Source organism: Geotrypetes seraphini, chromosome 3 (genome assembly GCF_902459505.1).
Source record: "Geotrypetes seraphini chromosome 3, aGeoSer1.1, whole genome shotgun sequence".
In the NCBI taxonomy this organism is placed as follows: Eukaryota; Metazoa; Chordata; class Amphibia; order Gymnophiona; family Dermophiidae; genus Geotrypetes; species Geotrypetes seraphini.
Window position 1 is genome coordinate 413,517,886 of NC_047086.1, and position 72,089 is coordinate 413,589,974.

General features: G+C 44.1%; 1 long non-coding RNA gene across 1 annotated transcript; it reads left to right on the forward strand.

Moving 5' to 3' along the window:
- The first annotated feature begins 21,755 nt into the window (after positions 1 to 21,755).
- Positions 21,756 to 54,361, forward strand: LOC117356566. Its single transcript, XR_004538670.1, has 3 exons — positions 21,756 to 21,837; positions 48,168 to 48,361; positions 54,117 to 54,361. It is a non-coding gene; the product is annotated as an uncharacterized LOC117356566 (long non-coding RNA).
- Positions 54,362 to 72,089: the final 17,728 nt, after the last annotated feature.

Consider the following 72,089-nt stretch of genomic DNA (forward strand, 5'->3'; position numbering starts at 1 on the left):
AGATGTCGTGGCACCAGGTGCCTCCTGGTAAGGAGATGGTGGGGTCTGGGATTTCCTTTGTGGACATGGCTACTACTTCTAGATGGTGGCCTTTTTCGTGAGTTTGTGCGGGGGGAGGGAGGTTGTAGTTAAGTAGGGATAGGAAGTTTTTGAATTCTTTCGTGTCTGTGTTGTCCTCTTCATCGAGATGTATGTTTATGTCTCCTGCGATAATATTGTAGGAGGATCTAAGAGAGTTGTGTAGGACAAATTCACAAAAGTCCTCTTTGGCTTTTGACCAGCTTTTCGGTGGGACGTAGAATAGTATGCATGAGAGGGAATCTTCTAAGTGGATGTTACTGATTTTACAGGCTAGGATTTCTAGTTGATTGGATGTTTTGGAGTCCATAAGTTCGAACTCGAATCCTTTTTTGAGAAGAATTGCTAATCCTCTTCCTTTTTTTCCCTCACGGTTTAGTGTAAGGATTTTGAAATTGTCAGGAAGGAGATCAGTAATTATTGGGTCATCTTCAGACAGTAGCCAAGTTTCGGTTAGAAAGAGGCAGGCTATTTGCTTGCTGATGATCCAATCTTTGATTAGAAAGGCCTTGTTCCTGACTGATCTAGTGTTAAGATAAGCACAGGGGATAGTAGCGGATGTGATGGGATTGGTATAGGTAATGGTTCTTATGGGTTTTACTACCCTTGTTCTTTTTTTGAGGGTGCGTTGATGTGCTCTTTTGTTTGAGATAATGCTAATGTTATATGTTTTGTCTTCTTGTGGAATGGAGATGTGCGTGGTCGATAAAGCGGGGAAATGGGGAAATTGTAGTTGAGGGTAGAGAGTGTGAATCTCTTTGATGCTAATACTTAGCATGTAGAGTAGTAATAAGAGATTCATGGTTGGATTGTAGATGGGTTGGGGTGGAAAAGAAGATAAGTTAAATGGAAGTTGGTTTTGAGACGTCTCTGACCATTTAGCGTCTAACAGTACATGCCACTAAGTTCTTCATGCATCTAACAGTACATGCCATTAACATTAACAGTACTTGTCATTAACATTAACAGTACTTGTCATTAACAGTTTTCATGCGACTATCAGAACCTGATCCTAGCGACGCATGCGTCTAACAGTACATGTCGTTAATATTAACTGTGCATGAGCCTAACGGTTTTTCATGCGACTATCAGTACCTGCTCCCAACAATACATGCGTCTAAAGTACATGCTACTAAGTTCTTCATGCGTCTAGCAGTGCATGCCATTAACATTAACAGTACATGCCACTAGCAGTTTAACATCCGACTATCAGTATAAATTTTTTTTTTCAAGCGACTAACAATGCATGCCACTAGGAGTTTGTCAAGCGTCTAATGGTATCAGTGCTTCTGATGGTTGCACATGCTTCTAATACTTGTTGTAAGAGAAGGTCCAGTCTATGGGGGCTGTTAGGCCGTCACACAAAGGGCGCTTCACCTTCACCGCATGCCGAACGGCAGTGCGCCGTAGGCGCTGCTGTTTTAAATCAGGAAGAACCCCGCTGGCTCGGGGGGGGGCGGAGCAGTGCTCACACACCTCAGTGGAGCAGGCTCCCGACGTGCCCCTTGGGCCCGCTGCTGCTCTAAATCAAAAAGAACCCCGCTGGCTCGGGGGGGGGGGCGGAGCGGTGCTCGCGCGCCTCGGTGGAGCAGGCTCCCGACATGCCCCTTGGGCCCGCTGCTGCTCTAAATCAAGAAGAACCCTGCTGGCTCGGGGGGGGGGGCGGAGCGGTGAATCAAGAAGAACCCTGCTGGCTCGGGGGGAGGGGGGGCGGAGCGGTGCTCACACGCCTCGGTGGAGCAGGCTCCCGACGTGCTTTTTGGGCCCGCTACTGCTCTAACTGACGTGAGCAGCAAGTTGGTAATACTGTTCACGCCGGGAAAGCTAAAGAGGTACAAGGGAAGGGAGGGGACAAGGAAGGAGTAGGGGGGACAGAGAAGAGGGCAGGGGAGGGGACAAGGAAGGAGTAGGGGGGACAGAGAAGAGGGCAGGGGAGGGGACAAGGAAGGAATAGGGGGGACAGAGAAGAGGGCAGGGGAGGGGACAAGGAAGGAGCAGGGAGTAGGGGGGTCAGAGAAGAGGGCAGGGGAGGGGACAAGGAAGGAGTGGGGGGACAGAGAAGAGGGCAGGGGTGGGGACAAGGAAGGCGCAGGGGGGACAGAAGAGGGCAGGGGAGGGGACAAGGAAGGAGCAGGGAGTAGGGGGGACAGAGAAGAGGGCAGGGGAAGGGATAAAGGAGCAGGGGGGACAGAGAAGAGGGCAGGAGAGGGGACAAAGAAGGAGCAGGAGGGACAGAAGAGGGCAGGGGAGGGGACAAGGAAGGATTAGAGACAGAGAAGAAGGCAGGGGAGGGGACAAGGAAGGAGCAGGGAGTAGGGGGACAGATAAGAGGGCAGGGGAGGGACAAGGAAGGAGTGGGGGGGACAGAGAAGAGGGCAGGGGAGGGGTGCCACTGCCCTGGGTGCCTCTTACCCTTGCTATGTGACTGAATCTAAGGAAATACTTTTTTACCGAAAGGGGGGTAGATGTGTGGAATAGTCTCCCAGTAGAGGTGGTGGAGACAAAGAATGTGTCTGAATTTAAGAAAGCATGGGACAGACAGATGGGATCTCTTAGGAAGAGGAGATAGTGGATTCTGTGGATGGGCCTTTTGGCCTTTATCTGCCGTCATCCTTCTATATAAACAGCTGATTAAAATATGAGGAACTAGTCTAAATTATAAGGTGCAGAATGAATGGATAGTCAGTTGCTAAATGTATTTAAGGCTTGGTAGAAGAGCCAGGCTTTCCCCAAGCTTCCTCAAGTAGAGGCAATTAATACGTGCACTTAGTATTCGGTATTGCAACTGAACAAAAACAAAAACTGGATATTCAAGTTTCAAATTTATTAAAAATTTGATATACCATCTTATCAATTTATTTCCTCTCATGTCATGTCAGTGCCAAGTACAGATGTAGAATAAATGGTGTCTCTCATACTGACAGAGCAGGAGCAGGGTGCTGAGGAGAGCCAGGGGAGCAGGGATTCCTCCTTCTCTGCAAAGCACATGTATTTATTGATTTGATTTTCTATACCATTCTCTCAAGGGAGCTCAGAACAGTTTACATGAATTTTATTCATTCAGGTACTCAAGCATTTTTCCCTGTCTGTTCCAGTGGGCTCACAATCTATCGTACCTGGGACAATGGGGGGATTAAGTGACTTGCCCAGGGTCACAAAGCGCAGCATGGATTTGAACCCACAACCTCAGAATGCTGAGGTGCTATTAAATAAGGAAGGGTCACTATAGGAGAGATCAGCATAAGCAACACATTGTTGTGAACAGACTGCTCTTATACTTTTGTCCCCTGACCCTAAGCTGTCCAATATCTGGGTTATCCCTAACAATCTTCACAAAGGGTTCCATAGTCAAGGCAAAGAGAAGGGAGAGCGGACAGCCATGCTGTGTGTCCTGAATTAAAGAAATCATCCCTAAATGGCCTCTGTTGACCCCCACAAGCCCTTGGCACTGAGTATAACTCTCCAACCCACCTTCTAAACATGTCCTCAGTTGCCCAAAGATCTTCTCTGCACATATACCAAATAAGGCAAATTTATCCTTTGATTTAGCTATATGAATTAAATTTAACCACTGTGCCACGCTCTCCCCTCATATGAACTTCAGAAGGAAACTTTCTTTGGCACAATGCAAGTGCTATGGTGAGCATTAGCAGTGAATTTGGAAATTGAGTTCATACTCCACATGCCCTGGCTTAGGAGTGAGGTTCATTACTGTGCAAAGTAACTTATTTGGAGACATTGCCCAGACTCTCCTATCTTACTCTGATGTGAAAGAAAAAAAGGCTTTATACTCACAAGGCAGGAGCAGGGTGCTGAGGAGAGCCAGGGGCATCAGGTCCTTCATTCTCTGCAAAGCAATATAACCATAGTGCATTCTCCAGACTCTCCTGCCTTCCTCCAGCCGTTATAACCACCTTTCAGCTGCATGCAGCAGCTGGGAGCTGAGGTTTTGTTTTTAAGAGATAACTGTAAGCCCTACATAAGTTAACTCTTGGTATGCCACTCCTAGCTAAGATCACAAGTCTCTCTTCACATGGCTACATGATAGATCTCTTTCCCTTTATTATTCACCAACATAAATGTACTTTGGGAATTACCCAAACAAATATTTGATTTTGAAATTTATTCTGGCAAACGTCACCTCACAAAATGCATGCAGTTATTGGAGACTGGGGCATGGGTTGTTCAGGGATACATTTTCATTTCAATCACCTCTAATATTCACTGCTGCCAGATGAAACTTAACATGTACAAACTGCAGTTCGAAGGATACCAAAATCTGCAATAGACACCCCTGATGGTGTGGAAAACATGAGGAAGGACCTAGTGAAGTTTGAGGAATAGTCTGAAATTTGGCAGGTAAGATTTGCCAGGGTCATGCTTTTGGGTTGCAAAAACCCAAGGGAATGGTACAGTTTAGGGGTTGAAGAACTTATGAGCACGACAGAAGAGTGGGACTTGGGTGTGATAGTGTGTGATGATCTAAAGGTGGCCAAATGGTTGAAAAGGAGATGGCAAAAGCTAGAACAATGTCTCTCAAACTTTCTCAAGCCAGGGCACACTAAAGATAGTGGCCACGGCTCAAGGAACCCAGAACTGTGCAGACGTCACTGTGATGACATCAGGGATGCAGAGAGGCCCTCCAGATGGGCCCTAAAATGCCAGTAGGGCATGCCAGCAGGGAAGTCTTAACAAATATCAACTGAGTACCCCAACCACAGACCTCCCAAGCTCCACCCTACACCTATCCAAGCTTTTCCCCAGATCCCGCCCCCTTTACTAATTGTAATGCAATTTTTTCCATTCATTTTTCATATACACACAATATACACTGAAGATATAAATTCTCAAAACTGACACATTTCTATCACTATATTGAAAATAAAATCATTTTCCCTACCTTTGTTGTCTGGTGACTTTATTTTTCTGTGCTTTTAACCATAGACAGCAGAACATTTTTTTTGTTTGGGGGGCCCAAAAGCTCTGCCCTAGACCCTGCCCCAGACCTGCCCAAGCTCTTCCCCAGATCTCACCCCCATAATAATAGTACCAATTGTAAACACCATTTCTTCCATTCTTTTTCATATACACACAATATAATCTTATTAATAATACCCAAGTTTCAAGTTTCTTTATTTTTTATATACCATCTAAAAAAATACATGTCTAGACGGTGTACATTATAAAAGATTATAGGAAGCAATTAAAATAAGTAAATAAAAATAATAATTTATCAAATATTAAAAATACTGGACAAATTCAATGTATTTATAAATGATCTAGAAACAGGGATGAAATGCGAAGTAATAAAATTCGCAGATGACACCAAACTATTTAGTGGAGTTGGGACTAAAGAGAACTGTGAAGATTTACAAAGGGACCTGAACAAACTAGAAGAGTGGGCAACGAGATGGCAGATGAAGTTTAATGTAGAGAAATATAAAGTCTTGCATGTAGGAAACAGAAACCCGAAGTACAGCTATATGATGGGAGGGCTGGTAATGGGTGAAAATACCCAAGAAAAGGACTTGGGGGTAATAGTGGACAACACAATGAAGCCGTCGGCACAGTGCGCAGCGGCCTCTAAGAAGGCGAATAGAATGTAGAATGGGTATTATCAAGAAAGGTATTACAACCAGAAAGAAAGAAGTTATCCTGCCATTGTATAGGGTGATGGTGCGCCCGCATCTGGAGTACTGCGTTCAATATTGGTCGCTGTACCTTAAGAAGGATATGGTGATACTTGAGAGGGTTCAGAAAAGAGCGATACGATTGATAAAAGGTATGGAAAACCTTTCATATGCTGAAAGATTAGAGAAACTGTCTCTTTTCCCTGGAAAAGCGGAGATTTAGAGGGGACATACAAGATCGTGAAGGGCATAGAGAAAGTGGAGAGGGACAGATTCTTCAAACTTTCAAAAACTACAAGAACAAGAGGGCATTCGGAAAAATTAAGAGGGGACAGATTCAGAACCAATGCTAGGAAGTTCTTCTTCACCCAAAGGGTGGTGGACACCTGGAATGCGCTTTTGGAGGGTGTGATAGGACAGAGTATGGTTTTGGGGTTCAAGAAGAGATTAGATAATTTCCTGAAGAAAAAGGGGATAGAAGGGGATAGATAGAGGATTACCGTACTATACATGTCCTGAACCTGATGGGCCGCCGTGTGAGTGGACTGCTGGGCGTGATGGACCTCTGGTCTGACCCAGCAGAGGCACTGCTTATGTTCTTATGCATACATGAAACGGAAGGAAAGTAGGGGAGGGAGAGGTTGTTTAAAATACATTGAAGTAAAATTAATAAAAAAGGACGGTAAATGAGGAGTGCTAAAGACATTAGGAGGGGAATCACTTCAAAAGAAGTATTAAATGTTTCAAAGCTACACACGAATCAGGGAATTAAAAGGCGGAGTCTGATGCTAAAAAGTAAAAGCATCTTTAAAGAGGAAAGTTTTAAGTTTGGTTTTAAATTTTCTGAGTGAGTTTTCTATTCGAATGTCTAATGGAAGGGCATTCCACAGAGAGGGGGCGGTAACTGAAAAGATGGATTTACGAGTAGTGTCATAAAACAATTCCTATATTGATGGTAGAGAGAGTAAATTTTGATTATTTGATCGGAGGGCCCTTGATGTTGAGTAAGGGATCAAAAGTTTATTTATGAACGCCGGTTGGTTAGATATTTTTGTTTTAAAAGTGAGGAGGAGTATTTTATAGGAAAGACGATAAGTAACAGGTAGCCAATGTGCTTTACGGAGGAGAGGGGTGACATAGTCAAATTTTTTTTGCATGATAGATGAATTTAACAGCAGTGTTTTGCAATAATTGTAGACGACAAATTTCTTTCTGGGTTATGCCTTGATAAAGGGCATTACAATAATCTATGGTTGAAATTACTAGGGAGTGAATCAGGATATTAATGGAGGAGTGGATAACTGAAGAAGTGAAGAAAGCGATAGGAGATAAGAAAAAATCATTTCGGATGTGGAAAAAGGACAAAACTGGGAAAAACTGGAAAGAGCACAGCAAGCATCAAAAAATGTCACTGCGTGGTTAGAAGAGCAAAAAGAGAATACGAAGAGAGGCTAGCCAGGGAAGCACAATATTCTAAATGAGGTCTCACCAAAGTCTTATACAGGAGCATCAATACTTCCTTTTTCCTACTGGCCATACCTCTCCCTATGCAACCTAGCATCCTTCTAGCTTTCGCTGTCACCTTTTTAACTTGTTTGGCTACCTTAAGATCATCACATACAATCACACCCAAGTCCTGTTCTTCTGTCATGCACATAAGTTCTACACCTCATAAACTATACCGTTCCCTCAGGTTTTTGCAACCCAAATGCATGACCTTGCATTTCTTAGCATTAAATTTTAGCTGCCAAATTTCAGACCATTCTTCAAGCTTCACAGGTCTTTCTTCATGTTATTCACACCATCCAGACTGTCTACTCTATTGCAGATTTTGGAATCATCCGCAAAGAGGCAAATCTTACTGACAACCCTTCAGCAATATCATTTATAAAAATTTTTAAAAGAATAGGCCCAAGAACAGAACCTTCAGGCACACCACAGGTAACATCCCTTTCCTCAGAGCAAACTCCATTGATCACTACCCTCTTTCGCCTTCCACTCAACCAGTTGCTGACCCAGCCCGTCACTTTGAGACCCATCCCAAGGGCACTCAGTTTATTTATTAGATGTCTGTGTGGAACACTCAAAGGCTTTGCTAAAATCTAAATACTGTACATCACATCTAGCACAAATCCTCTATCCATATTAAGAAGAGGATAAGCACTGTAAAAACACTAGAGCAAGCTTGGTCCCTTTTTAAGGACACAAGTCACCGAGGCGCAAAATCTATATATACTTGGTATCAACAAGGGATCAAAGAGGAAAAAGAACAAAGAACCGACTTGGCTCACTGTAGAAGTGAAGGAAGTGATCAGAGACAAGAAAACTTCATTTAAGGAATGGAAAAGGTCAAAAACAAACAAAAACTGGAATAAGCACAAACATCAACGCAGGTACCATAAGGCGGTAAAAGGGGCCAAAAGAGACTACGAGGAAAAAATAGCCAAGGAGGCGCCAACTTCAAGCCATTCTTTTGATATATTAAGGGGAAAGCGGTGGGACCGTTGGATGATCATGGAATAAAGGGAGCGCTAAAGGAGGATAAAGCAATCATTGACAAACTGAACACATTTTTTGCGTCTGTATTTACCGAAGAAGATTTACACAGAATACCGGAACCCATCAGGCTATATGCTGGAAATGAAGACGGAAAGCTGACAGGATTGATGGTCAGTCTAGAGGAGGTGTGTAGGCAGATTGATAGGCTTAAGAATGATAAATCCCCAGGACCGGATGGCTTCCATCCGAGGGTCAAGGAACTGAAAGGGACCATAGCTGAACTGCTTCAACTAATAGTCAATCTGTCAATCAAATCAGGAAAGATTCCGGAAGACTGGAAGGTGGCGAATGTTACGCAGATCTTCAAGAAAGCTTTGAGGAGAGATCCAGGAAACTACAGACTAGTGAGTCTGACCTCGGTACCGGGAAAGATGGAAGAGTCACTGATAAAGGACCGCATCATTGATCATCTTGACGGACACGGGCTGATGAGGACCAGTCAGCACGGTTTTAGCAAAGACAGATCATGTTTGACGAACTTGCTGCACTTCTTTGAGGGAGTAAACAGATAGACAAGGGCGACCTGGATTTTCAGAAGGCGTTTGACAAGGTTCCGCATGAACGACTACTTCGGAAAATTGCGAGCCATGGAATTGAGAGTGAAATACTCACATGGATTAAAAACTGGCTGGAACATAGGAAATAAAGAGTGGGGGTAAATGGACAATACTCGGACAGGCGTAACCAGTGGGGTGCTGCGGGGCTTGGTGCTTGGACCCATGCTCTTCAAAATCTTTATAAATGATCTGGACATTGGTACAATGAGTGAAGTGATTAAATATGAGGACGATACGAAGTTATTAAGAGTAGTGAAAATAGGGATTGCGATGATCTGCAACGTGACATAATCAGACTCGAGGAATGGGCATTAACATGGCAGATGAGGTTCAATGTGGATAAGTGTAAAGTGATGCATGTAGGTAACAAAATTCTCATGCACAAATAAAGGATGTCTGGGGCGATACTTGGAGAGACCTCCCAGGAAAGAGACTTGAGAGTTATGATCGACAAGTCGATGAAGCCGTCCATGCAATGTGCAGCGGCAATGAAAAGGGCAAACAGAATGCTAGGAATGATAAAGAAGGGGATCACGAACAGATCAGAGAAGGTTATTATGCTGCTGTACCGGGCCATGGTGCGCCCTCACCTGGAGTACTGCGTCCAGCACTGGTCGCTGCACATGAAGGACACAGTACTACTCAAAAGGGTCCAGAGAAGAGTGACTAAGATGGTTAAGCAGCTGGAGGAGTTGCCGTACAGTGAAAGATTAAAGAAACTGGGCCTTTTCTCCCTCAAACAGAGGAGATTGACAGGGGACATGATCTAAACATTCAAGGTACTGAAGGGAATAGACTTAGTAGATAAGGGCAGGTTGTTCACCCTCTCTAAGGGAAAACGAGAGGGCACTCTCTAAAATTGAAAGGGAGAGTGTGGCGCAGTGGTTAAAGCTACAGCCTCCGCACCCTGAGATTGTGGGTTCAAAACCCACGCTGCTCCTTGTGACTCTGGGCAAGTCACTTAATCCCCCCATTGCCCCAGGTACGTTAAATAGATTGTTAGCCTGCTGGGACAGAGAGGGAAAACTGCTTGAGTACCTGAATAAAGGCATGTAAACCGTTCTGAGCTCCCCTGGGAGAACGGTATAGAAAATTGAATGAATAAATAAATAAAATTGAAAGGGGATAGATTCCGTATGAACATAAGGAAGTTCTGCACCCAGAGAGTGGTAGAAAACTGGAACGCTCTTCTGGAGTCTGTCATAGGGGAAAACACCCTCCAGGGATTCAAGACAAGGTTAGATGAGTTCCTGCTGAACCAGAACGTGCTCAGGTGGGGCTAGTCTCAGTTACGGTACTGGTCTTTGACTAGAGGGACACGATGGACCACTGGTCTGACCCAGCAGCAGCAATTCTTATGTTCTTATGTAATTCTCTGGTCATCCAGTCAAAGAAATTGATCAGATTTTTCTGACAAGATCTACCCCTAGTGAATCCATGTTGCCTCCAGTCCTGAAATCCACAGAATTCCAGAAACTTGCATCTCTCTTCTCATTGGTCTCCCATGTTACCATTTCCATCAACTTCAGCTTGTTCTAAAGAGGCAAAAACTCATAGCAATTTTTTTAGGTACATCAGAAGCAGAAAACCTGTGAGGGAATCTGTGGAACCGTTGGATGATCAAGGAGCAAAAGGGGTGCTCAGGGAGGATAAGGCCATATCGGAAAGACTGAATGAATTATTTGCTTCGGTCTTTACGGAAGAGGATGTAAAGAGATCTATTTGAACCGGAAATGGTTTTCAAGGTGATGATGCAGAGGAACTGAAAGAAATCTCGGTGAATCTGGAAGATGTACTAAGTCAAATTGACAAGTTAAAAAGTGATAAATTGCCAGGACCGGATAGTATACATCCCAGGGAACTAAAAGAACTCAAACATGAAATTGCTGACTTACTGTTAGTGATCTGTAACCTGCCGCTAAAATCGTCTGTAGTACCTGAAAATTGGAGGGTGGCCAATGTTGCGCCAATTTTTAAAAAGGGCTCCAGGGGATATCTGGGAAATTACAGATCAGTAAGCCTCACTTCAGTGCTGGGCAAAATGGTAGAGACAATTATAAAAAAAAAAATAATGGAACATGTAGACCAGGGATGCCAAAAAGGTCGATCACAATTGACCAATAGATCACAAAGGCAATGCGAGTCGATCGTGGAGGCCATCCTGGGCTTCGTGATGGACTTGCATTGCCTTTGCGTTCTACTCTTCCTGTTTCTCCGACGCAAAGCCAGGTGCGTATAAGCACCGGGCCCACAGTCTTAACCCCCCCCCCCTCCCCCGGGAACCAATTGCTGCCTAGCTGGCCTGGAACTTCCTCTCCAATGTCAGAATTGACATCAGGGGGAAAGGCTTGTGGGCCCGGCATATGTACGTGCCTGGCCTGGCGTCGGGGAAGCAGGGAGAAAGCAGCAGTGACTTGGGGGGGGCAGGGAGAGAGAAAGACAGACAGAAAGAAAGGGGCAGGGAGAGATAAAAAGACAAAGAAAGAAAAGAGGCAGGGAGAGAGAGAGAAAGAAAAAAAAGGGGAGGGGGCATGGAGAGAGGAAGAAAAAGTTGGACTCATGGAGGGACAGAGAGAGATGTTGGTTGGGGAATGGAATGAAGTCTGGAGGATAGGCAGAAAGAAAGAAATATTGGATTTACATTCAGAAGAAGGAAGTGCAACCTTCTCATGAAATCACCAGACTCATGAAATCACCATGAGACTCATGAAATCAACAGACAGCAAAGGTAGGAGAAATTATTTTATTTTAAATTTACTGATCAAAATGTATCTGAATTTATATCTGCTGTCTATATTTTGCACTATGGCCCCCTTTTACTAAACTGCAATAGTGGGGTTTTTGTTGCACAGGGAGCCTATGAGCGTTGGCAGCAGCGTGGGGCATTCAGTGCAGCTCCCTGTGCTAAAAACTGCTATCGTGGTTTAGTAAAAGGGGAGGGGGTATATTTGTCTATTTTTGTATAGTTGTTACTGAGGTGACATTGCATATTTTAAAGTCATCTGCCTTGACCTCTTTGAAAAAAAAACCCCGAATATAAATGATAATTAACATTTTCTCTGTGTACAGTGTGCTTTGTGTTTTTAAAAATTTGATTGTTGGTAGATCATTTTGACTTGGTCATTTTAAAAGTAGCTCACAAGCACAAAAAAATGTGGGCACCCCTGACATAGACAAACATGATTTAATGAGACGGAGTCAGCATGGATTCAGCCGAGGGAGATCTTGCCTCACCAAATTGCTTGACTTCTTTGAAGGTGTGAATAAACATGTGGATAAAGGTGAGCCGGTTGATATAGTGATATAGCGTATCTTGATTTTCTGAAAGCTCCTGAGAAAATTAAAGTGTCATGGGATAGGTGAAAAAGTTCAGTTGTGGATTAGGAATTGGTTACTGGATAGAAACAGAGGGTAAATGGTAATTTTTCTCAATGGAGGAGAGTAAACTGGAGTGCCGCAGGGGTCTGTACTAGGACCGTGCTATTAAACTTATTTATAAATGATCTGAAAATTGGAACAAGTGAGGTGATTAAATTTGCAAATGACAATAAACTGTTCAAAATTGTTAAAAGCCATGCGGATTGTGAAAAATTGCAGGCAGACCATAGGAAATTGGAAGACTCGGCATCCAAATGGCAGATGAGATTTAATGTGGACAAATGCAAGGTGATGCACATTAGGAAGAATAACCTGAATCATAGTGACCGGATGCTAGGGTCCACTTTGGGGGTTAGTGCCCAAGAAAAGGATCTGGGTATCATCGTAGACAATACAATGAAACCTTCCACCTAATGCACGGCGGCAGCTAAAAAAGCAAACAGGATGCTAGGAATTATTTTAAAAAGGGATGGTTAACTAGACAAAGAATGTTATAATGCCCCTGTATCGCTCCATGGTGCAACCTCACCTGGATTATTGCATTCAATTCTGGTCTCCTTATCTCAAGAAAGATATAATGGCGCTAGAAAAGGTTCAAAGAAGAGCGACCAGGATGGTAAAGGGGATGGAACTCCTCTCATATGAGGAAAGACTAAAATGGTTAGGGCTCTTCAGCTTGGAAAAGAGTCAATTGAGTGGAGATATGATTGAAGTCTACAAAATCCTGAATGGAGTAGAACGGGTACAAGTGGATCGATTTTTCACTCCGTCAAAAATTACAAAGATTAGGGGACACTCGATGAAGTTACAGGGAAATACTTTTAAAATCAGTAGGAAGAAATTTTTTTCATTCAGAGAATAGTTAAGCTCTGGAACGCATTGCCAGAGGATGTGGTAAGAGCAGATAGCATAGCTGGTTTTAAGAAAGGTTTGGACACATTCCTGGAGGAAAAGTCCATAGTCTATTATTGAGAAAGACATGGGGGAAGCCACTGCTTACCCTGTATCGGAAGCATGGAATATTGCTACTCCTTGGGTTTTGGCCTGGTACTAGTGACCTGGATTGGCCACTGTGAGAACAGGCTACTGGGCTTGATGGACCATTGGTTTGACCCAGTAAGGCTATTCTTATGTTCTTACTACAGTTGGACTCCTGTATCATCACTCGAATTATGACCACATCATCTCTCTTATCAAATCTGAACCTATTTTACCACCATCTTACAGAATTCCATTCACATATAACATTCTATATTTCCAGATTCAATCTTCAGGTTTTCTTTCTTTCCTGGCTAGCCTCCTGGTTCGCTCTCTGTTCAGAGATGAATGCATCCGGAGAACAAACGAATGGCTACAAGGATGGTGTCGAGATATGAACTTCGGATTCCTGGATCATAGAGAGGCGCTGCAGGGACTACAGGGACCATACGGACTCCATTTGACCAGCAGAGGTAAGAACGTCTTCGGACATCGACTAGCCCGCCTGCTTCGCAGGGCTTTAAACTAGGTAAGTTGGGGGAGGGGACCTACTCATATACTGGTGTGGAAAGGAACTATCCTGATGGGACGAGTCGACACTCTGTTTCCGAGGTAAGGACCCAATATGCAAACAGTTCTCTAGGAGCCACACAGACTCAGTCAGGAATAGCCTTACAGGGACTCAGCAAACACAAAGTGTGGAGGGCCATGTATGTTAATGCACACAGTTTAGGCAATAAAATTCTAGAACTGGAAACTGAAATAAGGGATGCCAACCTGGACGTAGTGGCAATATCCGAGACTTGGTTCACGGATGCACATGGGTGGGATATGGCTATACCGGGGTACAATTTACTTCGTCAGGACAGAGAGGGCAGGTTAGGAGGAGGGGTAGCACTATACATTAAAGAGGACATCAAGACCACCAGGATCACTGATGTCAAGTATACCGGGGAATCCCTCTGGGTAAACCTGGCAAGAGGTGGCAAAAAATGCCTGTATCTTGGAGTGGTATACAGACCTCCAAGACAACCGGAAGACATGGACGCAGAATTAATTGAAGACATAGAGAATATAACTCTACAGGGCGAAACTGTACTGCTAGGGGACTTCAACATACCTGATGCAGACTGGAACACATTTTCAGCAACAACCAGCAGCAGCAGGAGGCTTTTGACCTCCATAAAAGGAGTACATCTCAGACAGATGGTAACGGAACCCACTAGAGCCCAGGCAATCCTAGACCTAGTACTCACCAACAGGGAAAGCGTCTCAGAGGTCTCGGTAGGAGATACGCTAGCCTCCAGCGACCATAACATGGTATGGTTCAACCTTGGGAAAGGATCCCCTAAATCAATTACAAAAACAAAGGTGCTCCAATTCCGGGGCACCGACTTCGCACGCATGGGCGATTTCGTTCATCAGAAGCTACAGGACCAAGCAGAGACCGGCAATGTGGAAACCATGTGGTCGTATCTGAAATCATCCATACACGAAGCAACTAATCGCTACATAAAATCAGTAGATAAACGACAAAGAAACAACAAACCCCAATGGTTCACTGAAGAGATCTCGCACCTCATTAAAGAGAAGAAAAAAGCATTTCTTTCCTACAAACGTACGCAGAGAAGAGAAACTAAAGTAGAATATAAGACCAGATCTGCAATGGTCAAAAGAGCAGTTAGGGAGGCCAAACTTCGAGTGGAAGAAACTCTGGCAAAGAACATTAAAAAAGGGGACAAATCCTTCTTTAGGTATATCAGTGATAGGAAAAGGAACACAGACGGTATAGTACGCCTTAGACAACCGGACGGAAACTACACGGTGGCGGATTCAGAAAAAGCAGAACTACTAAATGAATATTTCTGCTCAGTCTTCACCTGCGAAGCACCGGAACACGGACCACAGTTGATGATAAAACAAGACGTGGATGACCCGTTTCAGAATTTTGAGTTCACACCTGGGGACGTTTACAACGAACTGGCAAGGCTAAAGGTAAACAAGGCCATGGGACCAGACAATTTACACCCAAGAGTGCTCAGAGAATTGAGAGACGTTCTGGCAGAACCGTCGGCAGTGCTCTTCAATCTCTCACTAAGTACGGGGAAAGTTCCATTAGACTGGAAAACAGCCAACGTCGTTCCTCTACATAAAAAGGGCTGCAAGGCTGAGGCTGCAAACTATAGACCGGTAAGCCTCACCTCAATTGTGTGTAAACTCATGGAAACACTAATTAAGTATAAATTAGATACGATCCTGAACGAGGGAAATCTCCGGGATCCCAACCAACATGGATTCACCAAGGGTAGGTCATGCCAGTCAAATCTAATCAACTTCTTTGACTGGGTAACAAGAAGACTGGACTCAGGAGAGTCTTTGGACGTCGTGTACCTAGACTTCAGCAAAGCGTTCGACAGTGTCCCACACCGCAGGCTGCTGAACAAGATGAAATCGATGGGATTAGGAGAGACTCTAGCTGCATGGGTTAAAGATTGGCTTAATGGCAGACTTCAGAGGGTGGTAGTTAACGGTACCCTCTCTAAAATGTCGGAGGTGACTAGCGGAGTACCACAGGGTTCGGTCCTGGGCCCACTCCTCTTCAACATATTCATTGGGGATCTGACTCAAGGGCTTCAAGGCAAAGTAACCTTATTCGCTGATGACGCCAAACTATGCAATATAGTAAACGGATATAAACTACAGGATGCTATGGAACAAGACCTGCGTACTTTAGAAAATTGGTCCTTGACATGGCAGCTGGGCTTTAACGCCAAGAAATGTAAGGTCATGCATCTCGGTAACGGAAATCCTTGTAAAACTTACACCTTGAATGGAGAAACTTTAACCAGAACTACGGCAGAACGAGACTTGGGAGTAATCATCAGTGCTGACATGAAAGCAGCCACTCAAGTGGAGAAGGCTTCATCTAAAGCACGGCAGATGATAGGTTGTATCAAGAGAAGCTTCGTCAACAGGAAACCTGAAGTCATGATGCCATTGTATAGAGCCATGGTGAGACCTCATCTGGAGTACTGTGTGCAATTCTGGAGGCCACATTACCGTAAGGATGTGCTCAGAATTGAATCGGTTCAGCGGATGGCCACCAGGATGGTCTCGGGGCTAAAGGGTCTCCCGTACAAGGAAAGACTGAGCAAATTGCAGCTTTACACTCTTGAAGAGCGTAGGGAGAGGGGAGACATGATTGAGACATTTAAGTACATCACAGGACGGGTCGAGGTGGAAGACGATATCTTTCTTCTCAGGGGACCCTCGACCACAAGAGGACATCCGCTCAAACTCAGGGGAGGGAAGTTTCGTGGAGACGTCAGGAAGTACTTCTTCACGGAGAGAGTGATCGAGCATTGGAACAAGCTTCCAGTGCAGGTGGTCGAGGCACGCAGCATCCCAGACTTCAAGAACAAATGGGATACCCATGTGGGATCCCTACGAGGTCATGCCAAGGATAGGGTCACTAGGACTTGAATGAGCGGGTCAGTAGAGTGACGGTATAATTACAATGAGCAGGTCAGTAGAGTGACAGTATAATTACAATTATACTTAAGAGGTCAGAAGACCTAAGAGGGTGGGTAAATAGTGTGGGCAGACTTGATGGGCTATATGGCCCTTATCTGCCGTCATTTTTTCTATGTTTCTTAGCAGAGTCTTTTGACAGACCCCATCTTTAGGCAAGTTTTCCAAGATGTTCATAGAAACTCCTGTTGTCATTCATGGCTCCCACCCTGAAGAACTCTCTCTTTCTTTAACTCAGGACTGAACGCTTTTGTAAAATTCACATGTCAGTTAAAAGCTTAATATTTCTCACTGGCTTTGGAATCTTAATTTCCTTTTCTTTCTCCCCACCAGAATTATTTCCTGCTACCTTCATTTTGTCATTCTCCTTCCATTTACTACCCTTGATATATATTGTAATCCTCTCCTGACCCTCTTTTCCTTTTGTCTCATGTGCTTGCAAATATGCCCCTTCCCCATGGTTTCTACTCTGTAAACCACTTAAAGTTAACTTTGTTTTATATTTGTGGTATATCAAATAAACTGAAATGAACCAAACCTCATTATTTATCTTATCAATAGATTTTTAAGGAGGCAAATGGTTGTTCTTGCTCATTCCCTCCACAGTACACTTACTTGGGAAGGATGAACAGGTTAACTCAGGGAAGGGGAAAAAAGCATGTACACTGTATTTTTAAATCTTTAGGCATACTTCCTGGAGCATAATTTGCATCTACTTCAAGCCAGTATTTTCAAGATCAGCATTCAGTCCTGTGGGTATGGGAAGTTATGAAACCACTCTCCCCAGCAGCTCTCTTCCTCGTCATCTTCCAAGCCACTATGAACAATTTGAGGCTGTCTATGTATCACATTTTAAGCAGAAAGAAAATAAGTCACTGGTCTGCCACAAACCTCAGAGCCAGCATGTGCACCTGCATTTCTGTGGCAATGTTGTTCCTAAGTCAGATGGTGTTGGATAAAATGTGAGAAAAGCAAAGATCAATAGTAGCAGACCAGCACACCTCTAGTCTGGGGGGCTCGTACCCTTCCAGCCTGGCTGAGTGTTTTGCACCTTTCACAGGCCCCATAACTGGCTTCACTTGGACCCTGCATATGTCTTGCAGCCAGTCCATAGAAAAGCAGGATTTAAGTTTTGCTGGCTCATCCATGTAAGGAATGCAACTGCTCACACTCAGGTGTTCCCAGGTAAATGTTACTGAAGACATTTCACCTGTGGTTCAGGGTCCAGAAATAAGTGACTGAAGAAGAGGGTACTGGTAAATGGAGCTCACTTTGAGGAAAAGGATGTGGCACACAGAACCTTGAGGCACACCCTTTCCTCAGAACGATCTCCATTGATCACTACCCTCTGTCGCCTTCCACTCAACCGGTTCCTGTCCCAGCCCATCACTTTGGGACCCATCCCAAGGGCACTCCATTTATTTATTAGACGTCTGTGTGGAATACTGTCAAAAGCTTTGCTAAAATCTAAATACACCACATCTAGCACACATCCTCTATCCAATTCTTTGGTTTCCCAGTCAAAGAAATTGATCAGATTTGTCTGACAAGACCTACCTCTAGTGAATCCAAGTTGCTTGCTGTCCTGTAATCCACATTCCAGAAACTTGACCATTCTCTGTTTTAAAAGTGTTTCCATTAATTTGCTTACCACAGAAGTCAGACTTACCAGCCTGTAATTCCCTACTTCTTCCTTACTTCCACTTTTGTGAAGAGGGCCCACATCTGCCCTTCTACAGTCCCATTCCCGACTCTAGAGACTCGTTGAAAATGTCAGTCAGTGGAGCTACCAGAACTTCCCTAAGTTCCTACAGCACCCTAGGATGTACACCATCCGGCCACATCGCTTTGTCTACCTCACGAACACAACCCTCATGAAAACCAATCAGGGTCTATTATTCCTCCATCCCTATTCACATTTGTCTTCTGCAGTCCCGCAGACTATTGACCTTTCCTCTTGGAATGTGTATAATTTTTTTTTTAATCCAAATGCACTTACCACTTCCTCCAGCAACAAGTTTAAGAGCTTAAATATCAGTAGAGTGAAAGAGTAAGAAAACAATTCACTTGGGGTTTTATAGACCTCCATCATATCTCCCCTCAGCCATCTCTTTTCCAAGCTAAAGAACCCTAATCTCTTTAGCTTTTCCTCATTTTATTTATTTCATTAATTTTCTATCCTGTTCTCCCCAACGAGCTCAGAACGGGTTACAGGTTAAACATACATACAATACAGTTAACAGGTTACAATTGTATGATACAAGGTTGTATCCTAATTTGATACATACTAGGGGTCTAATACCAATAAACCTAAAACAGAGTTGCCATAGTTATCCTTAACCATGCAAGTTTTTCAATACAAGTTTTTTTCCTAACTAGACACACACTTGACCAGAATTGCATGCCATACTTAAGGTGAAGTTGCATCTTGGAGCGATACAGAAGCATTATACATACTAATTACACACATACTAAACATACTAAACTAATTACACACACAAACAACTATGGAGAATTCAGGAAACACCTGAAAACATACCTGTTCACAAAATACCTAGGCAACGAACAAGGACAATAACCCCCCTCGTAATCACTCCCCAAATCTGTTCTTGTAAACTGATAACCCCAATCACTAACTTCCAACCTTGTGCAAACCGCAAGGTACTTCACGACCCTACAATACATAACTGTTGTTATTATCATTAATGCTGTTACTATCAGATGTACATTGCAATATTCTTTGCTGTAAACCGCCTAGAAGTCGCAAGATTGTTGGCGGTATATAAGAATAAAGTTATTATTATTATTATTATAATAATATTTGTGGACTTATTTGCCATTCCTTTCCTAATCATTCCAAGCAACCTGTTTGTGTTTTTTGGCTGCTGCTGCACATTGTATATGATGACACTTAGATTTTTTTTTAATGGGTACTGACTCCTAAAGTGGACCCTAGCATTAAATAATTACGATTTGAATTATTTTTTCACCAATTTGCATCATTTTGCATTTGTCACCATTAAATTTCATTTACCATTTGGATGCTTAGTCTTCCTGCAATTTTTCACAGTCCACATGTGTTATAACAACTTTGAATAGTTTTGTCATCTGCAAATTTAACCATCTCACTTGTCATTCTGATTTCCAGATCATTTATGTTTAAATAATTTTGATTGTATAACCAACAAATCAAAACATAATAATTGTTTCAGATGTTTCTCTTTTCCTATGTGTTCAGAATATTAAGTTTGTTCAACTAATTTTGTTTGAACTTATAAATGTTGATCTTTTTCCTCTATAAAATCCTGTCTTCCTTCTTATGCCACTGATTTTCCTTCAGTCTTGTTTTGATTTATTTTGATTGGGTGAAATGACTGAACCAAGGGAAAGTAATCCTTTTGCCTTAGACTTTCTTTTGGTATGCCCTGGGCTCAGGTAGCTGGTGCCCAAAGACTGTGTGAGACCAGTTACATTAAAAAAGAAGCTTAGCTGAATCCCCTGAAGTACACCGCCTTAGGCAAATCTCTTCATAAAAATGTTTAATAAATCCTAATAAATAAATAAATTTGGAATGTTGACAGATTGATATGTGGGTCAGTGCCTGAAGTTTAACATTGGGAGAAGTCATGGGTTGAAATAATGTGTGTGTCCAGCTTTAAACAGTGGTGGCTTTTATTTGGTTGTGTCTTTGTGTTAAATACTATAGTGAATGTTTAAAGCTATTTAATTCTATTAATTTAAAGACTGTTTATGGTAATCATTGATACATTAATTTGATTTATATTTTTATTATGTTATTTTGGAATCTGCTTTGGAAAAAGCAGACTATAACCATGTTGGCTCTGTCCCATTAAATGGTGCCTAGATATGATCATTAAGGGATCCTTTAATCAACCAGTGATAAGAGTCTTTTACCACAAGCTGGCAAGGTAAATGATTTGACGCTCATAGGAACTGAATGAGTGTCAGAGCATTTACCTTGCCGGCCCACAGTAAAAAGCTCTACTGCTGGTTGATAAAATAAGCCTTAATTTTGTTCTTTTACAGAAAGGGTGGTAGATGCATGGAACAATATACTGGAAGAGGTGGTGGAGACAGAGACTGTATCTGAATTCAAGAAGGCATGGGATAGGCACATGGGATCTCTTAGAGAGAGGAAGAGATAATGGTTAGTGCAGATGGGCAGACTGGATGGGCCATTTTGGCTTTTATCTGCCATCTTGTTTATCTATTTCTCTATTTTACCTATCATTGACAAGTTCATGGAAACCTTTTTTGAAATGGCATTACTTTGTTTATTTATGATGAAGGTGGCCAAGGATGCAACCCCCCCCCTAAAAAAAAAAACCTTTGGGGATGTGAAATTCTAGGCACCATGGTAACCTTGCTCCCAGGATTTGTTGAGTCCTAGGGCAACAGATCCCTCTGTACATTTAGTATAATATGCTCACACACACATTGTAGTAATGTGTTCTATGTACAGCCTCAGAGGAAAAGAGGTTCAGAGTCCTCTGCACTCTTGCTATATTCTGGCTTTTCTTTTCACTGCACTCCAGTGATATGTTCCTGTGTGTAGATAGCGAGGAGGGGTGTGTGCTGACAGATCCCTGTATTCACTTTCTATATTCAAGCTCCCCCTTGTAATGTGCTGCAGTGGCGTATTCCTGTGTATGGCTGCAGAGGAGGTGAGCTGACAGATCCCTGTATTCACTTGCTACATTCCGGCTCCCCCTCCTAATGCAATGCAGTTGTGTGTTCCTGTATGCTGCTGCAGCAGAGGGGGTTGACAGATCACTGAATTCACTTGTTCCATCCCCTGGTGTACAGCTGCAGCAGAGGGGGGAGGGGGAGCTGACAGATCCCTGTATTCAGTTGCTACATTCCGGCTTTCTCTTCCCCTCAATGTAGTGCACTGCAGTGGTATGTTCCTGTGTGCAGCTGCAGATCAGGTGGGCTGATAGATCCTTGTATCTGCTTGCTAGATTCCAGCTCCCCCTGCTAGTGTACTGCATTGGTATGTTCCTGTGGGCATCTTCACAAGGAGGGCTGTTGCCGCCTCTGGTTGCATTTGGCTGAGAAGTAATCTGCCTGCCAGAAGGTGTCTGGATTGCCTTCCAACCAGTCAGGTGAGCAGTGGGAGAGGGGCCGGGACCATAGATGGGAGCTTTGCCTTCCCCGAGGTGAATTATAAGAAGATCAGGGTTAATGCTGCAGAGTCATTCAGTCACTGTAGGCACAGATCTGTTCCTCGGATTTGGAGCCATCACATCTTGATGTAACATTTCCTTCCAGCAAACAAAGGAAAGGCAGAGCAGGCACAGAAGAACAAAGAGCAGGGGAGGCTGGAAGAAGGGAATCTCAACAAATTGTTTTCTTTCCTTCCTCCCCAAGCAAACTAGGTATGTGCCTAGGGCCCAAATGCTTCTGAGATGGATGTCAGCTGTTGGAGAAAGCAGAGTGTCCTTTGACCCCAGAGAGGTCACTCTGTTTGTCTTCAGAGAACAAGTGCTTCTTACTTGCTGGAGCCAGAACCAAGGGCTGCCTCGACTTGTTGACTAGTTATATGACATGGAATCTCGAATAAGCTTTCAATCGACACAGAAGCCATGGATTCAGATAGGGGGAAGGGGGTCAAACATGCTTGTTTGCCTGGGAACCCCTAATGGCTGCTTGTTACATGGAGAAGCTCTGATCTCTGGCTTTCAGCGTATCTATAAGCCTAAAGCAGCCATTTGAGCATGTAACAGGGTGAGTGAGTGTGTAATAATGTTACAGGGTGACAATATGAGTACCACAGTAACAGTATAGTGTATGACATTGTTTCATGGGAGCATGAGTGTGAGTCATTATGTAACTGTGTGACTGTGAGAATGCAACAATGTAATTATGACTAACACTGCAGCTGATAGTGTGACCAATGTTCCCTCTAAGGATTGATGAGGTGTGTGCAAAAAAAAATATGCATGAGCGACAAGTTACATACTCCACAAATTTATGAGCAGGTGTGGAGGACGCATTTTTAAACAAATGTAGTTTATCCTTGTACTCCTTATGTATTTTTAATCATCCATGGATATGTTTGTATGTTTATTGTTCAAATGGTTTTATTTATTTCCCCAAATTTATTTTTGTTATACGCATTGAAAATATTTGATATTGCGTTTAAATCAAAATCTCAATAAACTTGAAACTTGAAACGAGTGCCCGTGAGATTGTGGGAGGGTTAAATACTCAAAACTTAGAAGAATAACAATTTACTTAAAGTTTTTGCTTCGCCAGCTTTCTGGTATCTTTACATACAGTGGCATACCTAGCATATGTAACACCCGGGGCCCATCGTTTTTTGGCACCCCCCCCCCATCAGTATGAAAAACATGATTTTTAGTAACAAGCCTCACGTCACACATGAGTACCTAGGAAAAGGCAGCATCTTACATATTGCAGTGAGCAGTACATCAATACACCCATTGTAAAACTAAACAAGCCAGACCAGCACAGATCAATCCTACACCTTCAATCCTAACAGAAAACTATGTCTTTCGAACACACAGAACACACCTTCGCCTAGTATGGAATATGTCATCACAAACTAACCCCTCCCTCTTTTACAAAACTGTAGTGTGGATTTTAGCCACAGTGGTAACAGCTCTGACGCTCATAGAATTCTGAGCATCAGAGATGCTACTACTACGGCTGGTGCTAAAAAACGCTCCACAGTTTTGTAAAAGGGGGGATAAAATAGAAATACAGAGCTTCAACGCTCTAGCTCAGGGTGCCCAAACTTTTTGGGCTTGCGAGCTACTTTAAAATGACCAAGTCAAAATGATCTACCAACAATAAAATAAAAAAACACAAAGCACACTATACGCTGAGAAAATGTTAATTATCATTCCTATTCTGGTTTTTTTTCAAAGAGGTCAAGGCAGATGACTCTATGCATTGTCACCTCAGTAACAACCATACAAAAATAGACAAATATACCCCCCATCCTTTTTATTAAACCACAATAGCAGTTTTTAGCACAGGGAACTGCGCTAAATGCCCAGCGCTGCTCTCGATGCTCATAGGCTCCCTGCGCTAAAAACACTATTGCGGTTTAGTAAAAGGGGGCCATAGTGGAAAATATAGACAGCATATATAAATTCAGACACATTTTGATCACTAAATTTAAAATAAAATCATTTTTCCTACCTTGTCTGGTGATTTCATGAGTCTCTGGTTGCACTTTCATCTTCTGACTGTGCATCCAATCTTTCTTCCCTTCTTTCAGCCTGTATGTTTCCTCTCCTCCAGACTTCATTCCCTCCCGCAACTTTTTCTTCCTCTTTCCCTGCCTTTTCTTTCTTTTTTCTCTCTTGATGCCCCTTTCTTTTTTTCTGTTTCCCTTCTGTCTCCCTGCCCCCTTTCTTTCTTCCTACCCTCCACAAAGCCACTGCTGCCACCATCGGGGGAAACAGGCCCCAAAGCCACCGCCGCGGCTGCCCGAAGCTCTCTCTGCTTCACACCGGGCCGACCAGCTTCCCCCGATGTCAATTCTGCCGTCGGAGAGGAAGTTCCGCCCAGCCAGGCAGCGATTGGCTAGCCCGAACTTCCTCTCCGACTGCAGCCCTAGGGTGGGTGCACAGCCGGGGCGGACCCCCCCCCCCCCGCCCTTGGAGGACACAGAAGACGTGGCAGCGGCTCCTCTCACGAATCCCCACCTGCGTTGGGAAGTCCGATGCAGTCGGGGATCTTGAGAGGAGCCGCCGCCGCATCTTTTAACTTTAAACTAAAGGCCGCTGCCGCTTCCTCTCACCTCTGCTCGCTCTCGAGTGAGCGACAGGGGAAAGCGTATGAGCGACGCCACTGAAAATAGTGAGCGATCGCTCATGCGCTCACCTTAGAGGGAATACTGAGTGTGATTGTGTCTCATGCATGAGATTCACCATGTAACGGTGTGATTGTGAAACAATGCAACTGACTTTGTCACAGTGTGACTGTTGGGTTCAGGCAACATACCAGACAGCTAGGAATATGCCTAGAGGGAACTGACTGGGATGGTAAAATGTTGTGCTCAAGAAACACTTTATTTGTTATTTACAATTTGTAGTAGCTGGAATGACCCCTTTGAGGTCAAAGCTTCAGATTTATCTTAACAATCAGTACTAGAACCCTGATTAGTGGAAGACTGAAACCCCTCACCTCTCTTAGTGTGGGGGTGAGGATTTTCACAACTGTTGACCCGGGGAGGGGGGGGGGGGAGGGGAGGTTGCTTGCGCTACCAGAGGGAATCCAGAGCAGCAGAGTTCTGCCCCTTGGTTACCAGATGTCTGGATTTCCCCAGACAGCTTTTCAAAACCCGGCACTTTGTCCGGGATTTGAAAAGCTGCGTCGGGCAGGGAGGAAGTTTGCGCATGTGCGGCCATCATGCAGCGTCTGCCAACAAGAGCGGGGCTAGGGCAGGGATGGGTGAAACTTGGTGGGCCTGGAGGCATGGCTAGGGAGTCTGGATTTTCCTAAGGGACAATCTGGCAACTCTATCCCAGACCCCAGTATAGGCTGCATGTCAGTGGCAGGAAAATAGCAGGTAACAAACAGGAAAGGGATGAACTCTAGCATTAGCACTGGATAGGTGTAAGTCTTGTTTTACATGCTCAAGGACACAGTGGTAAGAACTGGAATGTGGGCCAAAGTGGCAAATTTGATGGCTCTGGTTAAGATATTAGCTTCAGCCTCAGATAAGCTTCATTTTTTATTTTTTTGCAAATGTTTTTCAGTTAGGCAGTTAGAAATTGCTCTTTTGTTTAGTTGCCTTTCAGTTAAACAATAGTGCCTGATAAAAGGGACAAGTCAAAAGGTCAGGCTCAGTTCAGGGTGACTCATCCTCAAGGTGTAGCTGACATCACTTTCTTTTTTTTATATATATAATATGTTTATTAAGACAAAAGGCAACCAAACAACATGTACAGAGAACAAGACATCAAAGCAGTCAGGAAAACAAGTACTTGCAGAAATATCAGGTATCGAAGTGGCACATAAGATGTACAAGATATCAAGGTCAGAGAATTGACAATAGAGCTGGCGAGGTAAAGATAGGAATACATACTAGCCAGTCCATTATATATTAAGGATACAGTCAGAATCCCCAAACGATTCAACACTTCCATCTGTCCCAAGCATATAATGCACACATGCCACACATCTACACATTCACTCATCCACACACACATACTGTACTGGGGGGCGCCAGCTTCTCCGAACAGGTGAACTCAAAACTGTGGAAACACCACAGGGGACACCAGACCAGCAGTGAATGAAATGAAAAGAAACCCAACAAGGACCCCCAATTGCAGGGGTACATGGGTGGCCCCTATGGCAGAGCAGAGGGCCAAGATGCATGGCGAGGACAGTGCAAAGCAATCAATATGCAAGACCCAAGAGTACAAACAACCAAGTGCATAGAGTGATATTCAAGCAGTGCTGTTCAGAAACTCCTTCCATAAAGCACAATAAGATTTCCACAGGTCCTGCGGGTGAGACGAGTAGGTGTCCAGCTTGTATTGTGCCTGCTGTTTCATCAGGGCGATCCACATAGAATAATACCCAGATACCCACATAGATACCCAGTACTTCAAAATGAGGTTTTCCCCCAAGAGGATAGCATGTAGTACAAATTTCTGGGAAGACAAGACTAGGCCATGGTGCGCTAGCTCCTGTACATCCCCCAACAATAAGGCAGGACCACTCCAGGGCACAGCTCCCTGCAGTAACCTAGCCAAACAGCGTTGTATAGAGTCAAGTGCGGACAATCAAAAAAATGAGTGAAGGAAGGTACCCCGTTGGTATTTACATTTAAGACACATCAGTAAACCACAACCCCATAGTGTGCCCGCAAGCACGGATAAGATATGCTCTATGGAAAATTTTATATTGTGTCTGTTTCAGGGATACCGCTTTCACATGAAGGTACAGTGTTTGAAAAAGGAGATGGAGATCATGTATGGAGACCTCCAGCCCTAATTTGGTAGACCATTCCCACACTAAAGAGGACAAACACCCCTCCCCAGAACAGTCTCTGCCCTCCCCGTACCATGTAGAAATCTTGTTAGCCAGGGTGGGAGTAGAAAGGAAAAGCAGATACAATTTGCTGTAGGCTTATTGCTCCTCATGCTCCCGTTCCAGTGAGCAGTGATAGTGGTGAGTGGAAGGTAAATGCCATGAAGCCTGTATCTGTGCAAGAGAGGGGAACTGTCCCCCACCCGATTGCAATGCAGCACCTATGGTCGTGTCGTGCCCTGTGCATCCCTGCAGACCTGCAAGCCCTCGCACACCTGAAACAAAATCCAGGTTACGAAGGGGAGACAAATGGGAGCTTGCCCTGCCACAGCCACCATCAGCACCAAGCTTTACGAAATAGTAAAGAAATGAAAAAGCATGGGTACGGAGTCCCTCGCTCCCCCCCCCCCTCCGGACTTATGGATAATAGGAAAAAGACCAGGGTAAACAGCAGTCTTCAAGCAGTGCCCGAGGGGAATAGCAATGGCAAGAGATACCAGATGTTCATGGATCCATCGCAGAAGTGCCAGAACATTGTAAGCGAAGACCACTCCGGACCTTACTTTGGGTCAACTTAAGAGCACTAATGCTGGCCATTTTACCCCCCCCCCAAAAAAAAAATAAAATAAAATAAAATAAAAATTAAAGGGTGAATAATAGATTGGTAAGAGCGCTCATCACTATGTGATATCCAAACTGGTATGGTCTGGAGTGGATACAGGAGCTTCGGAAACAGCATCCAAGCCACGTGGTAGCAGCGGCAGAGAGAGAGAGCGGACAAGCCAGGGGAGCCGGAGAGAGGAGACAGGGGAGCTGGAGACCAGTTTACAGCAGCGGCGAGTAGCGGCGAGAGGAGGCTCCGCCCACCCCACCGCATCAGTGCAGCATCATCACTCAGACTCCCCCTTAAAGGAGGGGAGCCAACGGCGCACAGCCATTCGGCGCGCAGCGAAGGTGAGCGGCAAAGTGCTCGCCTTAGCAAGAACGCCTTTGCGAAGGGCCTTAAGAAGGGCAAGCCGGGTCGCTACATCCAAGGACTCCAAGAAAGGAAGACAGCAAGGGGACGGAGAGAGACAGCAGTAAGGAGAGACAGCAGTAAGGAGCGGAGAGGAAAGAGCCGAACAGGCAGAGGGGGACCGAGCAAAGTCGAGGGGAGAGAGGCGAGAGATAGCTATGCCTACTCCCGATGTCACCAGCTGACCCACTCATAAAAGGGGAGCAGCGAACGGAGAGGAGAACAGCTGTTGGTGGTTAGGAGGTGCTGTGCTTTTTTTCACAGGACCCGAAGCACGTGGGGAGAATCGGAGGAGGCTGAGCGGGAGAGCGAAAAGGTGCAGATAGGAGCGGAGAGGAAGGCAGTCTGAGCGGGGAGAGACATCAGTGAGGATCGGAGGGCGGAGAGGGAAGAGCAAAGAGGAGCGGAGAGAAAGGCAGACTGAACGGAGAGAGACAGCACTAGCTGCATGCCGGACACCACTCCCAGACACCGAAGGGCTACAGGAAGGGCAAAAAAATGGAGGCAGCAGGAACCCAGCGTAGCTTCCCAGTTTACTGCACCGGTTGTCATATGTACGACTACCTCCCGTCCGGAAGGCAGGCGTACATATGCGGCCGGTGTCGGGAACTGGAGAGCCTGAAGAAGGAGGTTGGGAGACTGCAGATCAAGGTCCAGGAGCTGGAGGGCCTGCGCGCCTCAGAAGAATCATGCTGGGCAACTGAGGATCCCACCAGAGAGAACCACATCCAAGAGCAAGTTAGGGAGCTCGAGAAATTCATCGAGGAGGCCTACAGGATGGTGGAGGTACAGGATCACCAGCAATACAGACATGAACCAACAGATGGAGGACAGAATCCACCAGACGCCGGGGGACAGGAATCAACCGATGGAGGACTGAATCCACCAGGCGCCTAGGGAGAACGACCTTGCGGAAGTACCGAGCAGACTGAGGAGGCTGAGACCCACCGGAGCTCAGAGGGAGAAGCTGCGGACCGCACCAAGGATACAGATTGGAGACCAAAAAGGAAGCTGAAGAAGAAGGGGAAATCTGCAATCGTGGTGGGAGACTCAATCCTGAGAGAAGTGGACAGTCACATAGCAGGAGGGAGAGAAGACCAGCTGGTGACATGTCTCCCTGGAGCAAGAACGAAGGACATCATGGACAGAATAGAGAGGATCCTGAAAGGAGCTGAGACGGAGGAGACAGCAGTGATAATCTACGTTGGAACCAACGATGTCAGCAGAAGAAATTACAACAGGACTGCACTAACTGAGCAGTTCAAGACCCTGGGGAGAAAACTGAAGCTGAGGACGAGGAAGATAGCTTTTTCTGAGATCCTTCCAGTACCGAGGGCGGATGCGAGGAGGCAGACCGAGCTGCAAGCAATAAATGGATGGCTGAGGAGATGGTGCGAAGAGGAAGGTTTCCACTTTGTAAGGAACTGGACAACTTTTTGGGGGAAGAACAAGCTTTTCAGGAGGGACGGACTGCACCTGAGCATGGCAGGAACAAGAATGCTGGCGAACAATGTCAAGACTGCAATAGAAAAGGCTTTAAACTGAGGAGAAGGGGAAAGCCGACAGTCGATCTAACAACGACACATCGGACAAGAGTATCAAACGAAGATACTGTGTGGAGAAAATGTAGAGGAGGACTTAAGGATGGAATACAGTGGTCCAAGGAACAACTGAAACTGGAGAGCAAAAAGAAGAGCAAACAGCAGGAGCTAAAGGGACATATGACATTTGGGGAATTGGGGAAGCAGGCTGAGGACATAGAGGACACACCACAGAAGGAGGAAGAACAGAACGAAACTCAAGAGCTGGCAGCCCTAGAGGGGGTCGGCGGGAGCAACAAACCACAAGAGAAACCAGCAAGGAAAACAAACAACCAGGACTACAATTGCTTATACACAAACGCAAGGAGCCTGAGAGCCAAAATGGGAGAACTAGAAGTCATAGCCAACAAGGAGGACCTGGACATAATTGGAGTCACGGAGACATGGTGGTCCGAGGACAACAAATGGGATGTGGTCCTACCGGGGTACAAACTCTATAGGAAGGACAGGACGTACAAGAAGGGTGGAGGAATAGCATTATATATAAAGGACTACATTCACTCGACCAGGATGGAAACAGCAGTAAGGGAGGACGGTTTGGAATCACTTTGGGTTAAGTTACCAGGAAGAAATGGGGCTGACATAAAACTGGGACTGTACTATCGCCCACCGGGACAGCCGGAAACCAATGACCAAGATCTGGAGGCTGAATTGAGGCAGGAATGCAAAGGAGGAAGTGTGGTGGTGATGGGGGATTTCAACTACCCTGGGATAGACTGGAGTATCGGACACTCCGACTGCGCGAGGGAAACAAAATTCCTGGAGGCTGTGAGGGACTGCTTCATGGAGCAGATGGTCAAGGATCCAACGCGAGGAGATGCCACTCTCGACCTAATCCTCAACGGGCTAGGGGGACCCGCAAGGGACGTAGTATTAGCGCCACTGGGAAACAGCGATCACAATATGATCCAGTACAAACTAGAAGTAGGAACATCAAAGGTGAAGAGAACCACAACGTCAGCGCTAAACTTCAGAAAAGGGAACTACGATGCTATGAGAAAAATGGTGGGAAAGAAACTCAGAAGCAGCTCAGGGAAGATGGAGACCATAGAGAAAGCCTGGTCCCTACTCAAGGACACGGTGCACAAAGCACAAAAACTGTATGTCCCCAGGTTTAGGGGAAGGGGTGCAAAAAGAATCGAACAAAAGACCCGGTGTGGATAACAAACGCAGTGAAAAAGGCGATAAGGGACAAGAAAATATCGTTCAAAAATTGGAAAAAGGATCCAACTGAGGACAACCAGAAGGAACACAAAAGGAATGTCACTGGGTGATTAGGGAAGCAAAAAGAGAATATGAGGAGAGGCTGGCAAGGGAAGCAGGAAACTTCAAACCATTCTTCAAGTACGTGAAGGGGAAGCAACCGGCGAGGGAGGAAGTGGGACCTTTGGATGATGGAAATATGAAGGGAGTGGTGAGAGAGGGAAAAGAGATAGCCGAAAGGTTAAACAAGTTCTTCTCGTCGGTCTTCACAAGCGAGGACACATCCAATGTTCCAGAACCCGAGGAAATCATAAGTGGGGATCAGGACGAAAAGCTAGAGCAAATAGAGGTAAGCCAAGAAGATATCCTCCGACAGATAGACAGATTAAAGAGTGACAAATCACCAGGCCCAGACGGAATCCACCCAAGGATGCTAAAAGAACTGAGGAACGAAATAGCGGTTACGCTCCAGAAAATCTATAACCTATCCTTAAAAACTGGGGAGATCCCGGAGGACTGGAAAATAGCGAATGTCACACCTATCTTCAAGAAGGGATCAAGGGGAGACCCGGGAAACTACAGGCCAGTGAGCTTGACCTCGGTTCCGGGAAAGATGATGGAATCACTGGTCAAGGACAGCATCTGCAAGCACATGGAAAGCAAAGGAAGGTCGTGCCTTACGAACTTACTGCTCTTTGAAGGGATAAACAGCCAGATGGACAAAGGGGAATCCATTGACATCATTTACCTTGACTTCCAAAAAGCCTTCGACAAGGTACCCTATGAACGGCTGCTTAAAAAGTTGTGGAACCACGGGGTGGAAGGGGATGTCTACCGATGGATTAAACACTGGTTGGAGGACAGGAAACAGAGGGTTGGAGTAAAGGGCCAATACTCAGACTGGCAAAGGGTCACAAGCAGAGTTCCGCAGAGGTCAGTACTGGGACCGCTCCTGTTCAATATATTTATAAATGACCTGGAGAAGGGGACAAATTGTGAGGTTATAAAATTTGCAGATGACACCAAACTCTGCAGCAGGGTTAGAACCATGGAAGACTGTGAGGACCTACAAAGGGACCTAACGAAACTAGAAAAATGGGCAAAAAGTGGCAAATGAGCTTTAACGTAGAGAAATGCAAGGTCATGCATGTGGGGAAAAAGAACCCGATGTTCAGCTACAAAATGGGGGGATCATTGCTAGGGGTAAGTAACCTTGAAAGAGGTGTGTTGGTGGATACAACATTGAAAGCATCGGCACAATGTGCGACAGCCTCAAAGAAAGCAAACAGAATGTTGGGTATCACGACCAGGACGAAGGAAGTCATCATGCCGCTGTATCGTGCAATGGTGCGCCCTCATCTGGAGTACTGTGTCCAGTACTGGTCACCGTACCTCAAGAAAGACATGGCAATACTTGAGGGAGTCCAGAGAAGAGCAACTAAATTGGTAAGAGGTATGGAAAACCTTTCATACACTGACAGGTTAGAAAAGCTGAGGCTCTTCTCCCTGGAAAAGCGGAGACTTAGAGGAGACATGATAGAAACCTTCAAAATCCTGAAAGGCATAGAGAAGGTAGACAGGGACAGATTCTTCAAACTGAAGGGAGCCACAAATACAAGGGGGCACTCGGAGAAATTGAAAGGGGATAGGTTTAGAACAAATGCTAGGAAGTTCTTCTTTACTCAGAGGGTGGTGGACACATGGAACGCGCTCCCGGAGGATGTGGTAGGGTAGGGCATGCTACAGGGGTTCCATTTGTGGCATAGGGTTTTTATTTTCCCAATAGTAGCAGTAATGTTTGCTGCATATAATTTTTTCAGATCCCTATAAAGCCAGATGCCCAAATATTTCAACTTCCCAGGTGCTATACCAATACCCAACCCTGCACCTAGTAAAAGAGCCTCTGTCTTGTCAAAGTTAATTTTGAGGCCAGAGAATTTGCCGTATAAACTGAGAAGGGACATTAAGGTTGAAATAGTCTGATCAGCATGCTTGACATACAGCAGCGTGTCGTTGGTGAACATGCTTATGCGGAACTCTTGGCTATTGACGCACAGTCCCTCCAAGGCAAGGTCTTGACGAATCCGTATGGCTAGGGGCTCCAGGGAGAGAAGAAAGAAAAGTGGGGAAAGGGGGCAACCCTGTCTTGTGCCTCTTCCCAAAGGGAAGGGGTCAGACACCCCACCATTTACCAAGAGCTGTGAGTGAGGATTGTGATATAGAGCAGACAGTCAATCAATGAAATTGCCAAGGATGCCGAAATGCTCCAAAGTCCAGAAAAGCTGAGTCCAAGAGACCATATCAAAAGCTTTCTCGACATCTAGGCTAGTGATAAGTGCCTGATCACCAGGGGCATGACGGGATTGCAACACCGCAAGGACCTTCAAAAGATTCATTGAGGCGTGTCTGCCTGGCACAAAGCCTACCTGATCCTCATGTATGGGGATGGGAGAAGGACACTGAGGTGTGCTGCTAAGATACTGGCTAGGATCTTAATGTCTTTGTTTAGAAGCGATATGGGCCTATAAGACCCCAGGGCAACGAGTGGCTGGCCCAGCTTCGGAAGGATGATGATATGAGCCCTATAGTGGGTATCCTCTGGGGGGTGACGGTGTGGGGGGATGACAGATTACAGAACTCATTGATGACCTTCTGGAAAGCAGTAAAGACCCTCCTCTTCAACTAAAATTCAACCGCAGTCTACACCTCACCCACTTAAACCACTCTCCCCTCTCTTCTCCATTCTTAACCTGTACTTAAATTGCTGTACTGCCCATCTTTAAAAAAGGATTGAGAGGTGATCCGGGGAACTATACACCGGTAAGTCTGACTTCGGTTCCAGGGAAGATGGCAGAAGCACTGATAAAAGACAGCATCGATGAGCATCTAGAAAGGAATAAACTGATGAAACCAAGCCAACATGGCTTCTACAAGGGAAGATCGTGCCTAACAAACTTATTGCACTTCTTCGAAGGAATTAACAAACAAATGGACAAAGGAGCTCCCATAGACATCGTATACTTGGATTTTCAAAAACCCTTCGACAAGGTACCCCATGAACACCTCCTACAGAAACTGAAGAACCATGGGGTGGAAGGAGATGTACATAGATGGATCAAAAATTGGTTGGTGGGTAGAAAGCAAAGGGTAGGAGTGAAGGGCCACTACTCGGACTGGAGGAGGGTCACGAGTGGTGTTCCGCAGGGGTCTATACTTGGACCGCTGCTGTTCAATGTATTTATAAACGATATAGAAACAGGGATGAAGTGCGAAGTAATAAAATTCGCAGACACCAAACTATTTAGTGGAGTTAGGACTAAAGAGGACTGCGAAGATTTACAAAGGGACCTGAACAAACTAGGACATTGAGTGATGAGATGGCAGATGAAGTTTAATGTAGAGAAATGTAAAGTCCTGCATATAGGAAACAGAAACCCGAGGTACAACTTTATGATGGGAGGGCTGGTAATGGGTGAAAGTACCCAAGAAAAGGACTTGGGGTAATAGTGGACAAGACAATGAAGCTGTTGGCACAGTGCGCAGCAGCCTCTAAGAAGGCGAATAGAATGCTAGGTACTATCAAGAAAGGTATTACAACCAGAACAAAAGAAGTTATCCTGCCATTGTATCGGGCGATGGTGCGTCTGCATCTGGAGTACTACGCCCAATATTGGTCGCTGTACCTTAAGAAGGATATGGCGATACTTGAGAGGGTTCAGAAAAGAGCTACACAATTGATAAAAGGCTGAAAGATTAGAGAAACTGAGGCTCTTTTCCCTGAAGAAGTGGAGACTTAGAGGGGACATAATAGAGACTTACAAGATCATGAAGGGCATAGAGAAAGTGGAGAGGGACAGATTCTTCAAACTTTTGAAAACTACAAGAACGAGAGGGCATTCGGAAAAGTTAAGAGGGGACAGATTCAGAACCAATGCTAGGAAGTTCTTCTTTACCCAAAGGGTGGTGGATACATGGAATGCACTTCCAGAGGGTGTGATAGGACAAAGTATGGTATTGGGGTTCAAGAAGGGATTAGACAATTTCCTGAAGGAAAAGGGGATAGAAGGGTATAGATAGAGGAGTACTATACAGGTCCTGGACCTGATGGGCCGCCGCGTGAGTGGACTGCTGGGCATGATGGACCTCTGGTCTGACCCAGCAGAGGCACTGCTTATGCTCTTATGTTCTTAACCTGTACTTAAATTGCCTTATAGTCCTTGTACTTAAACTACTGCATAGTCTTTGTATTGTCCAAATGTACTCCACTGTGAATGTTTGCTTGTAGGCCGTTCTGAGCTAGAAACATAGAAAGATGACGGCAGAAAAGGGCTATAGCCCATCAAGTCTGCCCACTCTACTGTCTCACCCCATTAAGTCAGAGTGCTGCTCGACCCACGTAGAGATCCCACGTGGATGTCCCATTTATTCTTAAAGTCGAGCACGCTAGTGGCCTTGATCACCTGCACCAGTAGTTTGTTCCAGTGATCCACCACCCTTTCTGTAAAGAAATACTTCCTGGTGTCACCACCAAACCTCCCTCCTCTGAGTTTGAGCGAGTGCCCCCTTGTGACTGAAGGTCCCTTAGGAAAGAATATGTCGTTTTCCACCTCGACACAACCTGTGACGTACTTAAATGTCTCAATCATGTTACCCCTCTCCCTGCGCTCCTCTAGAGAGTAGAGCTGCAACTTGCCTAGTGTTTCCTCGTATGAGAGACCCTTGAGTCCGGAGACCATCCTAGTGGCCATTCGCTGGACTGACTCAACTCGAAGTACATCTTTACGGTAATGTGGCCTCCAGAATTGCACACAGTACTCCAGATGAGGTCTCACCATGGTTCTGTACAGTGGCATTATGACTTCAGGTTTACGGCTGACGAAGCTTCTATTGATATATCCCATCTTCCGTCTTGCCTTGGATGAGGCCTTCTCTACTTGTTTGGCAGCCTTCATGTCTGCACTGATGATTACTCCCAAGTCCTGTTCTTCTGAGGTCGTAGCTAGTGTTTCTCCATTCAAGGTGTATGTTCTGCATGGATTTATGCTGCCGAGATGCATCACCTTATACTTCTTTGCGTTGAGGACCAGTTTTCCAACTTGATCAGATCCTGCGTCATACCATCCGTGAGATCGCTTTCACCTACTATATTGCACAGTTTGGCGTCGTCAGCAAACAGCGCTACTTTTCCCTTATGAATATGTTAAAAAGGGATGGTCCCAGGACTGAGCCCTGCGGCACTCCGCTAGTCACCTCCGATGTCTTAGAGAGGGTGCCATTGACCACCACCCTCTGAAGTCTTCCACTCAGCCAATCATTGACCCATGCCGTTAGTTTCTCACCTAACCCCATCGATTTCATCTTGTTTAATAGTCTACGGTGTGGGACACTGTCAAACGCTTTACTGAAATCCAAGTACACTATGTCCAGAGACTCTCCCGAGTCTAGCTCTCCTGTCACCCAGTCAAAGAAGCTGATAAGATTGGATTGGCATGACCTGCCCCTAGTGAATCCATGTTGACAGGGATCCCTCAGATTCCCCTCATCCAATATCGTGTCTAATTTCCCTTTAAGTAGAGTTTCCATGAGTTTACACACTATTGATGTGAGACTTACTGGTCTGTAATTCGCAGCCTCCGCTCTGCAACCCTTTTTGTGCAGAGGAACAACATTGGCAGTTTTCCAGTCCAGGGGGACCCTCCCCGTACTTAGGGAGAGATTGAAGAGCATGGCTAACGGTTCCACCAAAACATCGCATAGCTCTCTGAGCACTCTTGGGTGCAGATTGTCTGGTCCCATGGCTTTGTTCACCTTGAGTCTTGACAGTTCTTTGTAAACATCAGCTGGTGTGAACTCAAACTTCTGAAATGGGTCTGTGAGGATGGGATAAAAATCTAAATAAGTAAATGAAATAAGCTTGCAAGGGTAGAAGAACCAAAAGTTTATAGAACTCAAGGCCTAGCCCATCAGGACCCGGTGTCTTGGCGATGGCGATGGCCATCTGGATCTCCTCGCTCATGATAGGATCATTAAGAAGTGCCTGTTGTTCTGAGGAGACCCGAGGTAATGCAAGGTTTTGAAAAAAAACACCTCTCAAGCATCATTATCATGGGGCTGATCGGAATATAATTCCATATAGAATGTCACAAACTGCTGCGTGATAGCCTGATTAGAGTACGTTACTCCCTGTTTATCCTTAATGGAAATAATAATGTTTTGGGCCTTGTGGGGGTGCACTAAATTGGCTAGCATTCTACCAATTTTATCGCCCCACCAATGAAGTTTATATTTGTAGCAGTATATGCTGCGGTTCGCTCTTTGATCCAAAAGTGCATTGATTTTGGACTTCAAAAGGCCCATGGTCTGTTTGGTATTATCATCGAGGTAGGAAATATGAAGTCTCCGTAAAGTGGCGAGATCCTGAGACAGGGAAAGTAGTTCCCCATCACATCATTTTTTCAGTGAGGCTGAATAAGCGAGAATATGCCCCCGCATGACCGTCTTAGCAGCCCCCCCAATATATGACTGGACCCACGTCCTCCACGGAGTTAGTTTGCACAAAGTCCTCCCATTTCTTATGGAAATGGGCAACCGCATATAAATGGGGAGGGGAAGGGGGACATGCGCCAGATCCTGTCTCCTATCTGGGAGCTGAACCGTAAGGTGAGGCCCAAGAGAGCATGATCAGAGACGGGGGCACTGTAATGTGAGCATTGGTCATTTGAGGGAAAAGAGAGGCAGAAACCAGAAGATAGTTAATGCAGGAGTATGTTGTATGAGGGTGTGAATAGAAAGAAAAATCAAGCTCTTTTGGGTGCATGGTTTGCCATGAAACCAAGAGGCCCAGCTGTTTTAGAAGAAAATTTACCCCCTTAGAAAAATGACCCCCCTCGGCATGGGTTTAGCTGGCTTATTGTCCCATTGGGGGTGAGCTACCATATTGAAATCTCCTCCTAAAATTAGTGATTGAGGGGAGAGTGGAGCCAAAAGGCCCAGCAGGGAGGAAAAAAATGAATGAGAGTAGGTATTGGGGGCATAGATATTGCACAAGACTAGGGGTTTGCCCCAAAGCTCCCCAATGAAAACTAGAAACTGCCCATTAGGATCCACTATTTGTCTATGAATGTGAAAGGATATGTTCTTGTGGATAAGTATAGCCACCCCGCATTTTCTTGCTTTAAAAGAGGCATAGCCCACCTGGCCCACCCATTCCCTACGAAGTTTGGTATGCTCTCTAGGAGTCAAGTGGGTCTCTTGTAGAAATGCTGTCAGTGCGTTATTTTTGAAGGTAGGCCAAAAGTTTTGTGCGCTTAATTGGGGAGTGTGTCCCATCTACATTGAGAGATTTTACATTCAGTTGAGTCATATGTGATCAGTACCAAGGAATATAAGCAAGATATATAACTGAAGAACAATGCAAGGGTGGGGCGTCCCAGCCATATCACACTCACCAGCAGTCTGGGAAAAAAGGAGAAAGGAGGCCACAGCACGTGACGTCCACCCGGAAGTAAAGAACAAACAAATATACCCACGCACACCACACCATACACACCACCCGGGGCTGCATGTCTTTTGGGCCTGAGTCCGCAGGGCTGGGTTACTGTTAGCTCTGGTCTGGCCTGAAGCTGCCTGTTTGCACTGTTTTGGGGTTTGAGTTTAGCAGGGATTTTCCATGCTGCAACAGGGATTGGGGTTTGAATGGTGGGTGGGGGGGAGTGAATGGGTGGTGTGCATGGGTATGTTTGTGTGTTCTTTACTTCTGGGTGGCCTCCTTTCTCCTTTTTTCCCAGACTGCTGGTGAGTGTGCTGCTGAGGGTGGGATATGGCTGGGACGCCCCACCCTTGCATTGTTCTTCAGTTATATATCTTGCTTATATTCCTTGGTACTGATCACATATGGCTCAACTGAATGTAAAATCTCTCAATGTAGATGGGACACACTCCCCAATTAAGCGCACAAAACTTTTGGCCTACCTTCAAAAATAACGCACTGACAGCATTTCTACAAGAGACCCACTTGACTCCTAGAGAGCATACCAAACTTCATAGGGAATGGGTGGGCCAGGTGGGCTATGCCTAATGTGACCATTTATTTTTTTCATCAAAACAGGACATCTATTAATATTCAGTCCCACCCCTAATCCCACCTTAGCCCCACCCCCAATTTCTTCCATTCATTTTCATTTACACATAATATCTTATTAATTCATAATGGTAAACATAAAATATTTTTTTTAAAAACCACAAAGCACACTGTACGCAGAGAAAATGTTAGTTATCATTTACAAGTTTTAGGGTTTTTTCAAAGATGTCAAGGCAGATTACTTTAAAATATGCAATTTCACCTCAGTAACTATAGAAAAATAGACAAATATAGTACAAAATATAGACAGCAGATATAAATTCTTAAAACAGACACATTTTGATCACTAAATTGATAATAAAATCATTTTTCCTACCTTTGTTGTCTGGTGATTACAGGAGTCTCTGGTTGCACTTCCTTCTGACTGTGCATCCAATCTTTCTTTCTTTTGCATCCAACATTTCTTTCACAATCTAGCCCCATCCCCTTTGGGTCCAGGTCTTTCTCTCTTTTCCCTCTGTTACCCTCCCCAGATCCAGTGTCAGTTCTCCTTTCTACCTTTGTTACAGGTCTCCCTCTCTCTCCCCCTCTGTCTGAACCTCCCATAGTACTGCTTCTGCCTCCTGTCTTTCCCCTTTCGTCCAAGCTGTTTTCTCTGTAATCTTTCTAATGTGCTTACAACCCCCCCCTCTCTCTGCCTCTTTCTCTCCTTCTTTCCTTCCTCCCTCCTTCCCTCTCAGCAGATTTTAGCATATCTCTTCTCCTTTTTCCCCCTCAGATCTAGTATCTGTCTCCTTCCTCTTTTCCTCCTCCCAGGTCTGGTATCTGCCTTCCTCTCCTCCCCCTCTGCTCTGGCATATCTCTCTCTGCTCCCTTCCTCCTGTTCTTCCCTGGTCTTCCTTCTCAATTTATTTTCTGCCTCAGTCTAAATTCTTTTTTACTATTCAGTTCTCAATTTCCCTCTTTCACTGTGTCTACCTATAGCTTGCCACCTCATTCCCTCACCCCTTCCTGTAACTAACTCTATCCTCTTCCCTCAATCCTGCATGTGCCCTTTTTTATTTCCCCTCCCCACTTCCTTCCAGCGTCTGCTCCTCCTGTCCCTCACATTTCGATTCAGCGGCTTTCCCTCCTCTCCCCCACACTTCCATTCATTGTCTGTTTCCCTCTTTCTATCCCTTCCATCTACTGTTCACCCTCTATCTCGCCCCTTCCATTCACTGCCCTCTCTGCTCTTTCCATCCAGTGTCTGCCCTCTCTCTCTCTCTTCCATATGGCATCTTCCTTCTTTCTATGTTCCTTCCATAAACTATCTATCCTGTGCCCCTTCTCTCCTTTGTACATGATTGATTTCAGCTCTGTTACTTCTCCATTTTTCTCTCTCTGTCACCACCCCCTCCCCTATGCTCTGGCATCTCTCTCTTTTCCTTTCTTTCCTTCCCACCCGATGGTCTGGCATCATCCCTTCCCTGATTCCCTGGCATCTCTCTCCTTTCCTTTTCTTCCATCTCCCCCTCCCCCTCCATGCTCTGACATCTTCTCCTTCCTTTCCCTCTTCCTTTTCCCTTGGTCTGACATACCTTCCTCCTTCCCTCCATGCCCTGGCATCTCTTCTTCCCTGCAAGCCCTGGCATCTCCTTTCATTCCCTCCCTCATCTTCCTTCTCCCTCCAGTTGGATACAGCAACACTCTCTCCAATTCTCTCCCCCTCTGCTCCCTTTCCTTCTTCTGTCACCCAAAGCCTGGTGTCCTGAACTTCATCGGGTAGCAGCAGCATTCACAATTCACTGCTTTTGCCGGCTTCAGGCCTTCCTCTCTGTTGGGTCCTGCCTTCATGAAAACAGGAAGTAGGCAGGACCCGGTAGAGAGGAAGGCCAGAAGCCAGCAACAGCAGCTGCTGCTGCCCGAAGAAGGTAATGGTGCCAGGCCTTGCAGACCGCTTCTCCCCCCTCCCAGCCGAAGCCCCACTGACCTTCTTATCTCTCCCTCCCATGCGAGCCCTGCCGACCCTCCCAGTGAGATGACCGAGCAGCAAACCTCCCTCCAGTAGCGTTGGCAGCCACAGCACACTAAAAGGCTGCTTCGTGGCTTTCTCCTGCTGGTGAGTCCCTCTGCCGCATCACTGATGACATCATCAGTGACGCTTCACCAGCAGGAGAAAGCTGCGAAGCAGCCTATTTAGCATGCTGCAGCTGCCGACGCTACTGGAGGGAGATTTGCTGCTCGGTCATCTCGCTGGGAGGGTCGGCAGGGTTCGCTTGGGGGGAGAGATAGGAGGGTCAGCGGGGCCTGAGCGATGATGTCGCCGCTGCCGAATCCAGGCTGCGATCCCCTGTTCCGTTGTCTCCACTCACAGCTTCGGGACACCCTCTCTGAAAACAGGACATTTCAGCGTCCCAAAGCTGTGAGTGTGGACAACGGAACAGGGGATCTGAAAAAGGAACTGTCCCATTCAAAACAGGATGTATGGTCACCTTAGCTATGCCTCTTTTACAGCAAGAAAATGCGGGTTAGCTATACTTATCCACAAGAACATAAACTCCCAGACCTGCATACACCACATCATCACACCAACATGGAGGAGAAGACTAACAAACCCTTCCAGGACTAAACCACACCCCCAACCAAGAGCACTTGTCTACCCAAAAGCAACAAATAGTGCGCAAATAGAATACACCACACTGACATGTGCCTACATAAACATCAGAGCTCTAGGCCCAAAGACAGAACACATAAAAGACTGGATTAAAAACTGAAAATCTAGACTGCTTCTTCCTCACTGAAACCTGGCTAACCTCGGATTCTAGGATAACGGAAGTTTGCCCAAAGGGATACAAGATAACAGTGGTCTGCAGGGGAAAAAAAGAGGAGGAGTCTAGCCATCTTAGTCAGAAACTCCCTAAACTTAACATACTAGATAAAACATGCACCTCATACATGGATCTACTAACCTGCCAACTTTCATGCACCACACTAAAAGGATCCATAGCCTGCATGCTCTGCTACATAACACCAAGGAATTGGAGCACAGCAAGACGAGAATTCAAAGATTTTATATGTTGAAACTCACTAATGGCAACTTACAATCTAATCTTAGAAGATCTAAACCTCCATCTCGAAGACCATACCTCTAAGCAAGTACAAAACCTATTATCATACCTCGAAGCCTTAACCTACAAGATCTTAGACCCACAAACCACACACGAGAAAGGTCACCAACTAGACATTGCAGCCTTCATGACCCAACAGCCCATTCTACCAGAGATTCAAACCTCAAATGGAAAATGGTCCAAATCCATCTGTTCAGACCATTACACATACACCTTCAATATCAACTGGGCCAAAGGCGAAACCAAACCAAAATCCCAAAGCTTAACCTACAAATCACGTACATATATCGACTCCTCCAAATTCTGGAATAAAACAGACGCTACAATCCAAGAATGTGACCCCAAAAACTTCATCTCACAATGATGCAATATAAGTACAACTACCCTAGACAAGCTAGTCCCAATACAAACAAAAAACAAAATCAGTAGATGATCAGACAAATGGTTCAACAATGAACTACTCCTACTCAAAAGACAATGCAGATGACTAGAAATAAAATGGAAAAGAGTAACCAAGTACACACAAGAGCAGCATGGAAAAAACTAAACCAACAATACAAATTAAAAAGAAAAAAGAAAGACATGCTACACAAACCAAATAGGCAGAGAGGCCCAAGACACAAAAAAACTATTCCAATTACTAAAATAACTCACAGATACCAAACCCTACCAAGCCAAATATGACAACCCTCCCCCTTCAGTGACCCTTTTAGCTGAATACTTTAAAAAACAAAATTACAACTGCTAGGACAAACTTTGCAGGAACCCCAACCCACCTAGAAGAGATCACAATGCTCCTCATAGAAAAAGAATCAGCTGCAGCAGTTAGAACCTGGTCCCACTTCTCCACAATACAATGGTCCAATCTTAAAAAATACAGCCACGCAGCTTGCAACTTCAACCAATGCCCTCCAACCTATTAAAAACCTCCTGCCTAAAATTCTGCACTCTCCTCATGCAGTGGATACAAACCATGCTCACTGATGGCCTTTTCCCACAAGACCTCTCCGAAATCATCGTCAACCTGATCTTGAAAGATCCAAAAGGAGCAACAGATCAACCATCCAACTACAGACCCATAGCCTCAATTCCACTATATGTTAAGCTAATGGAAGGCCTCGTAACTAAACTCCTCACCAACTACCTAGAAAACCACAATTTGCTCCACCCTACACAGTCTGGATTCAGAACCAACTTCAGCACTGAGACACTACTAGGCTCCCTTATGGATACAGCTAGACACACCTCAGCACAGGCAAAAAAATGCTGATTATACAACTAGATCTCACCGCAGCATTTGACCTGGTAGACCACGGCATCCTGCTACAAATACTAGATACAATAGGAAACACAGGCAAAGTACACACATGGTTTCAAGGATTCCTACAATCCAGGACCTACAGAGTAAAGGCAAACAAAAAAAAATCAGAACCATGGTCCAACCCCTGTGGCGTACCCCAAGGATTGCCATTATCCCCAACACTCTTCAATCTCTACATTGCATCCCTCGGCATCTGTCTAGACAAAATAAGCTTAACCTCTTATAGCTACGCAGACGACATCACCATTCTCCTTCCTTTTGATCAGCCAACACCCACCATGACAGACACACTACACAGAACTCTAGAAACAGTGGCAACATGGATGAAAAACCACAAATTAAAACTGAACCCAGACAAAATAAAATTCATAGTTCTCAAAAAAAAATAAAACCCCAATCATAACAAACCTAGTAATAAACTCAATCATATACCCCATTCAACCCACTCTAAAACTTCTGGGAATGACGATAGACATATGCTGCACCATGCAACCACAAATCAACAAAACAATACAGAAATCATTCGCGGTCATGAGAAACCTAAGGCAAGTTCGAAAATTCTTTAACAGAAAACAATTCCAGCTCATGGTCCAGTCCCTAGTCCTAGGTCTCCTCGACTACTGCAACATCCTCTATCTCCCCTACCCTGCAACAATGATAAAACAACTACAAACAGTACAAAACACAGCCCTGAGACTAATCTATTCACTAAGAAAACTCGACCACATCACCGAGGCATACCTCGACTCACACTGGCTCCCAATTCAAGCAAGAATACTATTTAAATTCTACTGTCTATTATTTAAATCCATAAATGGTGACAGCCCAGCCTACTTGAACCACCACCTAATCCAAACTACCACAACCAGACACAGGAGAACCCAGACATTATTCACATACCCTCCAATCAGAGACATCAAATGGAAAAGACTGTACAATGGCCTTCTAGCCACACAGGCAGCAAAACTAGATCACCAACTCTCCAATCTACTAATCGTGACCCCAGACTACAAAACTTTCAGAAAAGAAATAAAAACCTTGTTATTCAAGAAATCCATGAAGACTAACTAACACCGTATGAAACATTTCAATCCTCTGAAGCAACCTGCTCTACTCTTTAACACCTCTGGACATGTCCAGAAATCCTCTTCTGTAATCTGCCTTGAACTGCAAGATAATGGCGGAATAAAAATCACTAATGTAATGTAATGTAATATAACCAGGGCTGAGGGAAGCAGAGCCGCAAAATAGAACTAGAGCAGTAAACACTTAACACAGCAAACCATAGGCATAACATAGGTAGGAGCAGATCTCTGGGTGTCCCATATCCAAAAAGACATAAATGCCTCTCCAGATTAGGCTCTGCCTTCACCTAGCGAACCAGGTCATGTAAGGAAACAAAGGATCGCCAAGTCAGGTCAGACCAATAACAGGGGAAAGATTAGAACAAGAACTAGCAGGCCTTCAGTACACAGTATGGCAAGGCCCCGTAGTCCTCACACCATGAAGGCAAAAGCCGTGCCAAGCAGAGTGCGGCAGAAAGCCCCGCCAAGATCCAATTAGCTGGAGTTGGGGGGACGTAGACCCAAATAAGCAACCAGGCCATTGGAGCAGCACATCCAGTGTACCAAAACCCGAAGGGATCTTCAATGGAGACCAAGAAGAAAAACTGTCGACAATAGAGGTGAGCCATGAGGATGTCCTCCAACAGATAGATAGATTGAAGAGCGACAAATCACCAGGCCCAGACGGAATCTGCCCAAGGGTACTAAAAGAAATAAGAAATGAAATAGCGGAAATACTCCAACGAGTTTGCAACCTATCCTTGAAAACTGGCGAGATCCCGGAGGACTGGAGGATAGCAAATGTTACACCTATCTTTAAAAAGAGATCGAGAGGTGACCCGGGAAACTACAGGCCGGTAAGTTTGACATCAGTTCCGGGCAAGATGGTAGAGGCACTGATAAAGGACAGCATCTGTGAGCACATTGAAAAAAATGGACAAATGAAAGCGAGTCAACATGGCTTCTGCAAAGGAAGATCATGCCAAACAAACTTACTGCACTTCTTTGAGGGGGTAAACAGCCAGATGGACAAAGGGGAACCCATAGACATCATTTATCTTGACTTCCAAAAAGCCTTTCACAAGGTACCCCATGAGCGGCTACTTAGGAAGCTGTGGAACCACGGGGTGGAAGGGGACGTACACAGATGGGTTAAACACTGGTTGGCAGGCAGGAAGCAAAGGGTTGGAGTGAAGGGCCACTACTCAGACTGGAGGAGGGTCACGAGCGGAGTTCCGCAGGGGTCGGTACTCGGACCGCTGCTGTTCAATATATTTATCAACGACCTAGAAACAGGGACGAAGTGTGAAGTTATAAAATTTGCGGATGACACTAAACTCTGTAGAAGGGTTACAACTGTGGAAGAATGTGAGGACCTACAAAGAGACCTGAACAAACTGGAGGAGTGGGCGATTAAATGGCAAATGAACTTCAATGTAGGGAAATGCAAGGTCATGCATATAGGGAAAAAGAACCCGATGTTCAGCTACCAAATGGGAGGATTAGTACTAGAGGCAAGTAACCTTGAAAAGGACTTGGGTGTGCTTGTGGACACAACAATGAAGTCAACAGCACAATGCGCAGCAGCCTCAAAGAAAGCAAACAGAATATTGGGTATAATTAAGAAGGGTATTACAACCAGAACGAAGGAAGTCATCATGCCGCTGTATCGCGCGATGGTGTGCCCGCAACTGGAATACTGTGTCCAATATTGGTCGCCGTACCTAAAGAAGGACATGGAGATATTTGAGAGGGTTCAGAGAAGTGCGACAAAAATGATAAAAGGTATGGAAAACTTTTCATACGCAGACAGGCTAGAAAGGCTGGGGCTCTTCACCCTGGAGAAGCGGAGACTCAGAGGAGACATGATAGAGACTTACAAGATCATGAAGGGCATAGAGAAGGAGGAAAGGGACAGGTTCTTCAGCCTATTGGGAACTACAAGAACAAGGGGGCACTCAGAGAAATTGAAAGGGGACAGGTTTAGAACTAATGCTAGGAAATTTTTCTTCACTCAGAGGGTGGTAGACACCTGGAATGCGCTTCCAGAGGATGTGATAGGTCAGAGTACATTAAGGGATTCAAAGAGGGATTGGACAAGTTCCTGAAGGATACGGGGATTGAGTGATATAGATAGAGGTAGAGATAGGATTATGGAAGGGTACAGATAGAAGAATAAATGGGGATTGAAAGGTTTTAGACAAAGGATCACTTACAGGTCATGGACCTGATGGGCTGCTGCGGGAGCGGACTGCTGGGCGCGATGGACCCCTGGTCTGACCCAGCGGAGGCAACTTCTTATGTTCTTATGACAAGACCAAAAGGAAAATCTAAGATGCAAAAGAAAACAGCCAACCCAGAAGAATCCGCCGTGCTCAAAGGAAGAGGCCTCGGTGCACCAACAGGTGCAGGCAGAAAGTCAAGCGGTGAAAAACATCCGAGCAGTTCATACACTTCTCCAGAATGGGCCCTCTGTGAGCTACCAACAAGGGGACCAGTTGGTGGCAGAGCTGCTCCCAGCATGATTGTAATCCATCAAAGTCAGAAAACAAAGAGCGGTCTCACCCAAGACCATGTGTGGTGCAGATTCAAGAGGCATGCTAGTCCCCGGGCACCGAAGTAGGGAGAGTTTTGATGAACCCATACAGCTCTGCAGGTGTGTTGGAGAAGGCAGTGATGTTGTTGTAAGCACTCAGGCTCTAGCAGGATACAGCAGAGAAAAGCAGATGTTGTGCTTGAACAACTCATTGCAGTAAGGCGCCATAACTCTGCACCTGGAGGAGACCTGGGGTGAAAAGTATTGAAAGATCAGCACTTTGTTACCCTCCAGTTGTAGGTTGAAGTCTTTACCCTTGCGGTATTGTGCCAGGATGCGCTCCTTAAGGGCAAAGTTGAGGAATCTGGCGATAACATGCCAAAGCCGCAGATCTTCATCATGGCGAGGTCCCAAGCGGTGTGCATGCTCAATGGAAAAGGGGGTCAAGGGATCGGGGAGCGCTACGGCCTTAGGTAGCCATCCTTCCAGCCATTGATGCAGGTCAACATCCCTGATGGTGTTAGGAATCCCTACAAAGCACAGATTGTTACACCTGCCCCTGTTTTCATGGTCCTCCAGTCGCTCCGCCATAGTTTTATTGGCAGTTTCCAAGGTGCGGATTTACTGTGGAAACCGTGGTTACCGCAGTAAATCCGCAGGAATGGAGACATGTTCAACTGGTTTACTGCAGGAATGGGGACAAGACCTTTCACTGCCCCATGGGAGTGATGAAAGTCTTGCACCCGTGGTATAAAAAATTGCGCCCGTGTCAGACTCAGCATCTCCTCCCCAGCTCCTCTTGCACCTATTTTACCTTCAGGAGCCAGCCATGCCACAATGAAGACAGAAACCAAAGCCTGAGACCAATGTGATTTGAAGAACAAAATTACCAGACAACAAAAGATAGAAAAAAATAAATTTATTTTATATTTTGTGATTAGAATATTTCAGATTTGAAATATGTATCCTGCTAGAACTGGTATTAGACATAACTGGGGACCGCAAAGCCCAGGCTGTGCTTCTTTAGCTTCCAGCTGGCGTAGGGCTCTCTCTGACCAGGTGGCAGTTGCCCTATTTGCATTCCCCTAACATTATTCTTGCCATGTGTTACTAAAATATTCTGTTAGCTTGATTTTTTTATGTAGCTTTCTGTAGTAATTTGGTTTGTTCAGTTTTCACAATAGTGGATATTTGTGAAAGGGATTGGAGACAGGGGTTTTGTTGAACCTTGCCCTGTATTATTTGTGTTTATAAAATGACAATTATACAGACTATTGTCTCTTTTTATACTTTAATAAAATAAGTTCAGTATAAAATCATAACTATTTGAGGCTTGTGCGGATGGGATCTGACGGTTTGCAGGATGGGGATGGGGACTGAGCTCGCGGGAACGGGGCAGGGATAGGGACCGAGCTCGCAGGGATGGGGGACTGAGCTTGTGGGGACGGGGCAGGAATGGTGATAAATTTTTTTCCCCATGTCATTCTCTAGTGTGGAAGCGTTCTTCAAAGTCGGCTGCAGTATCTTCTTGCTATGCGATCCTACCTTAAGCATGCTGCAGCCTGCCTGCTTGTGAATCCAGGCTTTCTTTGATACCCTCCATGAAGGTATGAATAATGGCCAGTTTATCTTCCATGACCAGCATGAGGGATCGAGTCAATTCTTGCACCGCGACCGCCTCCAAGGTAAAAATAGGCGCCTCGTGTGTCTCCGCCAGCTTGCCCTCCTCCACTTTCTGCTTGTCTTTTGGAGTTCAGGACGATTTTTCTGCTATTTACTCTCCCGCGTATGTGAGCAACTTAGTGCTTTAAGCTCAGGAGAGTGAGGGCTACAGATTCCACAATTTCACATTCAGCTCCAAAAAGGTTTGTGCGGGTTAATTAAACGTGGCTTGTTGGCAGGGCCCGGAGCTGCTGAGAGGCATGTCCATTCAGCTTCCCGGCATCACATGCCCCCCTCAACATCACTGTCACTTTAGAAGCACAGCTTCTCCTGAAGAGGTGCTGAGGGAGGATCTGCTAAGGGGAAGAAAACCTCCACTGGAATATCTTACCTGCTGGCATTCAAACTTGGGCTTCAGTAGGTTACTTCATTGTCCTTCTTTTTTATGTTTTAATTCGGTACTCTGCTTTTTAAGAAAAATCAGTTTAGAGTCTCTGTTAGGGTTTTTTATATAAAAAAAGTATTTAGTTTAGATTAGTATCTTAGATTGCATTTCAGAGTATAAGATAAAATCAGATTAAGGCACAGATAGCAGTTGAAGAAAGTCTTTGTTTAGTGTTTAATTCCTCCTCCCCCATCTGATCTCTAATTTATAAGCCTTTGAACCAATTAAAAGTCTAAATAAGTAATTAGCTAATCCCTATTAGCTAGTAATTAGCTCTTAAGAAATAGTCTAAGAAATCTTGGGAGAGTAACCTACCAATTACAACATTACAAAATAATAAAATTATACATTACCATAACCTAACATAAAACTAGTAATCTTAGGGGGCCTTAATGTGCATTTTCCAACTCCCTTAGCAACTTAGCAAATAAATCACTAATAATCATTAATAATCGTCTTCAAATAATACAAAACACAGCCGTTAAACTTATTCATAACGGTAAAAAATATGAACATGTTACTCCTTTCCTGATCAATTCACATTGGCTTCTAATCAACCATCGTATCATCTTTAAAATATTACTCTTAGTATTTAAAACTCTGTCCATCAATGATCCACAATTTATTAATAGAATGCTTATTCCTTATAATACACCGCGCTCCCTCCGATCTACAATCCAAAAGCTCATAGCAGTCCCTTCCTTGAAAGTTATCGGAACTAGACGCCATTATATGTTTTCGGTGATGGCTCCACAACTTTGGAACACTTTGCCTCAATATATAAGAGAGGAAAATGATCTCAGCCGTTTTAAAAAAAACTTTAAAAGTTTTCTTTTTAAAGATGCTTTTAATCTTTAAATTATACTCAAATTGTAAAGCTGTTACCTTTCAGGATTATACTATCCCCTCCCTAATGTTTTTTCCATCTATGGTTCTTTTTTCTACTTTAAAGCACTGATTTGTTACTTTATTCCTCCATTCCTTGTGTATCAATTAGTCTGTAAGTTTGTCGGTCTAACCCATTATTTTTAAATTTTAAATAGTATGTCTAAATGTATGTTTATCTTTATTGTATTGTAACTCGCTTAGTAAATTTGAATAAGCGATTTATCAAATCAAAATAGAACTTGAAACTTGAAACTATTAAGATGCAGGTAGCAGTCCAGTAGCAAGATGGGGGCTATCCAGTCTTTTGTACTGCGTGTCACATGTTCAATTATCTTCCAGTTGGTGAGAGGTCTCATGTGTGTGCTCAGTGCAAAGAACTCCTAGCACTTAGGAAATGGGTCCAATCTCTTGAGGCTATAATAGCAGAATTGGAAGAGCTGAGGGAGACAGAGATATAGAGGAGACCTACAGGGACATTATAGAAAAGTCCCATCTGGCCTCTGTGCTGCCTCAGAAGAGGGAGGTCTTCTTAAAGGAGAGCATTACCCTGGTGAAGTAGGAGGCAATCCTGTAGTCAGGACCCACCCAGCCAGGAATGCAATGTTCTTGCACCGAGGATGTGTCTCCAGGCGCTTATGCCAAGGAGGGAAAGGTTAGGACAGCCGTTATAGTGGGAAATTCGATCATTAGGTACGTAGATAGCTGGGTGGCTGGTGGATGTAAAGATTGTTTGGTTACTTGACTGCCTGGTGTGACGGTGGCAGAACTCAAGCATCACCTAGATAAGATTTTAAACAGTGCTGGGGAAGAGTCTGCTCTCTTGGTACATGTGGGTACCAATGACATAGGGAAATATGGTAGGGAGGTTCTGGAAGCCATATTTAGGTAGAAGTTAATATCCAGAACCTCCAGGGTAGCATTTTCAGAAGTGCTCCCTGTTCCATGTGCAGGACTCAAGAAACAGGCAGAACTCTGAAGTCTAAATGTGTGGATGAAGTGATGGTGCAGGGAGGAGGGTTTCAGATTTGTTAGGAACTGGGTGACATACTGGGGAAGAGGGAACTTATTCCATGAAGATGGGCTCCACCTTAATCAGGGTGGAACCAGGCTGCTGGCATTAACATTTAAAAAGGAGATAGAGCAGCTTATAAACTAGAACCTGGGGGAAGGCCGAAAGTTGCTCAAAAGAGCACAGTTTGGAACAAGGTATCTTTTGAAAAATATCATAAAAGGAAGGCAGAGCATCTCGATAGCAAGATTGCAATACAGGCCACAGTAGACCAGGTTTCCTTAAATACAGAGCAGGCTGATTTTAACAATTGAAAATTATCCATGCCAACTGCTAAGCAAATTGTAAATAGATATGAAAAACATTGTTTGAAATGTCTATATGCAAATGCCAGAAGTCTAAAAAACAAGATGGGAGAGTTAGAATATAATGCACTAAATTAAAAGACAGATATAATATGCATCTCTGAGACCTGGTAGAAGATAACCAATGGGACACTCTTATACTGGAATACAAACTATATCACCATGATAAGGTGACTCAAATTTGTTGGAGATGTAGCATTAAGGAGGACCTTGAATTGAATGGACTGAAAATTCTACAGAAGCAGAAACATGCATTGGAATCCCTATGGGTAGAAATTCCATGTGTAAATGGGAAAAGGATAGTGATAGGAGTATACTACCGTCCACCTGACCAGGATGAACGGACAGATGCTGAAATGTTATAAAAAATTAGGGAGGCTAACAAATTGGGTAACACTTGGGAAAATAATAATGGATGATTTCAACTACCCCGCTATTGACTGGGTAAATGTAACATCAGAGCATGCTAGGGAGATAAACTTCATTGATGAAATCAAGGACTGCTTTATGGAGCAGCTGGTTCAGGAACCAGAGGCAAAGCAATTCCAGACCTAGTTCTTAGTGGATGCATGAATTGGTGAGGGAAGTAACAGTGCTGGGCTGCATGATAACAGTGATCATAACAAAGAAAATCCAATACAACAGCATATAGCTTTAAAAAAGGATACTATGATAACATGATAAGGTCAAAAATTTATATCAGGCATGGGTGTTACTCAAAAATACCATCCTGGAAGCCCATGTATTAAAAAAGGAGGAAAGAAGACCATATGGCAACCTGCGTGGTTAACAAGTAAGATGAAAGAAGCTATTAGAGCTAAAAGAGAATCCTTCAGATCTGACTGAAAATAATTGTAAACAACACAAGGATTGTCAAGTCAAAGGTGCTAATACGGAAGGCGAAGAGAGACTTTGAAAAGAAGAATGTAATGTAATGTAATGTAATTTATTTCTTATATACCGCTACATCCGTTAGGTTCTAAGCGGTTTACAGAAAATATACATTAAGATTAGAAATAAGAAAGGTACTTGAAAAATTCCCTTACTGTCCCGAAGGCTCACAATCTAACTAAAGTACCTGGAGGGTAATAGTGAAGTGAAAAGTAGAGTTAGATGCACTTGAAGAAAAAAAAAAACACACAGTAAACACTTTTTTAGGTATATTAATAGCAAGAAGCTATGAAGAGAATTGGTTAGACCACTAGATGACTGAGGGATAAAATGGAAAACAAGGCCATAGTGGAGAGATTAAAATAATTCTTTGATTCGGTTTTTATTGAAGAAGAAATGGGGGAGTTACCGATGACAGAATTATTATTCAATTCTGATGAATTAGAGAAACTCAAACAAATCTCTGTAACACGGGAAGATGTTATGGGTTAGTTTAACATATTGAACAGTAGCAAATCACCTGGACCAAATAGTATATATCCCAGAGTCCTGATAAAATTAAAAAATAAATTTGCTCAGCTATTGTTAGTAATTTTTATCTAAAATCCAGCATAGTACTGGAACACTGGAGGGTGGCAAATGTGACGCCAATTTTTTAAAAAGGGTTCCAGAGGTTATCCAAGAAATTATATACCAGTGAGTCTGACATTAGTGCCAGGCAAAATGGTAGAGATAGTGTTATAGGGGATAGTCAGACCACATCAGTGCATGTATATTAACAGAACTAATTGTATGAAACAAAAAGGCATCTCCTAATCATAAATCAATACGTGAATACGACTGATGTGATGAGAAAAAGGTGTAGTCTCTATCTTGAAGGTGAGCTTCTCGCCATAGGTCAATCAATCCCCACTGAGCCATAAAGGTCTCAAGCGTTCCCGAGATGCATAGTGAGCCCCACTAGTCGAGTTATCAAAGTCAGGATTCAAGGTCAAATTAAAGTTTTCCACAAAAAAATAAGTATCCTGATCTATAGAGAAAAAGACAATTTAACTTCACATAGAAGACCCCTTGACCCAAGTTAGGAGCATAGATTAACTAAAGTGTATAACCCTGTTTAAATGAGATCACCAATATAAGGTATATCTACCTTCAACATTCCTGATCACATTTTGTAATTATCAGGGGAGGGCTTGAAAAATCAAGATAGTACCTCCCTTAATCCTCTTCTGCCCACTTTTGTAGAGGCCAGGCATATTTGGATATATCTCCTATGAGACAACAGACCTTCAAATCATGGCAATAGATTGGTTTCCTGTTTGAAACAAATATCTGCATTGAGTCTAGTGGCTTCCCTAAATAAACACCTCTTTGTGGGAGTATTAAGACCCTTAATATTTAACGATACATTAGCAACAAAAGATATAGGGGCAATGGTCCCTCTAGCCATCATTGAAATATGGAGAGCATTCCATCAGACCATAAGAACAGCCTTCCTGGATCAGACCAATGGTCCATCTAGCCCAGTGGTTCTCAACCCTGTCCTGGGGACCCCCCAGCCAGTCGGGTTTTCAAGATAGCCCTAATGAATATGCATGAGAGAGATTTGCATATAATGCAAGTGACAGGTATGCAAATCTCTCTCATGCATATTCATTAGGGCTATCTTGAAAACCCGACTGGCTGGGGGGTCCCCAGGACAGGGTTGAGAACCACTGATCTAACCCTTTTAACACTAATGTGATATTTTTTACAATGTTATTATTATTTTTTTAAATAAATGTACATGTTCCATACTTTAAATCTAGTATTTTAGTTATCTCTGCATGAACAGCAAGTGCTCTACAATGCAAATCTGAATGTAATAAGAAAAGTCTCCTCCACCTGCTTCCTCTGCCACCTCTGTTTCTCCACTTACTGGCTCATCTACCTCTCCATTGACTGCTTTTCTTAATTCATGCCCCTCCCTTGACTATTCTGCTGCCTTCTCAGTTGGGTCTTGTATCCTGTTTGCCTCATCTTTTACTCCACCCTTCCAATTCATCTGCTTTCTCTGTCAGCAGTGCACTGAGTAATTAGCTGTTTGTTCTAATCAGTTTGTTATAAGTGAAATATGCTCTATAATCATATGGAAGCAGTAATTATGTAAAGAGTGACATGTTCCTTTCCTGTTTCTTTAGCTCTGAATTGAGAGGCCTTGAAGTGTTGTCACCATCTCATCAATATACGCACAAAACAGGAAAAAGGAAGGCATTTCTAAACTCAGGCCAATGTCAACCATGGATTGTCAAGAAAAAGGAACAGAAGAGAAGATTCCACAGGTCTGGGATGTTAGACAGGACCGTGAGTCAAGTCCAGCAGAAGATAAAGCATCATCAGTGCCTCAAGTGAATGCAGATCAAGAAGCCAAGGAAGATACCGCCAGTGCCAAGAAGGAAGAGGAACAGGATGCTGATCTGAAAGGAAAAAGGGAGGTCGTTGACTCTGACGTGGAAGATCGTTCTCTTCCTTTTTCTGAAATCCTTCACCTGGTTGAAACGGAGCAGGAAATTCCAGGACTCCAGAAGCTGAACATCACTCCAACTCATGAGAGTCCTACAGCTTCCCAAATACCGCGAAGATCCAAACCCTGGGAAACGACCGTCTGATGAGCTGCCTTTCATGCCAGCTGAGGAAGCAAAGGGCCTTCCTTAAGGAAATGTAACCCCACAAAATAACCTATTAACCTAACCTTTGAATATCATCTGCTCAGATTTGGCTAACTCAGGGACTCCCTCAAAACACTAAAAATCTTGCCCAACCCCCATAGCACACATGCTACTAACATTCCTATAAATGCTCAAAAAATTTAATTACCTGACATATATCCAAATTCATCTACATCACAAAATTGGGGTGGTTGTTAGATCAAGACAAGGGGAACAGATAAGACAGATGAGATTCACCTCTCTCTGAGTCTTTTCTCTTCTTCAAGAAGTGCTGTTTACTCTGCTTCTAGCACCAATGTACTGCAAATGATTCCCAAAGTAATATTTGCGGAGGGGAGGGGGGGTGGGGCAATTTCCATATTTATCCACACAGCTCTTTTCCTTGTGTGCATATTTGCCACCTGAAAGTCATCCTGTGAGTGCAGTGGGCTGAGATCCTGGGGAACTGGGTTCAATTCCCCACTGCTGATCCTTGTGATTTTGGTCAAGCAACTTGGCTCTGTATTGCCCGATATGAAACTTAGATTGTGAGCCTGCTAGGGACCGATAAAGTACCTGAGTACATCTAGTAATGCCGTAGAAATGATAAGTAATAGCAGTACTATTCTGGGAAAAAGTACCAGCAGAGATTTGCACTGCTGTTTCTAACATTGGCCATTATGCCCCTCCTCCCCCAACCTAAGTACAATTCATCCCTGTGCTGAGTAAAATGCTGAACAAATAAGCTGGGTAAAAGTCTTAAAAATTTCCCTGGTGGTGATCTTTAAGGAAGGATTCAGCAAGCCATACTGGCACGCTACCAGTCTGCTGAGTCTCTAAGCTGGCAAAACCAGCTAAGCTTATGTGTTGTGAGATTAGCATAGCTAGAAAGAGACAGCCTGGAGTGGCACTTTGGAAGAGCTCTCAGAGGTATTATTCCTTTGTATCCCTACCATGCTCACCTCCAAGTTGGCATAGCACTCCCAACTTCTTTGAATAGAGGGTGCTGGATTTTAGGCAATTCAAAAACATCTTTGCTGATACCTGATGTTAAAGATTAATCCCATTAGCTGCCCTCCTTAGTCTCCCATACTATAGCTGAGGAAGAGTCTTATACCCACAGGCTGCCCTCATTTTTCCCTTCCATTGCTGGTACAGGGCTTCCACTACGATCTCTCCTCTTCATACCTCTTGTTTTTCTCCCATCTTGGTGCAGGGTTTTACAGATAAGAACAAAAGAATAGCCATACTGGGTTAGATTAATGGTCCATCTAGCCTAGTATTCTGTTTCAATACTGGCCAGTCCAGGTCGCAAGTACCTGGCAGTAGCAACATTCCATGCTGCCAATCCCAGGGCAAGCAATGGCTTCCCCATGTCTGCCTCAATAGCAGACTATAGACTGCTCTGAGTACATCATTGGGTTTTGTAGCTTGCCTGAATATCTCATGGCCAAATGGAATACAGCAGTAGCTTTTGGAGGCAGAACATACTGACATATGACAGAAGCTAGCTGTGGTTGACTGTTAATGGAGGGGCACTCAAACTGTGAAGTCCAGTACTACACAACAGGAGATGAAACTTGCCTTCCTGAAAACAATAACATGATGAGACAATGTTGTAGCCAGTGAACAAGTGAATATGAGGTAGTTGAATGGGGTGTCAGGCTCCATTCCCCTCTACTGGATTTGGCCACTCTTTTTGGTCTCTCACCATGTGCAAGAGACAGACCTTACAAGTCCAACATTGGGCTCAGCTCCCACTATTCTTGCTTAAGTAATGCCTCAACAGCCATGTTGTATTTCTATCTTCTTTCTATTCAAGCATACCCTGAATATCCCACGAATTTTTGTAGATCCATTCTCAAATTGTCCAAACAAAAAAGGCAAACTTTTTCTACCAACTCTTCAGCAATGTCACTCACAAATATGTTGAATAGGATCGCCCCACAGTACAGATTCTTGAGGCACTCCACTATTTACATTTCTGTCCTCTGAGAAAACTCCATTAACTACCATCCTCTGCCGTTTGTCCATCAACCAATTCTCAATCCAGTTAACCGCTTTATGTCCTAACCATAGCCAATTGAGTTTGTTTACAAGCCGCCTGTGAGGGACCATGTCAAAAGCCTTACTGAAATCCAAGTAGACTACATCCAGCATATGTCCAGTATCCAATTCTTCAGTAATTCAAAGAAATCGATCAGATTTGTTTGGCATTATTTTGCTTTGGTGAAGCCATGTTACCTTGGATCTTGTAACATCTGCTGTTCTCCAAATCCGTGGAACCTCACCTTTTTTCAAGAGATTAGAAAAACTGGGACTCTTTTCCCTGGAGAAGAGGAGACTTAGAGGGGATATGATAGAGACTTACAAGATCATGAAAGGCATAGAGAGAGTAGAGAGGGACAGATTCTTCAAACTTTCGAATAATAAAAGAACAAGAGGGCACTCAGAAAAGTTGAAAGGGGACAGATTCAAAACGAATGCTAGGAAGTTCTTCTTTACCCAACATGTAATAGGAATGTGCTTCCAGAGGACGTAATAGGGCAGAGTACGGTACTGGGGTTCAAGAAAGGATTGGACAATTTCCTGCTGGAAAAGGGGATAGAGGGGTATAGATAGAGGATTACAGTTCAGGTCCTGGACCCGTTGGGCTACCGCGTGTGCGGACTGCTGGGCACGATGGACCTCTGGTCTGACCCAGCGGAGGCACTGCATGTTCTTAGAACATAAGCTCTCAAGATTCTGGGATGGATACCATCTGGCCCTATGGCTTTATCCACTTTCAGTTTGACATAAGCACTTTACTACTACTCCTCATATAGCGCTGAAAGGCGTATGCAGCACTGTACATTTTGACATTTATAGATGGTCCCTTCTCAGAAGAGCTTACATCTAAGTTGACAGACAGACATAACATATAGGGTTGGGGATGCAGAACCTATGGTGAGAGGAGTTAGGAGTCAAAAGCACTCTCAAAGAGGTGGGCTTTCAACTGGGCCTTGAACACTGTCTGAGATGGAGCCCGCCATAGGGATTTGGGCATAAGAATAGCCTTACTGGGTCAGACCAATGGCCCATTTAACCCAGTAGCCCGTCCTCACAGTGGCCAATCCAGGTCACTAGTACCTGGCAAAAATCCAAAGAGTAGCAACATTCCATGCTACCAATCCCAAAACAAGCAGTGATTTCCCCCATGTCTGTCTCAATAGAAGACTATGGACTTTTCCTCCAGGAACATGTTCAAACCTTTTTTTTGTACATTCTCATTTGCTGAAAAAAAAAAATAACAATAATAAAAAGGATTCCCACTTCAAATCTTAGTCACCTCTGGTATAGGTTGCTGAGGTAGATGAGATAAAGTTCTCAGGGCTCCAGCAGAAAGTGTGTCAGCAACAATATTTGAAACATTTCTTAGAAGTTGATAGTCCTGGTGTTTCTCTTTTTGCCTTTCCTGAGGTAGAAGGTGGGTGGGTGTGATATGGGGGCATTCCCCTTGCCCTTATTCTTCTCATTCATTCCTTCCTTCCTTCAGCTCCTCTCATCAAGACTATTGAGTATGAGCTGCAGGACCTGGTCTCCCCTACCAGTAACTCTATCCACATGAATCCAAATGGTTTTCTCACTAGAGACACCTGTCATCCCCACCAGAGGAAAGAGAAAAATTAAGCAACAGAAATTTGAAAATTTCTCCCTCTTTTACTAAATGCACAGACTCTGCTCAGATGCTCATAGATTTGCTGCCTAACTATAGGCCTAGGCTGAGTCTCAAAGCTGCTACACTATCTACCATTGGGCTTAAGCCGAGGCGTGTACCACACTCTGTTTCTACAGTTCCCTGACTCCTAAGCACAGGTAAGGCTTACCGAGGGTTAGGCCCAAAGGCCAGCATTCATCCCCTTGAGGGTTGCCTAAGGAGTCCTTGTCTCCAGGAACTCCAAACATATGGTGCAGCAAGGCAGAAGGGATGGAGTCTGGAGTTGGCAGTTGAAGAGAACGGCACAGATGGGACAAATTTACCACCTGAGTGGAGCTCATGGGGGGGGGGGGAAGATAAGTGAAGAGAGATAGTGAGGGGCAGCCGAGTGAGTGCATTTGTAGGTCAGTAAGAGGAGTTTGAATTGTATTCAGAAACGGATGAGAAGCCAATTAAGTGACTTTAGGAGAGGGGTATAACAGCTCTCCCGGAATATAAGTCATGCAGCTGAATTCTGGATGGAGGGGAGGGAGATGGCTAAGCAAAAGGCCTGAGAGTAGCGAGTTGCAGCAGTCTTAAGTGTGAGGTGATGAGGGCATGGATAAGTGTTTTGGTAGTGTACTCAGAGAGGAAAGGTCAGATTTTAGTAATATCATAGAGGAAGAAGCAACAGGTTTTAGCAATATGTTGTATCTGAGTGGTGAAGGAGAAAGGAATCAAAGATGACCCTGAGATTACGAGCAGACAAAACAGGAAGGATAAGAGTGTTGTCCACAAAGACAGAGAATGAGGGAAGCGGAGAGGTAGGTTTAAGCAGGAAGCTCTGTTTTAGCCATATTCAGTTTTAGATGTTGGTGAGACATCCAGCAAGCAATGTCGGACAGACAGGCTGAGACTCTGGTCTGGGTTTTTTTAGAGATATTTGGCACAGAGAAAGGAGTGGTCCCAGGACAGAGCATTCAATTCAAACCTTGGTCTTATATATCGATTCATCCCTTTAATAGATCTCGACTTGGTTTACAGAAATAAATTATAGGGCATAGAAAAAAAATTATTAAGTTACAAGCATCGTCATTTATAATCACTATTTTAAAATTAAAGAGTCAGGAATTTCTGAAACAGATAAGTTTTTAAAGTTTTCTGAAAAGTTAATAAAGAAGGGAGAAGTCTAACTTTTACAGGAAGTTCATTCCAAATTTTAGCAAAAGATCAGTACACCATTCGATAGTGGGAAGGCTGTGGAGGAAGAACCACCACTGCATACACTGAAGGTGTGATGGGAGAGATAGGAAGAAAACCTGCAGGGCAGAACCCTGGATTTCCAGCAAGGACAGCATATCAAGTAAGTGATGTTCAACAGTATCAAAGGTGGCAGACAGATCAAGAAGGATGAGGATAGAGTAGAGGCCTTTGGATCTGGCCAAGAACAGGTCATTGGAAACTTTAGTAAGGGCAGTTTCTGTGGAATGTAGTGGGCAAAGGCCTGACTGAAGTGGATCCAGAATAGCATGGGATGAGAGGAAGTCCAGGCATCGGTGGTGAACAGCACGTTCAAGTAACTTAGATAAGAAGGGAAGGAGAGAGATGGAGTGATAGTTGGATGGACATGTGGGGTCCAGTGAGGGTTTCTTGAGGAGGGGTATGACTATGGTATGTATGAAGGCATTGGGAACAGTTGCAGTGGAGAGTGATAGGTTGAGGATGTGACAGATAGGAGGGATGACAGAGGGCAAGATAGGAGAGAAGATGGGTGGTTTCCTCCTCAGTGATCTCAGAGAAAGAGGAGATGATGGTAGGTGTTGAGGGGAGATTAGTAGAAGGGGCAGATGGAGGTAGGGAATGGGGAAGTGACCTGGTTGAGAGCTCAAGGTGAATTTTCTGAATCTTATTGTAGAAGAACTCCGCCATTATCTAGGAATTAAAGGGGGATAGGCAGCGAGGGTGCTTTGAGTAGGGAGTTTAGTGTGGTAAAGAGATAGTGAAGCTTGGAGCTAAGAAAAATGTTTAAGTGGATATAGTATTCTTACTTGGCCAGTGAGAGGGCAGACAGGAATGATGTCAGCATGAATTTGATGAAGTCGGAGTGCACACGGGATTTAAGCGAGATGTGCAGCATAACAGGCACAGGAGCACAGGTAGCGGATGCAGGGAGTGAACCAGTGTTGGGGTTTTGCATGTCTAACAGGATATGAGATTGGAGGCACAAAGGTATCTAGAGCAGAGAGAATTGTATTATAAGAGGGGATGGCTTAATTGACAGTCTTGTGTGAAATATTAGTTGAGAAGGATGAGACAGCAGTGGGGAGGGCTCTGGGGTCAATAACCTGAAAGTTTCTGAATGTGTTGGTGGCGATTGGCCAAATCTGGGCGTAGGGTGATGAACAGTGAATGTTAACAGGTGATGCTCAGAGAGGGGAAGGGTGGTATTGCAGAATTTGGTGGTTGAGCAATTGGAGGAAAGAATTAGATCTAGGCAGTGTCCTTTCAGGCATGTAGCAGTCGTGGAGTACAGGAGAAGATTATATGAGGATGTTAGAACAAGGAACTTAGAGGCAAAGGAGTTGGAGGGGTCATCAACATGGATATTGAAGTCACCGAGGATGAGAGAAGGAGATGAGGGCTCGAGGAAGGAGGAGAGCCAGGAATAAAAGTCGGTGAGGAAGGAAGAGTGGGACATATCGAGCAGTCGATGACTGCTATTCGGCAAGGTAGGGGAGCAAAAAGCCAAATGGAATGGACTTCAAAAGGAAGAAGAGCATTGAAATGATGTTGGGAAAAGGGGTTGAAATCCACAAGAGGGTGAGAGTAGTAGACCCACACCTACTCCTTGACCAACCAGGTGAGGCATGTGGGAGAAAAGGTAGCCTCCATGACACAGGACAGCAGCTGAAGTACAGTCAGGGCAGATCCAGGTCTCTGTTTGTGCGAACAAGTGGAGAGATTGAGAGATGAAGAGGGTATGTATGAAGGCAAGCTTATTGGGAATGGAGTGGGCATTCCATAAGGAACAAGAGAAGCGCAGGGAGGAAGGGGGGAGGGAGAGGAGAGGAATAGAAATAAGGTTGGTAGTATTGCAGGTTGGCTAGAAAGAGTAAAGTGGACTGTAAGAGTAGGGTGGGAGTTGGTTGAGAGGACCAGGATTGGGGTTGATATCTCCAGCAGAAAGCAATAGGAGGAAGGTACGGGTGAGGATAGGGGAAGTGAGGGGGCACTTGCTGCTGCAACTTGGGTGAGGTGCATGCAGGGAGAGAAAGGATGACCGAATGAGAGGTAGAAAGTGTAAGATCTTTAGAGGGGAGAAGAGGATAAGAGGAAGGGAGAAGCAGTGGATTTAAAGGGTGGTGGTTGAAGTGTTAAAGATGTTTAGTGACTTGGGGAGAAGAGAAAGATTGGGGATGGTTAATATCAGCAAGAAGGGAAGAAAGGGAGTCATAACAGTGGAAGGGGAAGGGAAACCAGAAAGAAGCTTGGTTGTGGACTAGTCTAGAGAGCAGAGGGACATGCGCGAAGGTAGGGTATCAGTGTTGTAAAGAGGCAGTGAGGATGAGATGAGGGGTAAAAATCTATCTGCTTGTGGCTTGATTGGTAAGATTTGTCTCTTTGTGGATGATACAAAAATCTGCAATAGACACTCCTGATGGTGTGAAAACATGGAGGAAGGACCTAGCAAAGCTTAAGAAATGGTCTGAAATTTGGCAGCTAAGATTTAATACTAAGAAATGCAAGGTCATTTATTTGGGATACAGAAACCCGAAGGAACGGTACAGTTTAAGGGATGAAGAACTTTTGTCCACAAAAGAGGAATGGGACTTGGGTGTGATAGTGTGTGATGATCTTACGGTGGCCAAACAGGTTAAAAAGGTGATAGCAAAAGCTAAAAGGATGCTTGGGTGCCTAAGGAGAGGAATGACTGGTAGAAAAAAGGAGGTATTGATGTCCCTGTATAAGACTCTGGTGAGACCTCAATTAGAATATAATGTTCAATTCTGTAGATTGCTCTTTCAAAAAGATATAAACAGAAAGGTAACTAAAATGGTTGATGGTCTACATCATAAGGCATACAGGAACAGACTTACAGATCTCAGTATGTATAGTTTAGAGGAGAGGTGGGAGAGGGGAGATATGATAGAGACATTTAAATATCTATGTGGCATAAATACATGAGGTGAGTCTCTTTCAATTGAAAGGAAACTCCAGAGTGAGAGGGCATACAATAAGGTTAAAAGGTGATAGGCTCGGGTGTAATCTAAGGAAACTTTTTTACAGAAAGGGTGGTAGATGCCAAATCGACAAATTAAAAACATGATAAATCACTTAGACTGGATGGTATACATCCTAGGGTACTAAAAGAACTCAAACATTAAATTGCTGACTTGCTTTTAGTGATCTGTAACCTGTCATTAAAACTGTCTTTAGTACCTGAAGATTGGAGGGTGGGCAGATAGAAAAACTTAAAACTGACAAATCCCCTGGTCCGGATGGAATCCATCCAAGGGTTTTGAAAGAATTAAAGGAGGAGATAGCTGAACTACTGCAGCAAATTTGCAACCTATCCTTGAAAACAGGCATGATCCCGGATGATTGGAAGATAGCCAACGTCACGCCCATCTTTAAAAAGGGATCAAGAGGTGACCCGGGAAACTACAGACCGGTGAGTCTGACCTCGGTTCCGGGGAAAATGGCGGAAGCACTGATAAAAGAAAACATCGATGAACATTTGGATAGAAACGAACTTCTGAAAACAAGCCAACATGGTTTCTGCAGGGGGAGATCGTGCCTAACTAACTTATTGCACTTCTTCGAAGGAATTAACAAAAGGATGGACAGGGGAGACCCCATAGACATCATATACCTTGATTTCCAAAAAGCCTTTGACAAGGTGCCTCACGAACGTCTACTCTGGAAACTGAAGAATCATGGGGTGGATGGAGACGTACATAGATGGATCAGAAACTGGTTGGCAGGTAGGAAACAGAGGGTAGGAGTGAAGGGCCACTACTCGGACTGGATGAGGGTCACGAGTGGTGTTCCGCAGGGCTCGGTGCTCGGGCCGCTGCTATTTAATATATTCATAAATGATCTAGAAACAGGGACGAAGTGTGAGATAATAAAATTTGCGGACGATACAAAAATATTTAGTGGAGCTGGAACTAAAGAGGAATGCGAAGAATTGCAAAGGGACTTGAACAAACTGGGGGAATGGGCGGCGAGATGGCAGATGAAGTTCAACGTTGAGAAATGTAAAGTATTGCATGTGAGAAGCAGAAACCCAAGGTACAACTATACGATGGGAGGGATGTTATTGAATGAGAGTACCCAAGAAAGGGACTTGGGGGTAATGGTGGACATGACAATGAAGCCGACGGCACAGTGTGCAGCGGCCGCTAAGAAAGCAAATAGAATGCTAGGTATAATCAAGAAGGGTATTACAACCAGGACAAAAGAAGTTATCCTGCCGTTGTATCGGGCGATGGTGCGCCCGCATCTGGAATACTGCGTCCAATATTGGTCGCCATACCTTAAGGAGGATATGGCGTTACTCGAGAGGGTTCAGAAGAGAGCGACACGTCTGATAAAAGGGATGGAAAACCTTTCATACGCTGAGAGATTGGAGAAACTGGGTCTCTTTTCCCTGGAGAAGAGGAGACTTAGAGGGGATATGATAGAGACTTATAAGATCATGAAGGGCATAGAGAGAGTAGAGAGGGACAGATTCTTCAAACTTTCGAATAATAAAAGAACAAGAGGGCATTCGGAAAAGTTGAAAAGGGACAGATTCAGAACGAATGCTAGGAAGTTCTTCTTTACCCAACGTGTGGTGGACACCTGGAATGCGCTTCCAGAGGACGTTATAGGGCAGAGTACAGTACTGGGGTTTAAGAAAGGATTGGACAATTTCCTGCTGGAAAAGGGGATAGAAGGGTATAAATAGAGGATTACTGCACAGGTCCTGGACCTGTTGGGCCGCCATGTGAGCGGACTTCTGGGAATGATGGACCTCAGGTCTGACCCAGGAGAGGCATTGCTTATGTTCTTATGTTCTTAAAAGGGTTCCAGGGGAGATCCAGGAAATTACAGACCAGTAATCCTGACTTATGTGCTGGGGAAAATGGTGGAAACAATTATAAAAAATAAAATGGTGAAAAATGTAGAGAAATATGATTTAATGAGATGGAGTCAGCATGGGTTCAGCCAAGGGAGATATTGCCTCACCAATTTGCTTGACATTACATTACATTAGGGATTTCTATTCCATCATTACCTTACGATTCAAGGCGGATTACAAAAGAGTTATAGAAGGTGGATTACAAAAAGATATCTGGTCATTTTCAGGGGAGATAGGGAGAATATCTGGTCATGGCCAGGGAAGATAAAGAATAGAACAGGTTTTTTTGGGGGGTCTGGGAGTTAGTAGGAGGAAAGAAGGAAACTTGTGGTGTTAAACATGTGGATAAAGGTGAGCCAGTTGATGTAGTGTATCTAGCTTTTCAGAAAGTTGATAAAGTTCCTCATGAGGCTCCTGAGAAAATTAAAGTAATGGGATAGGTGGCAAAGTTCAGTTGTGGATTAGGAATTGGCTATCAGATAGAAAACAGAGGGTAGGGTTAAATGGTCATTTTCTCAATGGAGGAGAGTAAACAGTGGAGTGCTGCAGGGGTCTATCCTGGGAGCGGTGCTATTTAACGGATAACGAGAGGGCACTCTCTAAAATTGAAAGGGGATAGATTCCGTACAAATGTAATAAAGTTCTTCTTCACTCAGAGAGTGGTAGAAAACTGGAACGCTCTTCCGGAGTCTGACGTAGGGGAAAACACCCTCCAGGAATTCAAGACAAAGTTAGACAAGTTCCTGCTGAACCAGAACGTACGCAGGTAAGGCTAGACTCAGTTAGGGTGCTGGTCTTTGACCAAGGGCTGCCGCATGAGCGGACTGCTGGGCACGATGGACCACTGGTCTGACCCAGAAGCGGCAATTCTTATGTTCTTATGTTAACTTTTGGAATGACGAGTGAGATGATTAAATTTGCAGATGACACTAAACTGTTCAAAATTGTTAAAACGCCCATGGATTGTGAAAAATTGCAGGCAGACCTTAGAAAATTAGAAGACTGGGCATCCAAGTGGCAAATGAAATTTAATGTCGACAAATGCAAAGTGATGCACATTGGGAAGAATATCCCAAATCACAGTTAACGGATGCTAGGGTCTACCTTGGGGGTTAATGCCTAAGAAAAGGATCTGGGTGTCATTGTAAACAATACGATGAAACCTTCGGCCCAATGTGTGGTGGCGACCGAAAAAGCAAACAGGATGCTAGGAATTTTTATAAAAGGGATGGTTAGTTAACAAGATTAAGAATGTTATAATGCCCCTGTATCACTCACCTGGAGTATTGCATTCAATTCTGGTCTCCTTATCTCATTAAAATCTTAGGGGTGACATTAGATCGCTATTTAATGTTAGAAGATCATACTGATCTGATGATAAAAAAGTGCTTTGCAATCCTCTGGAAACTTTAAACTATAAAAAAATATTTTGACTTTGTTTCCTTTAGATTATTAGTTCAATCTCTAATTCTATCTGCTCTTGACTATTGTAACATCATCTATTTAGCATCTTATAAGAAAACTTTTAAATCGCATTTTAGTAATACAGAACACGGCTGTGCACCTAATCTTTGGATTAAAAAAATATGATCATGCGAGTCCTTTTTATTGCCAACTACATTCTTTGTAATTTGAAGCGCAAATTATCTTTAAATTGGGCTCTACTTGCTTTAAAGCTGTTTTTGGTCTGGCTCCAGGATACCTATCCTCCCAATTCAAAATATATAAGTAAAATAAAAATACTCATAACGTCTGTATGCTTGTTTCCATCTGTAAAAGCTTGTCATTACAAACGATTTTTAGATAAGACCTTCGCTTTCCAGTTAGGAAAGATGAATTCCTTGTTAAGTTCTTTGATTCCTCAAACTCAATCAAATCATGCCTTTAGAAAGTTGTTGAAAACCTATTTGTTTGATAAGTTTGTATCATGATTATTCTCTTAATCAGTTTACATGTATGCTTCACTGATTGTACAGTTCTTCTTGATTGTTAACCGCCCGGAACTCATGGTTGGGCAGTATGCAAGAATAAATTTTTTTATTATTATTAAGAAAGATATAGCGGCACTAGAAAAGGTTAAAAGAAGAGCAACCAATATGATAAAGGGGATGGAACTCCTCTCATATGAAGAAAGACTAAAAAGGTTAGGGCTCTTCAGCTTGGAAAAGAGATGGCTGAGGGGAGATATAATTGAAATCTACAAAATCCTGAGTGGAGTAGAGCGGGTACAAGTGGAGCAATTTTTCACTCCGTCAAAAATTACAAAGACTAGGGGGACACTCGATGAAGTTACAGGGAAATACTTTTAAAAACCAATAGGAGGAAATATTTTTTCAGAGACCAGTTAAGCTCTGGAATTCATTGCCAGAGGTGGTAAGAGCGGATAGCGTAGCTGGTTTTAAGAAAGGTTTGGACAATTTCCTGTAAGAAAAGTCCATATAAATCTGTTATTGAGAAAGACATGGGTGAAGCCACTGCTTGCCATGGATCAGTAGCATGGACAGGTACTAGGGACTTGGATTGGCCACCGTGAGAACAGGCTATTTGGCTTGATGGACCATTGGTCTGACCCAGTAAGGCTATTCTTATGTTCGTATGGAATAGTCACCTAGTAGAGGTAGTGGAGACAAAGACTGTCTGAATTCAAGAAAGTATGGGACTAGCACATGTGATTTATTAGGAAAAAGAGGAGATATTAGATGCTGCATATGGGCAGATTGGATGGCCCATTTGGCCTTTATCTGTCATCATGGGCTCCTTTTATGAAGGTGCGCTAGTGTTTTTAGCGCGCACTGAAGATTAGTGTGTGCTAACCCCGCGCTACATGAAAAATAATAACGCAAGCTCTATAGAGGAGTTAGCGTGTAGCGCGTACTAAAACTGCTAGCATACCTTCATAAAAGGAAGCCCCATGTTTTTATATTTCTAACAGTGTTTATGTAATTTTTGACTCTTTCCGATATTAAGTGTAAAGCAATTCTGAATTTAAACACATAAACGGATGGTGTCTTGATATAATGGGTTTTATACTTGGACACCTATTTTTGAAGAATAATGATGTGAAGGAGTGGACGTATGGTAAACATAAGAACATAAGAATTGCCGCTTCTGGGTCAGACCAGAGGTCCATCGTGCCCAGCAGTCTGCTCACGCAGTGGCCCTTAGGTCAAAGACCAGTGCCCTAACTGAGTCTAGCCTTACCTGCGTAGGTTCTGGTTCAGTAGGAACTTGTCTAACTTTGTCTTGAATCCCTGGAGGGTGTTTTCCCCTATCACAGCATCAAGAGCGTTCCAGTTTTCTATCACTCTCTGGGTGAAGAAGAACTTCCTTACGTTTGTACGGAATCTATCCCCTTTTAACTTTAGAGAGTGCCCTCTCGTTCTCTCTACCTTGGAGAGGATGAACAGCCTGTCTTTATCTACTAAGTCTATTCCCTTCATTATCTTGAATGTTTCAATCATGTCTCCTCTTTTCAAGGGAGAAGAGGCCCATTTCTCTAATCTCTCACTGTACGGCAACTCCTCCAGCCCCTTAACCATTTTAGCCGCTCTTATCTGGACCCTTTCGAGTAGTACTATGTCCTTCTTCATGTATGGCGACCAGTGCTGGATACAGTATTCCAGGTGGGGGCATATCATGGCCCAGTACAGTGGCATGATAACCTTCTCCGATCTGTTTGTGATTCCCCTTCTTAATCATTCCTAGCATTCTGTTCGCCCTTTTCGCCACTGCCGCACATTGCGCAGATGGCTTCATTGACTTGTCAACTACTACTCCCAAGTTTCTTTCCTGGGGTGTCTCTCCGAGTACTGCACCGGACATCCTGTATTCGTGTATAAGATTTTTGTTACTGACATGCATCACCTTACACTTATCCATGTTAAACCTCATTTGCCATGTCACAGCCCATTTCTCGAGCATGTTTATGTCATGTTTCAGGTCTTTGCAATCCTTCTGTCCTCACTACTCTGAATAACTTCGTATCATTTGCAAATTTAATCACCTTGCTTATCATACCAATTTCCAGGTTGTTTATAAATATGTTGACGAGCAGGGGTCCAAGCACTGAACCCTGCGGCACTCCACTCATGACACTTTTCCAGTCCGAGAATTGCCCATTTACCCCCCACTCTCTGTTTCCTATCCATCCACCAGTTTCTAATCCACGTGGGTTTTTCATCCTCGATTCCATGGCTCTCAATTTTTCGAAGCAGTCGTTCATGCGGGACCTTGTTGAATGCCTTCTGAAAATCCAGATATACAATGTCGACCGGGTCATCCTTGTCTATCTACCTGTTTACTCCCTCGAAGAAGTGCAGCAAGTTCAAGCAAGATCTTCCTTTGCTGAAGCCGTGCTGGCTGGTCCTCATCAGATTGTGTCCGTCAAGGTGATCAATGATGCAGTCCTTTATCAGCGCCTCTACCATCTTTCCCGGTACCAAGGTGAGACTCATTGGTCTATAGTTTCTGATTCTCCTCTTAAACCTTTCTTGAAGATTGGCGTAACATTCGCCACTTTCCAGTCTTCTGGAATCTTTCCTGATTTGATCAACTGATTGGCTATTAGTTGAAGAAGTTCAGCTATAACCCCTTTCAGTTCCTTGATTACCCTCGGATGTATGCCATCCGGTCCCAGGAATTTATCGTTTTTAAGCCTATCAATTTGCCTGCATACCTCTTCTAGACTGACTGTCAACTCGGTCAGTTTCCCATCTTCGTTTCCTGCATATAGCCTGTTGGCTTCCGGTATGTTGCGTATATCCTCCAGTAAATACAGATGCAAAAAATGTGTTCAGTTTGTCGGCGATGGCTTTGTCCTCTTTTAACACTCCCTTTATTCTATGGTCATCCAACGGCCCCACTGCTTCCTTCGCGGGTTGTTTCTCCTTAATATATTGAAAGAACAGCTTGAAGTTTTTTGCCTCCTTGGCTATTTTTTTCTCGTAGTCTCTTTTGGCCCCTCTTACCACCTTATGGCACCTTCTTTGATGTTTGTGCTTTTTCCAGTTTTCATCCGTTTTTGACCTTTTCCATTCCTTAAATGAAGTCTTCTTGTCTCTAATCGCTTCCTTCACCTCTACAGTGAGCCACGCCAGTTCCTTGTTCTTTTCCTTTTGGATCCCTTGTTGATACGCGGTATATATAGATCTTGCGCCTCAGTGACTGTGTCCTTAAAAAGGGACCATGCTTGCTCTAGCGTTTTTACAGTGCTTATCCTCTTCTTAATCTTCTTCCCCACCATGAGTCTCATCCCTTTGTAATTTCCTTTTCGGAAGTTCAGTGCCGTGGCCATTCTTCTGGATCGATGTTTTGTCCCTGTGTCCAGGTTGAAGTGGATCATATTGTGATCACTGCTACCCAGCGTCCCTTCTACTTCTACACCTTGCGCCGGTCCTCGTAGTCCATTTAGAATTAAGTCCAGAATTGCATTTCCTCTCGTATTTTCCTTGACAAGTTATTCCAGGAACTTAGTCTCCCTACTGCAGCTGGAGGTGCCTAGGTTCCAATCTATCCCTGGATAATTGAAGTCACCCATGATAACTGCGTTGCCTCCCTTGCAGTTGTGTTTAATCCCATCCATCATTTCTCCATCAGTTTCTTTGGACTGCCCTGGCGGTCAGTAGTAAATGCTGATCTTCGTTTCCGTTCCATTTGTTCCCGGAATTTTGGCCCATACTCTACCTTATTTTTCATTTCAGTTGTGTTCTCTCCGGTAGACTCAATTCCATCTTTGATGTATAGGGCAATACTCCCACCTTTTTGACCTACTCTGTCTCTGTGGTACAGCTTGTATCCCAGTAGCATAATGTCCCAGACGTTTCCCTCGTTCCACCATGTTTCCGTGATGCTGATGATGTCAAGGCTATCTTTTTGTGCTATAGCTTCCATTTCCCCCATCTTATTCCTTAGGCTCCTTGCATTCGTGTACATACACTAGAGTTTGCGGCCTGTTACACAATTGTTTTGAGGTTGCCTATATGAAACACTACTGGGTGAACCCATTTTTGAAAACAGGACCCTGACATTGAATATCCTCTCCATTACAACATTTTTAGGTCCTTAGCTATGAGAGACGACCTTACATGTTGTTGATATATAGTATTAATATGATACTGCTCCATAAAGGGTTGGTTTGTCATATCATTTACATATCTTATCTCCCTGTTATTTTGGGGTTTTCTTGAGATTAATGTTGTTTTCACATATAAAGATACCCTTCCACCTTTTCAACCAGCTCTATCTTTCCTAAATAGGGTATAGCCCGGTATGTTTGAATCCCATTCATGAGTCATTGAAATACATTTCTGTGATAGAAAGAATATCCAAGCTTACCTGCAACATCCAAGCTTGCAAATCATAAACTGCAAGCATTTGGGCACATAGATTTCCAGTTACTCTCTCACCATCTGTTTTTCCTTTTGTCTAGTCTTTCGTTACCTTTTCACTGATAAGTGATTTGCAAAGATGGTTTAATTCTGTCTCCACCGATGTCACTCTCTTGCTGTTGGTTTTGGTGGGGAATGGCTTCCGACGTTCATCCATTTTCGTTTAGCACCCCCACCTACTACTTTGATTGCCTATAAATTTATTGCCTGTATTTCTCCTTAAGAATCTTTTTCCTGTAGCAGAAAGTTGGAGGCTAAGGATTGCTCCATTCTGCCTCCTATGTACTTAAAACCTCCTTTTTTGGCACCAGGTTTTTAGCCACTTATTGTAGTTTTCCTCACCAGTTCCATAGGCAGGCTGTATTTCGGAAAAAGCCACTGCCCTTAACAAGGACTTCAACCCTTCTCCAGCTTCTGGAAAGTACTCTGTACTACTGGCATTCAGTCTGTGGCCAGGTCATTTATACCAGTTTCTCAACTCAGTCCTGGAGTACCCCCTTGCCAGTCAGGTTTTCAACATATCCACTATGAATATGCATGAAAGAAATTTACATGTAATGGAGGCAGTGATTGCAAATCAAGTTTATGCAAATTCAATGTGAATATCCTGAAAACCTGACTGGCAAGGAGGTACTCCAGGACCGAGTTGATTTATACCCACATGTATTACAAAATCATATCTTTACTCTCTTCTCTAATCACCTTCAGTATTTAGCTTGGAATACATATGACTGTTGATGCCCACAGAATCTGCATCCAGTGTAATGCCTGGAATAATGGAATCCCCTACCTGTAAGACCTTTCAGTTTTGAGTTGTCTTGCCTGTATAGTAGGAATTTGATTTTTGTTGAGTTACTCTCTTGGACTCTGGTTCACTTCAGTTGTTTTCTTGACTATCATAACATTCTAGAGATGCAAATGAATTTTGTAGGGGAATTACAAAATTCAATTTACCACAGAATTTGCACCAGATTTTAAAGTAAAAATTCAGTTATTCCTCCTTCAAAACTTGCCGTGGACTACTACTACTACTATTTATTATTTCTATAGCGCTGAAAAGCGTATATAGCGCTGTATATTTTAACATACAATAGACAGTCCCTGCTCAGAAGAGCTTACAATCTAATTTAGACAGGACATTTCAGGGTTAGGGAGGCTATAGTGGGTATAGGACTTTTGCACCTACCTTTTTTTTGGCAGTTATATGTGTTATTTTGATACACCGCCAAAAGCGCATCAGACTTTGGCATGCTGACAATCCTGCAGCAACATTTGCA